Genomic DNA, 72,089 nt, shown 5'->3' with positions numbered 1-72,089 from the left:
CCAGATGGCGGTCGGTACACGAAAGCAAGAATTATGTTATAGCAGTGAATAAAAACACATTCAAAATTTTCGTTCACAATATGATAATTTGGTGGAATTTGGTACGGCAGATCCGAACGGACATACAGGGCGACGCCACCTCCACGCTTCAATGAACGACAGGCTGACACACAGTCATATCCAGGCAGTAAAAAACAGTCATCTGGTGTGAACCATGTCTCACTAAAGCAAATGAAATCAAATTCATGGTTTAGGCTCGATAAACATAAGGTAACCTCATCAAATTTATTTCGCAAGCTTTGGCAGTTCAAATGAAATAATGAAAGCTTTTGCTCATCCTTCAGCTGCACAGTATGATAAGCGATATTTGACATGAATGGAGTGGCGCTTTCATGTAAGTATAGCGGAGAACTATGCTATCATTTCAGGTTTGCAAGATCGTCCTTATCACGGCCAACAACTGCACGGGCGCCGGTCCTTTTTCTTACAACTACTTTTCCATTCGCGTGCCAAACGAACGCGTAGCCAGATTCCTTCACCCAGCATTTTGCACTTGCCAGAAGAGTACGAGAGAAACGAGTCAGATTTTCGCAGATAAACATGTTGGTATTAGCGTCTCGTAACGCCTTCCTTTTTTCCAGCCAAGCGTCGCGAATTTCTGATTTTGCGAAGCTAACGATTACAGCTGCGGTGGAGACACCCACCGTGGATTCTATTTCTCCGCTGCAACATAGACACCTTGATTATTGAAACCATTGGTTCTCCGACATGAGCATTAGCGGTAGAGCACTGATATGCAAGTGTAAAGCTTGCAGATAGAAGCGTTTAATGTTTACTAGGTGGAAACCTGATAAAAGGGCGTTCAGTCTACCAAGACATGTTCGAGTTCACAACCGACAGCACGTTTCCCACTCAGGCGGCTGTGACAGAGCGGCGAAAGTGCACTGAAACTGCTGCGCATTGTCAGTTTTTAATGAGCAGGTTGCATATAATGCCTAAGCGAAGGCTACCATTCTATATTTCATGAAAAATATTTTGAGAGTGAAAGCACCAATAAGCATGTATCAATAAAGTACGAGGGATTCAGCTTCTTCCGGTTTCTTGAAAAAACTCATGAAAGGCACAAGAACAATGTATTGCGGGTTCATGATTATATTGCGCTTAATGTTACACAGACGAACGAGAAGGACAGGACGCGCTACGTACGTCCGCGTCCTGTCCTTCATGTTCGTCAGTGTAACACTAAGCGCTATATAATCATGAACGTCCACCGACTAGCCCCTTTCATTGCTTTACTAAGTATTGTGGGTTTCTGTGGTGCCACTCATTGCATTGAAGATTACGTTTGTCTCGTGCATATTAATATTCAACCCCAATTCTGCACTTTCTCTTACACAATACGATGTAGAGTTAATTTACACCCGTATTTAAATCCACGACGCAGCGAATGGCAGTGCGATAAATAGCATTCTCTTTCCCTAAACGACATTGACACGAAAAAAGATTCGCCTGCAATTACAATACTCCCTAATGGAAAATCTGAACGCAGCGCTATGCGTGTTTTGAGTTCGCGATATATTGGTGGGCGCGTACTATCGGCCTCGTGCGGCACGTTGCGAACGGAGCGAAGTGTGGTGCCACTGCCTCGCTAAACTGGAGACCGCGAAAGCCAGCGCGTGGGTGACGCGTAGGCTCGATTCACTTAAGCCGCCACGATAAAGGAGGAGGAGGAGGAGGAGGAGGAGGAGGAAACAACTTTATTAAATAGTAGGGGAAGGGGGAGCCAGATCATGGGGGGAGGCTAGGTCGGGGCCCTGGAGGACGCAGACGTCGCCGTCCATTCCGCCAGCCTGGACTGTGATTCTTGGTCGACGCTTTCACCCATTCCTCAGCCTCAGATGAGGGGGCTAGCCGCAGGAGCTCTTTTGGGGGCGGGGGGCGGTCGCATCCACATAGAATCTGATCCTCTCCAGCCTGTGCTAAGCCGTAGAACGTACATGTCGAGACGCTCTCATCCTTCAGGATGGCCGCTAGTCTCCTGGGGCTGAGCACACTGCGTGTTGGGGCTCGGCGCAGGGCCACAGCCTGTTGTCTGTTTAGGCCACCGCATGGAGGCGGGTAAATCTGTCGTTCCTCTCTTTGCCGACGGAGGCGATCTCCGTAACTTAGAGACAGTGTTTCAGGGTTTTCTGGAGGAGCCTGCCCCTCGGCCCGGTTAGTAGTTGCGCGAGCAGTGAGGAGGGCAGCTTCGTTACCGGTGTTTCCCTCGTGGCTAGGGAAGAGAAGCCTGATGCTTATCTCCGGCCTCTGTAGTTGTTCTGCCGCGGTTTGGCTTACTTGGCCCGATCTGAAGCTTTTGATCGCTGACATTGAGTCCGATACTATGAAGAGCGTCCCTGCGACTGCGGTTGCACTAGCAATGGCGGCCTCTTCTGCTTCTAGGATAGACCTCGCTGCGATTTCCTCGATTCGGAGGATCCGCCCCGTTCCGTCTAGAGCCGCTTTCGCATATGTGCTGTTCGCCACAGGCGAGGCGTCCTTAAGCGGCCGGTTTGCCTGATAGAGTCTTCTTAAGGGATTCCGCGCGTGCGCGTCGGCGTCGCTTGTGTTTTTCCATGTTCTTCGGGAGTGGTGGAATGACCATTTTGTGAATGAGCCAGTTTGTTCCTAATGTCTCTCGGAATTTTCACTCTCTTGGTGGTTCCTGTGTGAGTGGGGGGGGGGGGGGGGGTATTCCGTAGTTGGATCTTATGCCCTTGCTGTGTGCATGCCAGTCTCAACCACTGCGCCGCTCTCTGCGCTTCCACGATTTCGGTGACGGTGTTATGGAGTCCTAATTGCATCAGTCTTTCGTTGCTTGCCCATGTAGGAAGTCCGGCGGCTACTCTGTAGACTGAACCCAGTAAAGTGTCAATCTTTGCGAAGTCAATCTTTCGTAGTTGAAGGAAAGGGCATGTGTATGCTATTCTGCAGACGAAGTAAGCCTGGATTAGCCTGCATGCCTCAGTGTCCAAACTTGCGGCCAGTAATACGTCGCAGCAGCCCGATTATCTGGCGAGAGGTGCTCGCCAGTCTCTAGATGGTTTCTCTGCACGAGTTCTTTTCCTCTGGGAAGAGCCCCATTACTCTGATGGTGGCGACCTGGGGTACTGCTTGTTTATTGACTACGATTTGCAGTGTAGTTTTGATTGCCTGCGTTGTTTTGCCAGCAATAAACAGTTCTGACTTGGTGGAAGAGCATTTGAGGCCGTTGCCGGCCACGTAGGCTTGTACCGTGTCGGCTGCTGTTTGCAATGCCCATTTGATGGTCCCGGCATTGCCTTGCCTCGTCCAAATGGTAACATGGTCCGCATAGATGGCATGGCGGATGAGCGGGATCTTGTCAAGTTCTTTGGGTAGGTTCCTCATTGCACAGCTGAAAAGAAAACGAGATAGTACTGCACCCTGGGGTGTACTCCTAGCGCCGAGATCGATCTGAGGGCTGTTGATATCTCCGATGATGAAGGTGGCTGTCCGGTCGCGAACAAAGGCAATGATGTATCTGTGCACCCGTGCCCCAACATTCATGTCCAATAGGTTTCTGAGTATGGCCTCGTGTCTGACGTTATCCAACGCCTTGTGCACATCGAACCCTAGGATCGTGCGCACGGTCCCCGGGATTCCGGCATCCACAACGTCCCTTTTGAGCATCCACATGATGTCTTGCGTGGACACAGCTGGCCGAAAGCCAAAGAGGGTGGGTGGGAATAATTTGTGTCCCTCTACATGCTCGGCGAGGCGTGTTAAAACGACGTGCTCTAGTGCTTTGCCCAGACATGACGTAAGCGAGACAGGGCGGAGATAATCCAGTTGCAGCATTTTTCCAGGTTTTGGAATAAAGACTACGACAGCCTCCTTCTATGGCTGTGGCAGTTCCGCGGTGCGCCACCCCTGATTGAAGAGGCCGGTGAGGCTTCTAATTGTCCGCTCATTGAGGTTGCACAGCATATTATTTGTTATGCCGTCCGGCGCCGCCGCCGAGGTGGTTTTACGAGGTCTGTTAGAAAAGTATCCGACCTTTGGCCGTAGAAAAAAAAGTGGCATAACTGGAGCGTTTGAAACCTAATCACCCTCAAAGTCGTCTTCTTGGGATTGCACACACTTCTCCCAGCGGCGCTGCCATTGTTGGAAGCATTCCGAGAAAGCCTCTTTCGGAATGGAGTTTAGCTAAGCTGTCGTTGCAGCCATAATGTCTTCTCTTGTTTGAAATCGCGCTCCTTTCAACGGCTCTCGTGATTTTGAGAAACAGCCAGAAGTCGCATTGGGCCATATCAGGAGAGTAAGGATGATGACGATGATGATTGATGTTTAATGGCGCAAGGGCATCTAAGGCCAAAGAGCGCCAGGACATGTGTTTTTGTTTAGTAAACTTGTGGGTTTGGTGCTATGACTAAGATAGAGGCTGTATAGAGGCCTACACGTAAGACAAATCTATAAATACTAGTGAATGAATTCTAAAATCATGAAGAGAAATATAAAGTCTTAAATGCATTGGTTATAGGCACACATGGTAAATTGTTGCGGATCGACCGAGTCCCTTGCTGTACAATTCTTGCTCACGCAAGAAGTGCAAGAGAGCTCAGACATACTTATGTGCATCAGATTGTACTTCATCTGTGAGGCACAATCTGATGTCTAGCATGGAATGAGATGATATCTAGAAAGTTAGCTAGAGCAAGATAATTAAGCACTCTTTTAAAGTTAGAAAGAGCCTCCTCTGATAAGAACATCGAGGGATGGGGTGGTATATGGTGTGTGTAGAGTTCCTTAAAATGAGCTACTCGCTCTCGGTGAAGTTCGGGACATTGAATGAGGACATGTAGGACGGTTAAGTTCTCACCGCAGCGTGTGCACGTCGGTGGGTCAGTTGCAGTCAATAGGTGTTTGTGTGTGCCATAAGTGTGTCCTATTCTGAGTCGTGCTAGGGTGACTTCGGTGTGTCTATCAAGCTTCAGTGGGAAAGGTTTGGTTAATCGCGGTTTAAGCAGGTGCAGCTTATTTTCCACTTGCTTGTCCCACTCATCTTGCCAATGGTTATGAAGCACCTTTCGTACCGCAGGTTTCATATCTACACCAGGTACCCAGCTTACATCAATAATATCCCGATGAGCCGCTTGTCCAACATTTTGGTCTGCCATTTCATTGCCTGCGATCCCAGAGTGTCCTGGCACCCAGCATAAAACAAGAGCAAGGTTTTGTTTATATGCTACATGAATGTGTTTAAGGAGCATGTTTAATACAGGGTTTCGGCTTGCTTTGTCACAGGACAGGGCTGTGACAATGCTTAAGGAATCTGTGTATATTATGGACTTTTGTATCTTGTGCTGCACTATGTATTCGACAGTGATCAGGATACCGTACGCTTCGGCTGTAAAAATGCTGCTATGGTTATGTAAGGTTTTAGTGTTGGAGAAGTTTGGGCCATGCGCTGCACATGATACCGAAGTTGCCGACTTCGAAGCATCAGTGAAAAATGCCATCGATCTATACTTGTCTTCAAGGGCCAAGAAATGTTGCTGGATGAGGCCACTTGGACAACTCTTTTTGTTCAGTTCTCTAAAGGACAAGTCACAGGTAACTGTACATTGCTCCTAAGGTGGGATGGGTTCAGCATTGTCGCTTTCCTGTAGATCTGTGAAAACTACTCCGAGTTTTTCCGCAACAGATTTTAGTGCCAACTGGAAAGGCGCGGCGTGTGAAGGCCTGCTTAAGTACAACTGATTTGTGGACTGATCACTTATCAGTGCTTTGCATGGATGTTGTTTTAGTGACATGATTCTTATTGCATAGGTGACTCCCAGGTATGTACGTTGATAATCCAGCGGCCACTGATCCGATTCTGCGTATAGACTTTGGACGGGGCTCGTCCGAAAGGCACCAAGCGCTAAACGGATACCTAAGTGATATACAGGATCGAGTACTTTAAGTGTTGTCTTTGAAGCCGACTGGTATACAATACATCCATAGTCTATGCGGGACAACACAAGGCTTTTAAAAAGAGATAGGAGGCAATACCTATCTGTTCCCCACGACTGATGAAATAAAATCTTTAAAAGGTTCATGGTTTTAAGACATTTCAGTTTCAACTGTTTTATATGCTGCATGAAGGTTAGCTTACTATCGAAGATTACACCTAGAAATTTTTGTTCTTTTCTATTTATCAGGTTTTTTCCATGCATCGTAATACAAGGGTCAGGACATACCCCTCTACGTCTGGAAAACAGCACACAGGTAGTCTTCTCTGCACTGAATCTAAACCCGTTTCCGTCTGCCCATTTCGCGAGCCGGTTAACACTTAACTGTATCTGGCGTTCACATATGGACAGGTTGCAAGATTTAAAGCTGATGTGGATGTCGTCCACATAGACAGAATAAGACACCATTGGTGGTATAACAGAGCGGAGAGAGTTCATTTTGATTATAAAAATTGTGCAACTTAGCACACCTCCCTGTGGTACACCGTTTTCTTGAATAAAAGTGCGCGATAATACATTGCCAATTCTTACGCGGAACTTCATAAAAAAAAATTAAATTTTTTATTTATTGATACTGCAATCCCACTTTGGGGATTTTGGCAGGAGGGTACAAATGTTGAAAAGATCACAAAAAAAAAGCAACCGACAAATACATAGATACATAAGAGTAAATAAACTAATATAAACTGAAATAGAAGGCATACGGTAACTACGAAGTTAGACACAATGTAAACAACGTAAGTGAAGGCTGTTGAACTTGGGTGTTAGTAAGCTGGTTCCAATCAGTTATTGTCCGCGGAAAGAAAGAGTATTTAAAGGAGTTGTTACGTGTGTGAAACGGAGCAATTGTTAATTGGTGTCTTTGTCTAGTCGCATACCCGGATGAAAAGGTTATTACGTCTGAAGTGTCTAATTTATAGTGCCCCTTTATAATCTGATACATAAATTTTAGCCTAGATGACCGGTTTTTTTGCGTTATTTGTGGCAAGTTTGTTCTGGTTAAAAGGGCAGAAACAGAAAAACGTCCAAATTATGGGGTTTTACGTGCCAAAACCACTTTCTGATTATGAGGCCCGCCGTAGTGGGGGACTCCGGAAATTTCGACCACCTGGGGCTCTTTAACGTGCACCTATATCTAAGTACACGGGTGTTTTCGCATTTCGCCCCGATCGAAATGCGGCCGCCATGGCTGGGATTCGATCCCGCGACCTCGTGCTCAGCAGCCTAACACCATAGCCACTGAGCAACCACGGCAGGTGCGGAACTTCCTTTCAGATAAGTAATCGTGCAAAATGTTCAGCATACTACCACAAATTCCATAGGACGACAGGTATTGCAGAATACCATATCGCCAGGCAGTATCATATGCCTTTTCAAGGTCAAAGAATACAGATAGACAGTATTGGCTGTGTACAAATGCATCACGTATATATGACTCAAGCAGAACAAGATTATCGGTTGTCGACCTCGCTCTTCGGAAGCCAGATTGGTGAGGGTCGAATATACCGTTATATTCGAAAAAGAACACAAGGCGACGGTTAATAATTTTTTCAAATACCTTAAGTAGACAGCTGGTCAGTGCAATTGGTCTATAGCTATTACCTAAGGAAGGGTCTTTGCCGTGTTTGAGTATTGGTAGGACTATTGCTTCTTTCCAAGGTGAAGGTATATGACCAGTTGCAAAAATCTTATTGTAAAGACCTAAGAAGCAGTTTAGGGTCTCATAAGGCAGATTCTTGATTATTTCATGTTATTGTGTCAGAACGTGGAGCCGAGCTACCACAAGAGCCTAGGGCAAGCTTGAGTTCATTGAACGTTAATGGACTATTGTACCCTTCTGATGACTTTTTTGGATGTAGAGGAATATTTTCAGCTATTCTTTTATGCTTTAAGAAAATTTCGGAATAATTTTCCGAACTTGATACTCTCTCAAAGTGCTCGCCAAGAGTGTTTGCTTGGTCTTTTATTGACTCACCAGAGCCATTGACGAGAGGAAAAGGATTTGGACGTTGTCCTTTTAGTTTGCGTACCCTGTTATATACCTTGCTAACATCCCTGTATGAGTTTATGGTGGATACGTAGCGTGTCCAGCTTTCTCTTTTCGATACTCGGCGAATACGGCGGCCATTTGCCTTGCACCGCTTAAATTCTATTAGATTTTCTGTAGTTGGGTAGCATGAAAATCTACTCCACGCTTTGTTCTGGAGTTTCTTTCCAGTTTCACAGTCTTTGTTCCACCACGGTTTTGGATTTACTTTATCTGTGCAGGATTGAGGTATGCAGTTTCGAGCAGAACAGAGGATATGTTCAGTGATGTAGCTAGCCAGTTCCTCTACACCTAGATGGTCCACTTCTTCTAGGCACAGTTTACTTATGTTTCTAAATTTTGACCAGTCTGCTGCATGAAGCCTCCATTTTTGGGGGTAAGCTGGTCCATCGTGCCACTTTGTTGTTTTTAGGAGTGTTGGGAAATGATCGCTCCCATATGGATTAGTGATAGCTCTCCATTCCAGGTGTGGGAGAAGTGATGCTGACCATATGGCTAAATCTATACATGAATACGTGTTGTGTGTAGGACTGTAGAAAGTTGGCTCTGTCTTGTTAAAGAGACAGGCTCCAGATGAAAGAAGGAACTTTTCTATTGCCCGTCCTATCGCATCACATCTTGAATCGCCCCAAAATGGGCTGTGAGCATTAAAATCTTCAATTACTATATAGGGTTCAGGAAGCTGGTCAATCAGCTTTTACAATTCTGCAATGTCTAACCGCTGATCAGGCGATATATATATGGAGCAAATCGTTATAAGATGATTGAACAATATAGCCCCAACAGCCACTGCTTCAAATGAACTCTGGAGTGATACATGCTGGCATGCTACTGACTTTTGGACTATGATTGCCACACCACCTGACGAAGAATTACTATTATTTCTATCTTTACGGAAAACCATGTACTGTTTTAAGAAGTTCTGGTGTGTAGACTTTAAATGTGTTTCTTGAACACAGAACAGTCGTGGATGATATTCCGCTAGTAGATCTTTGATATCATCTAGATGGCGAAATAGGCCCCTGGCATTCCACTGAATTATTTGTGTAGCCATATCGAGGAAGATTTTTGTTGTCTGGGTTCAAGAACACGTGGTAAAGATAGGTAAATATGCATACAAGGACGGTAACCGTTTAGGTTGCCGGTCCCTTTCTTTGAGCAGATACAGGTATTTTATCTCTTCTAGCGCACTCTTGAGAGCGCTGATCTTTCGGCGTCGATGACGCCGGGGATTTCTGATCGACCTCCCTAACCTTCTCGGAGGCGCTGGAGGATAGTGAACTAGGCGCTGAAACTCGCGTCCCAGGCCGTGGAGTTCGGATTAGCTTTGGGACCTGCGGAACGGAAGTCTGCAGGCTCACCTTCGATGTTGATGGAGCAGCACTTGCTGCTGCCACCAGGAGGGCAGGCGGAGTGATTACCGGACAACTATCAGTGACCGCGGTAGACTCCCGAGGGATTTGTGACGCTGCCCCCCGTCGCACAACCTCGGAAAAGCTTGTGTGATCTAAGTACGAAAGACGTTTCCTTGCTTCGTGAAATGTAATATTTTCTTTTACCTTTAGTGCAATGATTTCTTTTTCTTTCTTCCATTTAGGGCATGTCCTGGAGTAGGCTGTATGGCTTCCTGCACAATTCACACAATGTGGAGATGAGTCGCAAGTGTCTGATTGATGTTCATTGGAGCTGCATTTCGCGCAAGTCTGCCTTCCACGGCATGTCTGGGATCGATGCCCATACACCTGGCACTTAAAGCACCGTCGAGGATTTGGAATGTACGGCCTAACACGTACTTTGATATAGCCTGCATCCACTGTACTAGGCAACAGACTGGTACCAAAGGTTAGTACAATGTGCTTTGTTCGAAGTTGTTCGTTATTCCTGCGGATTAGAATTCGTTCTACCTTGATGACATTTTGGTCCTGAAAACCTTCAAGCAACTCTTCATTACTAAGGTCCATGAAGTCGTCTACAGAGATTACTCCACGGCTCGTGTTCATGGTTCGATGTGCGGACACAGTGACTGCTACATCGCCTATGCATTTCAAGTCATTCATTTTCTCATATTGGGTTTTGTCTTTCAATTCAAGGAGCATATCTCCATTGGACATCTTTGTGGCTTTGTAGCCAGGTCCTATCGTGTTGCCAAGGCATTTCGCCACCAAGAACGGGGAGAATTTACGTACGCTCGTGTTGCTTTCACTATGGATTACATGGTACTTAGGGAAATTTTCTTCATTGTTTTTCAAAAAGAATTGAAAGGTTGCATCGGTGCGCCCTCTTTTTAGAGGGCGATCAAGGGAAAGTGGTTTGCTGGAAGCCATATAGAGGTCATGAGTTCGGCAGCAGCGCCAACCGCCCACCACCGAGCCCAACATGGGGACGGAGCAGGTCTTACGAGTAAGACAAGCCCTCGCCAGTTGTACGGTGCCGCTATAACCCAATCTGGAGTACCCAAGCTTGGCCACCCACACAAGGTTAACCCTCGCTGCCAGGAAATTCGGAAGTAAATAGAAGAGACGAGAAGACAGAAAAGATTGAAAGGAAGAGAAAAGACGCAGAACGGAGAGGGGGACAGGAAAAGGCAACTACCGATTTCCCCCGGGTGGGTCAGTCCGGGGGTGCCGTCTACGTGAAGCCGAGGCCAAAGGGGTGTGTTGCCGCCGCCGAGGGGCCGTAAAGGTCCAAACACCCGACATTGGCTCAACCCCCAGGATCCAATTTTCCCCGGACACGGCTAAGCCGCGCATGGTTAGACGCGGTAGGGTCCAACCCTCGCGTGCTCGGGTACGTGGTGTCGCAACACACCAAACGCCTGCTTGCGCAGGCGCCCCTGCGGGGATCAGGAGAGTAAGGAGCCTGTTGAACTACAGGAGTCTGGCTTTTCACCAAAAAAGTCTGAATCAAGTGCGAGAAATGTGCAGGAGCATTGTCGTGATGGATGCGCCAACTTTTTGTTGACCACAACTCCGGTCTCTTGCGCCGCACCGCATCACGTAGGTGAAGGAGGACATCCCTATAGTACTCTTTGGTGATGGTTTGACCCTGTGGTACGTACTCGTGGTGTACCACACCGCGGGAGTCAAAGCAGTTAGCGTTACTTTGACGTTGCTGCGCACTTGGCGGGCCTTCTTTGGTCTTGGAGACGTGGAATGCTTCCACTGTGGCGACCGGGATTTGGCTTCCGGGTCGTACCCGTACATCCAAGACTCGTCACCAGTGATTATGGTGTTCATGAAGTCGGGGTCACTGTTTGTGGAATCCAGCATGTCCGGTGAGACTTCAACACGAAGTTGCTTTTGCTCCACCGTGAGCAGCTTCGGCCCGAATTTCGTCGCAACTCTCTTCATGGCCAAATCTTCGGTCATAATGGAATGTGCAGAAAAAGTGCTGATGCCCACCTCTTCTGCAATTTCTCGGATAGTCGCACGACGGTCCCGCATCACCACAGCGTTCACTTGGGCAATGACCTGGTAATTTCAGCATGCTGATGGCCGACCGGAGCGTGACTCGCTCTCCACCGATGTGCGGCCTTCTTTAAACCGGTTGTACCACTCCTTAATCTGCGCGCTGCTCTTAGCCTCGTCACCGAAAGCCGTCTGAATCTTCCGAATTGTTTCCACTTGGCTGTCACCCAGTTTCTGGCAAAATTTGATGCAGTAGCGCTGCTCCAGTCGCTCCGCCATTTTCCTTGCAATACAAAACCGACGAGAGCACTGCGCACTACCTCACTCAAACGCTGCGTCCCAGCGACTGACGCTGTCGGCAGGCGGGAAAAAATTCGCGCATGCGCACGAAGGTTCAAGGTCGGCTGATGCAAGCGCGCTTGTTCATCAGGTGTTGGCAAAAAAATAAGGTCGGATACTTTTCTAACAGACCCCGTAGATCGGCGAGCTCAGCGCTCACCTCAGCCCTCGATTATGTCGGCATCTATGCTCTCATTCACTTCGTCAGTGTAGTCTGCGTACGCCAGCTCATTTCTTTCTGTATTAAAATAGCGGCTGGTGAGCTCTTGTATGATCTCTTGCTCCGAGGCCGGATGCGCCCAAAGGAGCCGATTGACCTTCTTGGCCGTTGATCCTCTTCTGCTATCGGGATCGAGCAAATGTCTAAACAAGAACCAGGAGTTGTTCGAGCCGAGCTGGCCATTTAGCTTGTTGCGCAGCTGCATCCATTGAGCCGAATTTAGCTCGCGTGAATACTCCAGTACTTCCGCCTAAGCCTGAGCCACTGTTAGTTTAAGTGTGCGGTTGTGTTTGTGCTTCATCCATTCTGCATGGAGAGTCTGCTGCTTTTCACAACGGTTGATCAGCTTAGAGTCGGTTCTGGGGTCATCTTCCTCGGTGGGCGCCTCGATCGTGGATTCTTCCGCATCCTGGAGGAGCTGCTCCGTCCACACGTTTAGGTCTTTAATCTTCGTTGCTGATGGTTGCGTTTGGATCTAAATTTGTTCCACTTGGTATGTTTGACGAGCAGTTTGTTCTTTTTATTACACCCAGCTGCAGGTATTCTAATGTCGAGAACATAATGATCCCTGCCCAAATTGAGGCCTGTGTTCGACCACGTCGCTCCCTCCACTTGCCGGACGAAGGTCAGATAGGGAGTGGTGTTTCGCGACACGCTGTTGCCAATACATGTCGGCTGCGTGGGATCTGTGAGCCGGGTCAAGTCGTGGTTGTTGGCCCCATTTGCTATCGACACTCCCTTCTCAGTATTTCGCGGGTAGCCCCACATGGTATGGCTTGCATTAAGGTCTCCCAGGACGAAGAGCTGGACTTGTGCCGCCTCTTTCCTCGCTTTTCTCATGATTGTGGGGAATATAGTAGTGCACTTTGGCGGGCCATATATGTTTAGTATATAGAGGCATTTATGCTTCCTCTTTTTGGGCACTAGCTGCACAATTGTGTAGTGCAGATTTCCGATTTCGAAGTCGATTTGCATTGCGGTGATGCTTTTCTTGCACTAGGTTTCTTGCTTGCCGAGAGCTCATTAAAACAGGTATAGCCCGTTATTTTGACTGCCGATTCTGTTTCCTGTATTGGAAGTAGTAGCTTAGCGCGAATAAAACCACGGACACAAGAAAGACAGACCAGGACAAGCGCTACTCAACTGTTTAATGGAAGGAAGGAAATTGTGAGTAGCGCTTGTCTGTCTTTCTTGTATCCGTGGTTTTATTCGCGCTAAGCTACTACTTCCAATATGGACGACCGACTAGCCCAACAGTCAACTCTTCTGTTTCCTGTAGCACGATGGCATCGACCTTGGAGTCGAGGTCCGCCATTGCGAACTGCAGCGCTGCCCTCTTTTTGGTAAACGACCTGCAGTTCCACCTGTAATATCCTATCTTGTTCCGCCATCCCCTATGCGCAATACCATGGACCTGGCGTCGGGCGCATCTGTGGGGATGCCGTGCCCGTCGTGAGCTCGTCCTGCGCGACCCGTACATAGCCATGTTCAATGGTGGAAGCGAGGATTGCGGAGTCTCTGTTGCTGCCTAAGATGGGTAGCATGCTGATCATTTAGGTTTTAAGCATGTCATGGAAGGCGTTGAGTGTTTATTGCATTACACATTGTACAGTGCTGAATCTTTCTTGTATGCTTTTCGCTAGGCTTGTCATTGTTTGTTCTACTGCTTCGACTCTTTGTTCGAGGCTGTTCGCGGGTTGTGCAGCGGAGTCTATATCTTCCATTAGTTTCCTCTTATCATTACGCGCCTTATCCACCTCCATGCTCGCCTCTGCGTTCCTGTGTACGGATGCGGCAGTTTCTCTAGCTGTAGCTGTTGCCCGGATGGGCGTGGGATTTTCTAGAGCTCGGATTTTATTGTTAGTGGCTGCTAGCTGTGAAGGAAAGCCCCAGACAGACATCGCCCGGCTAGAGCCGCCCAGTCACAGCGAGTTGCCGCTGATGCCGACGACCTCAGCTACACGAGCTCCTAAGACAGAGACGGCCGACCAGGCATCGACGCAGCTGGGAAACACTGACTTGAACCGGCATGGCTAGTGAATTGGATTGTCGTGGCTTTGGTGAAATCCCAGGCGACTGGAGCATAGAATACAACAAACCGGACCAACCAGACGGACTCACAGACTGTGACTGTGACAAAACTGTTTTAAGTTCTTTCTCTCCTTACTTTCTACACCTTACTTTTTTTTCCTTTTTGTACTTTCAACATCTCGTGTGGCGTTGATAAACGCCTGCCCTGAGTCAAAAGGGATCAGGACCACTTACTTACTAAAGCCCCTCGTGCGGCGCACTACGCTGCACCCTCCTCTCCGCTTTGCTCGCGCCTATTCTCGCTCGCCACTTTTCTCAACCCCGCTACGCGCCGCGTTCGCTCTCATCTTTCGATGCGTTCGGTCGCTCGGTTACGCCGGGAAACGCAGCCGCTCTGATTCGCGCATGCGCACAAACGTCCGCCGCCTCTGGAAATGACACGCCCCTCTGTGCTTATTAGCAGTGAGACGCCGCAGGAAACACGGGCGCTCGCCGCAATAACGCCCCTAAAAATTCAGTGCCCTTTCACTCTGTGAAGGAAGACCAGGGACGCTATGAATGTGGGCCCCTTAAATGTGAACGGCACCTCCGCCGTGAGTCAGACCGGTATTGCAATATCATCGGTATCGGCCCACATATCATCATCAGCATCATCATCAGCCTGGTTACGCTCACTGCAGGGCAAAGGCCTCTCCCATAATTCTCCAACTACCCGGTCATGTACTAATTGTGGCCATGTTGTCCCTGCAAACTTCTTAATCTCATCCGCCCACCTAACTTTCTGCCGCCCCCTGCTACGCTTCCCTTCCCTTGGAATCCAGTCCGTAACGCGACGCGTAGATGGACGGACATCAACCACCGCCGAAGGGCAGCTATATACAGCTTCGCTGTAGAAAGTGCCTGTGATGTCAGTATGGCCCGTATGGCCGCCCTGCATATCGTCATGATGGCACCATCGGCGCGCCCCATGAGGCGTTGCTTTGCGCTTTATCTTCTTTCCTTAGGTGGCAGTGCAATGTGTTGGTGCTGGTGACGGGTTAAGGAAGGAAGGAAATCAACTTTATTCAGGTCCTGCAGGCCACGAGAGCTTTGGGCTCTCATGGAGTGGGCGTCTCCCACGACGGAACTGGGAGGTTGAGCTTCCTGGCGGCGTCGGTGACCTGCTGGACGGCCCAGAGTTGGGGAGCGAGTTCTTCGCTCCGGATTGCTTTTTCAAGCTTGCGCTTGTCCGGTTCGGAGTTTAGCCCGCACCATCATTGCGACGTGCATCACTTCTGCGGCCCAGCATGCTTTCGGCGACATACGTTCACTCTTTAAAACTGATGGTAGCGCTAAAAGGACGGACACAAGATGAAAAGACGACACGACGACGAGGAAACGCTACTGACAACTGGTTTATTTAGCGCTACCATCAGTTTTAAAGAATGCATCACCAACTAGCCCAGCACCAAGTTTTATTGAAATACGTTCACTGCCACTATGACACTAACCCCCGTATTCACAAACGCACCACGTCTCGACCCTTCACTCGAAATGCTCCTTGAGTGCGGTTTTTCGTTTCACACATCGCCCTCCACTCGAAACGCGCCTTGAGTGAAGGAAAGCACAAGCGTTTTACTCGAGAATGTCAAGGTAGCCTCGCAGCTACCTTGAATCACCCCTTGAGTGAAGTTAGTGCATAAACATGGCGGCCTTGTTATCTGTCGCTCGCCTCGTCAGCTTTTTCGGATGAACGCCAGTTGCCTCCGTAGCTTTTCTTTAGTTAACGATGCTCCTTATTTCCAAAGGCTTCGTTTTTGGGACCGGTGCCGTCCTCTGGAGCGCTTCGGCAACGAAATTATTCCACTGCGGCGCCGAGACAGATCCGCCATCCTGTCAAGAAGACTGCGAGCTAGTGCAGCGACTGTCGTATTACTCCTGGAATGAGCCAGTTGTTCACCTGCATACAGGTATTCTTCGTGCGAGTGCTACAAAACTATTATTGGCGCCAGAGCATTTACGTGTTTCTCGCGGCTGATCGTACAAGGTCGCAGCAATTCAAGCACGGCGCGATACACAACTGCGGCAGACTTCAAACCTATGAAAAGAAAACAACGACGAAGATTCCTGCCATTAGTGCGTGTATTGCCTGTGAGCGTGTATTGCTTGTGTAAGCGCCGGCAGTCACCCGCGTTCGCGCGGTTTGTACTCGGGTGGATCGTCACTGACTGCTCCAATCCAAGGACTGTGAAGTACACCGCTGCAAGGCGATCATCCCTATAAACGAGCAGGTGCGTTCACTTTAATTTTTTTTTCAATTTTCTTTAATTCTGTGCAGCTAGTTGCGCTAGGGAAAACAAAATAATATACTGTAATTTTGCGTGGACCGTGTGCACTTGGTGGAATGTAAAGTCGTAACGTGAGCCTTGCTTCAAAATATTCGGTTTAATTAGCTTATCATGCCTATGACCATCCAAGCCCAACGAGGAAGTGGCCAGTTATAAAACGGCATTCAGAATTATACCTGCATGTATACACAGGTGAATAGAATTTATCTGTGTAAAAAGCACAATAACAATACAACAGAGTATACTTCTTACACATTACATTATTCTTTATTGTGTAAAAAAAAGATGTAGCAGTTCAGTGACAGCTTCTAGTACAGATATTGCTAGCAAGTGGTAGCAGATATACCGCATATATTTGTTGCAACATTCCAGCTCTCATATAAGTGTTAGATCGCGCTGTATGTCGGTCTGGCTGCGCAAGCGCCAAACCAGCTGAAGAATGTTTCTTTGCAAATATAAATAGAGTATGAGCTTAAAAGTCTTAATCGAATTTCATTAGTAAGCAAAGTAAACTAAAGAAAACGAATACAGTACCTAAGCTTCTTTTCATGCGCCTTAACATCACTGTATATTTATCACCAACCCCTTGTCTTATGCAGGAACCAGGCTGCCAACACAAGCACGCAGAGCAACCGCCTTTCCAAGTGTGGCGTGTATGATGCGCTTGCATTGGTGCGCAAGTGAAGAGCTCCAGTTAACGTGTCCTGCTGCACTACAATAGTTGTTGCAATGTTCTGCCTGTCTATCCTACCGCATCTGACATCCTATCAGCTCAAACATCACCACTAAAAGCAGTTTTATTGCATGCATTTGCCTTCATAGACACGTTGTAGCTGAAGTGATTGTAATTTTTATCCAGGTTTTTTTTTTCTTCAGCCATATTTATCAAAATAGCATGTACCCCTTAATAATTTCTGGTCAATTCAAGTGCCATTAAGTTTTCTAAAACAATCTAACATTATGCTCGTCTTTTTGTACTTTTATAGTATGCAAATACAGCATGAACTTTGATCTTGCAAACAGAAGCAGTAGTACTGCTTACAAATATATTCTAAAATAAAACTCTGCCTGTATTCTAGACAGTAGCCCGTCGGGTGTAGGCAACCGACGGCGTGTAATGGTGAACCCTTGCAGAATATATGCTGTTCCTGCTCTGGTTCTAGATTCAACTTAAGATGAATTATGAGGGTTGCAACAATGAATTTCTTCCATTGGACAGGGATGACAGCTGGCTTACATGGGGCTTGCCGAACTTCACCAATTGACCGAGGAACAAAACGCAGGGTATGAGCGTGTCTTGCAGGATGCCAAATTAGGCCAAATGATGATGCAGACTGTCACAATGACGATCCTGAAAAATACAGTATAGAGTGCATCACTACCATTACTTCAGACAAGCTTCAATTAACCATAAAATTATGGAATATTTCTTAATGTACACTAGCTCATGCTAAAGTAACTTCAGAATACTAAAGTGCTGGCTGCAAATGCTACGAAACTGCTGCATCACAAATTGTGTGCAGTAAAAAGCTCACATCGCAATCGCAATGCATCATGGGCAACTCATGACTTCGCATATCATAATCATGAATATGTGGTCTCCAAAACAAGTTTATATGCCAGTTGAACAGGAATAAAATATGCATTTCATTTCATTATGGTATAGCTGTTTCATGTTTGCGGTTAGAGATAACCATTTCACCATTTGTCCATTTCGCCATTTTGTCAATGTAGGGAGACGTAACATCACTATTATTGCAAAGTTGATAAAAATAAGCACACACTAATTACCGGGCAGGATAGTCAGTTACTTCTTGAGCACCTAGGTTTTTCCAGGGAAGCGGGCTGGTGCAATTCCAACAGGTCAGGCACCATCCCTTACAAACATTTTTATACAAAGTCCATAGACAGTCTATAGCCATTTGTCTATGAAGACTATAGAGATTTCTTTAGACTACTCTATAGACAGTCTATAGACTTATGCACATGCACTCTTTATAGACTAGTCTATAAAACGTGTGAGTCTATAGACTGTCTATAGACAGTCTATAGACTTATGGCCATACTTTTTATAGACTAGTCTATAAAAAGTCTGAGTCTATAACTGTCTATAGACTTATGGCCATACACTTTTTACAGACTAGTCTATAAAAAGTCTAGTCTATAAAAAGTCTGAGTCTATAGACTGTCTGTAGACTTATGGCCATACACATTTTATAGAATAGTCTATAAAAAATCTGAGTCTATAGACTGTCTATAGAGTGTCTATGGATTAATTAAAATTCATGTTTGTAGACAGTTGTCTGCAGAATGTCTATGGACAAGTGTATAGGCTCGCAGTTCTACTTTTGTAGAGTGAAGTTTATGGAATGTCTAGAGACAAATGTCTATAGACTATCTATAGACTATTCCTATAGACAGTCTATAGACTTATGGCCATATACTTTTTATAGACTAGTCTATAAAAAGTCTGAGTCTATAGATTAATGAAAATTTATGTTTGATACAAACCTCTGCAGAATGTTTATAGACAAAAGCATATAGGCATATACTGTTCTACTTTTGTAGACTAAGTCTATAAAATGTCTATAGATAGTCTATAGTCATTCTATAGACTTCAGTCTACAAAAACAGAACTATATAATCCTATACACTGCTTTCTATGATATTCTGCAGACATTTGACAACAAACATGAATTTTCATTATTCTATAGACACAGACATTTTATAGACAAGTCTACGAAGAATGTATAAGGTCATAAGTCCATAGCTATCTGCTATCTACAAGTTTCCATTTTTGTTTACATATGGTAGCAATAAAACATTGAATGTGTTATGCATGTGCACCTGTTGCTATTAATGTGCACTTACACAATAATGTTGGTAGATTAATAGTGCTCCTGAACCAGCTGTACTCTCATATATGTTGCATAAACAGAAAGAATCGAGTGCTGAATCATGCAGTGCAAAAAAGAAAACAAATGCACCGGCAATGAATTAACTGTTTTTATTGCGCGATATAATAGATGAATTTCTTAAAATACATGTCTTATGCTATTATGGAACGAGACTAAATATTTACACTACTTCCCCTTGGCAAGCATGGTCGCCAGGCTGGCCTTGAACTTTGTGTCATTAGACCCAAAGGTGATGGAGGTGTATGCTGCAAATAAGTAGATGCAGCAATATGAGACAAAATAACAAGTGTGTATTCTTTGTATGTTAAATTATGGGGTTTTACGTGCCAAAACCCCTTTCTGATTATGAGGCAAGCCGTAGTGGAGGACTCCGGAAATTTCGACCACCTGGGGTTCTTTAACGTGCACCTAAATCTAAGTACACCGATGGGCATTTGCCCCCATCGAAATGCGGCCGCCGTGGCCGGGATTCGATCCCGCGACCTCGTGTTCAGCAGCCCAACACCATAGCCACTGAGCAACCACGGCGGGTATTCTTTGTATGTTCAATAAGCAGGTTAATATATTTGCTCAAACCATTTAAGTCAATACTTCATGCGGTTTAGCTATGACTAATGGCTGCTTGTCAATACAAATCAGTACCATTATACAATGTTTTATTTTATGGTATGGCGAACAATTATACAGTCACAACTGCTGCTCGTGCCAGCAACAGTATGTTCCCTTTCATGATAAGTTCATATATGATGCATTAATGTACTCATCCCAAATTATCTCTATATTTATTGCTGAAACGTTACCCAGTAGGACTATCTGTAAACTTTTTTTACTGGTGGTTAAGTATGCCCGTGCAGAGGGATATGCTCAGAAGACGTGACTGGAGTATTCACAGTATCATGCCAGAGATTGTAATTTATTTTGCTTAATACACATTTAAATGTCTTTCTCCTACTCTTAAATGAATGGGTCTTTGGCTATAACTTCCACAGAAGGCAGATGGATTGATTGTATTGATATGGTCACTTAGTTTCTTACAGGTAATGAGGCCTCTTGGGCATGCTAACAGGTGTACTGATATGGTCACTTAGTTTCTTACAGGTAATGAGGCCTCTTGGGCATGCTAACATGTTTCCAAGTTAGGTATACCACATGAGCACCCGAAATACCACGCGAGCACTTTGTGTTATGGCATGACAGACATGCACCTCCTAGGAAACAGAACTGATACTGTAGTTAGAATGAATTCTATCACAGTAAATTATTTAAGGTGCTTTCAAAGATGAAAATGTTTTCTAGGGTTTCGAGGTTCAGGACTTTTAGGTAACGCAAAAAAAAGATAAATTCAGTAAGAAATGCCATGTCAGTATGGTTGACTTTCATTTTTTTTTTCAATAAATGGGCAAATTTTCCAGAACTTTTTATGAGGTGAAACGTTTTAAAAATATATTTACCAGAGAGATTCTCTGGAAACTTTGTATGACATAAGACAGCATACCTATGTGGTCATTTTAAAATTTCACGATCTTTTTTCAAGCCTTCCCTGGCTGTATTCATGAAAATTTTCTGGCAATCTATGACGCCCGCAGCTTAAGTGCAATAAAAAAATATTGTGATTTAATGCTTGCCAAGTACTGCCAGTCCATAATATTTACATAAAACGAATAACACGTCAGTCACTTGACATGCAGTATTAGATCCAACTGACTTGAATCCCTTGTTTAATAAAGCTTACAACGGCTTGGGCAAGTTCGTAATTGATGGCCACGAGTACAGCACGGAAGACAAGGACACAGAGACACACACGTAAAGCAAATGCAACAAGGTGAGGGAAAACTATTCAATGAGTTATTTTTACGGTTCAGTAGTAGTTTTCTATATAATTTGTTCACATCACCTTTGCCTCTACTTAACTTTGTTTACCTCTGACTAAAGACTACATGGCAATATGAATCAGTACCATTATGCCGTTTGGTTATATTACAGATGATAAGTAGTTAGACAACCGTAATGGTCGCCGGTGCCAGCAACGGTACGTTTCGTTTCAAGACAGGTTCATGTGACACAGTGTACATATCAAAATAAAAGAAATGCGAGAATCGCAGACGATTCCTATAATAATGATTGTTGAGACCAGACAGACAGACAGACAGACAGACAGACAGACAGACAGACAGACAGACAGACAGACAGACAGACAGACAGACAGACAGACAGACAGACAGACAGACAGACAGACAGACAGACAGACAGACAGACAGACAGACAGACAGACAGACAGACAGACAGACAGACAGACAGACAGACAGACAGACAGACAGACAGACAGACAGACAGACAGACAGACAGACAGACAGACAGACAGACAGACAGACAGACAGACAGACAGACAGACAGACAGACAGACAGACAGACAGACAGACAGACAGACAGACAGACAGACAGACAGACAGACAGACAGACAGACAGACAGACAGACAGACAGACAGACAGACAGACAGACAGACAGACAGACAGACAGACAGACAGACAGACAGACAGACAGACAGACAGACAGACAGACAGACAGACAGACAGACAGACAGACAGACAGACAGACAGACAGACAGACAGACAGACAGACAGACAGACAGACAGACAGACAGACAGACAGACAGACAGACAGACAGACAGACAGACAGACAGACAGACAGACAGACAGACAGACAGACAGACAGACAGACAGACAGACAGACAGACAGACAGACAGACAGACAGACAGACAGACAGACAGACAGACAGACAGACAGACAGACAGACAGACAGACAGACAGACAGACAGACAGACAGACAGACAGACAGACAGACAGACAGACAGACAGACAGACAGACAGACAGACTGTGCACTTCTTTCTGGTGTTAATGTAATATGCCCGTGCCGAACGAACATGCTCAGCATAGTGACTGCAGTTATGAACAATCACGTTAAGAATTGCAATTTATTTCCGCTTAGAACAGTCTGCAATGTCTATTTTCTCATACTTCGAGATGAATACATTTTCCACACTTTCAGTAGAGTGCACACGAATGGGGACGTATTGATAAGGTTACTTACCAACTAAAACATATTACGATCTCTTAGGTGTGTTGATAAGGGTAGAACAAGTGCAATGTCCTCTAAATTATTTCAATAATCTGTGCGTTATCTACTAAGAAAACACCACCAAATGGATAATCTGGCTATTTTTTGTTTTGTTTTGTACAGCGCATATTGACACGTGTACTTCTTTATCGGGCGACCACTTCTCACCGCCCAACAAATGTTATCGCACAGCGCAGGACACGCCTGCATATAAAAGAAGTTTCTGGAATGTTATCGATGGTTCCGTCCACTGACTTTCACCGCAACTTGTGTAAACTGATTGCATGTATGCGCGACGCGAATAGTGTAGAACTTTGTGGAAGACACGCAGGTCCCAGCGGTTACTCTGGAACATTCGATGACTGATCTATAAAAGCCGACGCGCTTGACCCGCTGATCAGATTTTCGACGATCGCCGACTGTGTTCGTGGCTATCGTTCAGTTCAGTTCAGTTTCAGTTTATTCGTCATTCAAAAAACAATAAGTAAACAACAAATAGTATGCAGACGAGGGTCCCAAAGTCAATGACTGCAACGGGACCCTCGGTTCTAAAAATAAAAATAAATATATGTATACAAAACGTGGGTTAAAGCAACAAATATAATAAAGTACAAGGAAAACAAATGAATGCGCATAATGCAATACATTAGTAAGAGAAAACAAAGAAATAAGTACCTATATCAAAAAGCATAATTATACAGAGAACATGTTATAGGACATGAAACTATCTACAATAAGAAATCAAGCATCATAACTCATGTTTGAATACATTCAAAGATGACCTTAGTTTAAGTGAACGAGGTAGGTCATTCCATATCTTTAAAGCTGAAGTGTAGCCTGTGTTGTGGGAACAGGTTCGCCCAATAAAAGCTAGTTTTGTCTTTCACAGTATTGCTACTGTGTTCTTTAACGTCACTACCACGTGACATCTGGTGGAGGTGCTTTTCGTCCATGTACCAGGCGCCCCCGACAAGCCGTGATCCAAGCCCGGACCGGAAAGAGAACACCAACGTAGGCCCGGACCATCGAGCAAGCCGCCGTCTTCAACAGCTGGCCCCGGAGCACGGACTTCTACCTGAGAAGACCAAGAAGATTGCGGCCAAGGCAATCCCAATGGCAGCCCCAGCGTCCCCCATCGTCCTACAGCAGCCCAGGGAGCCTCCGGACTTTCCGCGGTTCAACATTCGAGGACCCGGAAACCTGGCTCGAAACGTATGAGAGCGTCGCTGCATTTAACAGCTGGAACAGCGACGACAAACTGCGACATGTCTTCTTCGTATTGGAAGACGCTGCCAGGACGTGGCTCGAGAATCTAGAAGCCACCTTAACGACGTGGTACCGGTTCTGAAGCGGCTTGTAAACATTTACAAGCGTGGTGCGAAAAGAGCGAGCCAAAGCGCTACTAGAAACCAGAGCGCAGCTGCCAAATGAGACGATCGCGATCTTCACGGAGGAGATGGCCCGTCTTTTCCAGCACGCCGACCCGGAAATGTCGGAGGAGAAAAAAGTCCGCTTTCTGATGCGGGGCGTCAAGTAAGAACATTTCGCCGGACTTATTCGTAACCCACCGAAGACTGTAGCTGAGTTTTCTGCCGAGGGATCGCCGATCGAGAAAACTCTGGAGATACGCACCCGGCAATCTAACCGCCAGGGGCTCACGCCGCAGTACGCCATCCAAGGACTGGGTTCCGACGACCTTCAAGAGGCCATCAGGGCCATTGTGCGCGAAGAACTGCGCAAGGTGCTGCCTTCATCGCAGCCTCAAGTGGCCTCGATCGCCGACATCATCAAAGATGAGGTTCAGCGATCGCTTGGGGTTCCTGAGGTGCAACCTAGATTACCGCAGCCCCAGCCAGAAGCGATGACCTACGCCGCCGTGGCACGCCGTCAAGGCCCCCCTCCGCGACCGCGCCAGGGCCCTGTAACGCCGCAATTCCGTCGTCCGCCGCCGCCGCCACCAGCACGCCCACCCATCGCCCGGCGCACCTACGCGAGGAAGACGGACATTTGGCGAGCCCCCGACCACCGCCCGCTCTGCTATCACTGCGGAGAAGCCGGCCATGTGTACCGCCGATGCCCATACGGCGACTTGGGACTGAGTGGGTTCGCGTTCAACGCGCCGCGTCCACAGCTTGGGGAGCGCCCACGTGGCATCGCTGATTACCTAGCCGCCACTCAGTGTAACTCTCGACGACCGTCCCGTTCGCCGTCACGGGGCCGCTACCTGTCGCCGCAGCGCCGTCCATACACTGGCCTAACCCGGGGCCGGTCAGCGAGCCCATATCCGGAAAACTAAAAGCAGCAACCGATGGAGGTGCGGTTACTGTTCGTCGAACTGACGAAGATCCTCCGCCGCCGACGAAGACGCCGAAGAAACTACCTCGACGACATAATGACACGCCGCCGTCCCGACGAAATGTGAAAGCAAAGAATACGACGACGAAAGACGACCTGACAACGTCCCATACCAGCCTCAGGTCAACGCAACACAGCCGTCATCCGACGCCAAGACCTAACTGTAACGCAAGACAAAGAACTACCGACATCGACGTGCTTCTCGACAGCCATGCAGTCACTGCCTTAGTCGACACAGGGGCCAATTACTCCGTCATGAGTGGACACATCGCCGCCCAGTTGAAGAAGTTTACGACTGCATGGGAAGGCCCTCACATTCGGACCGTTGGAGGACACCTGATTACGCCGACTTGAATAAGCACGGCAAGAATTACCGTTCATGACCGGACTTACCCTGCCACCTTGGTTATTCTCCAAAAATGTTCACGCGACGTCATTCTCGGCATGGACTTCCTGAACCAACACGGCGCAGTCATCGACCTGAAGTCGAAGTCGATAACCATGTCTGAAGATCAAGCGACACCGCCGGAGAGCTCTCGCAGTCACCATGCGTTAAGCGTGCTCGAAAGTCAAGTCAGCATCCCGCCTCGCTGCAGCATTGTCATTTCCGTCGGCACCAAAACACCTGCCGACGTAGAAGGCGTCATCGAGGGTGACCAACGTCTACTGCTAGACCGTGAAATTTGCGTCACAAGGGGGATCACTCGACTCCACGGAGGGAAAACGGAAGTGATGCTAACCAACTTCAGCCAAGAGTTCAAGCACATCAGCAAGGGCACGACAATCGCGTACATCGAGGAAATTTTGGAAACGAGCAATGCCTTTGTCCTCTCAGATTCTGCCGCATCTACCCCGCCGGCCATAGTCTCCGAACCAGACTTCGACGTAAATCCAAGTCTCCCCATGAGCAAGCAGCAACAGCTCAGAAGTCTTCTCCGACGATACAAAGACTGCTTTTCGGCGTCATCGAGGATTCGACAAACACCAGTTGCAAAGCATCGCATCATAACCGAAGAGTGTGCTCGACCACTCCGCCAGAGCCCTTACCGAGTTTCGACGCGAGAACGTGAAGCTATTAGGCAACAAGTCGACGAAATGCTCCGCGACGACATCATCCAGCCGTCGAAAAGCCCGTGGGCATCTCCTGTTGTCCTGGTGAAGAAAAAGGACGGAACCCTACATTTCTGCGTCGATTATCGTCGACTGAACCAGATCACGGAGAAAGACGTATACCCCCTTCCACGGATAGACGACGCAGTGGATCGGCTCTGCAATGCTAAATACTGCTCGTCGATGGACCTCAAGTCTGGCTACTGGCAAATAGAAGTCGACGAGAGAGATAGTTCAAGGTCACGCCATTCGGACTGTGCTCGGGGCCTGCAACGTTCCAGCGCGTCATGGACACGGTGTTAGCAGCATTGAAGTGGCAGACCTGTCTTGTTTACTTGGATGACGTCGTCGTCTTCGCCGGAAATTTCGACGATCACCTTAGGCGGCTTGCGACAGTAGTAGAGGCGATCAAATCATTAGGGCTCACTGTGAAGCCAGAAAAGTGCCGCTTCGCTTACGATGAGCTTCTGTTCCTAGGCCACGTCATCAGCAAATCCGGATTACGCCCCGACCTGCAGAAAACAGCTGCCATCGCAAAGTTCCCGCAGCCCATCGACAAGAAGGCAGTGCGTAGATCCCTTGGCATGTGTGCCTACTACAGGCGCTTTGTCAAGGATTTTTCACGTATCGCTGAGCCGCTAAAGCATCTAACCAAATCTGATGTCGAGTTCGAATGGCAAACGCCGTAGGCCGACGCATTTCAAGAACTAAAACGACGCATGCAGTCACCGCCGGTACTTGCACATTTCGACGAAGACGCCGATACCGAAATCGACACTGACGCCTATAGCCTAGGCCTCGGTGCCGTCCTAGTCCAGAAGAAAGACAGACATGAACGGGTGATATCTTATGCTAGCCGGTCGCTGTCAAAAGCGGAAGGCAATTATTCTACGACTGAAATGGAATGCCGCGCCATCATTTGGGCTACAGCAAAATTCCGCCCTCATCTATATGGCAGGCCATTCAAAGTCGTCAGCGACCATCACGCGTTGTGTTGGCTAGCTAACTTAAAGGACCCTTTAGGACGGCTGGAGAGGTGGAGCCTCAGACTGCAAGAATATGACGTCACGGTAATCTACAAGTCCGGACGAAAACGCTCAGACGCCGACTGCCTATCACGCGCCCCCATCGATCCCCCGCCAGAAGACGACGAGGATGACGACGCCTTTCTCGGAATAATAAGTGCAGAAGACTTCACTAAACAGAAACGAGCAGACCCGGAGCTAAAACGCCTCGTCGAGTATTTGGAAGGGAACACCGACGTAGTACCTAGGGCATTTAAGCGCTGATTGTCTTCGTTCACATTACAAAACAACCTGCTCGTAAAGAACTTCTCACCAGTCCGCGCCAGCTACCTTCTTGTTGTTCCGTCAGCACTGCGTCCAGAAGTACTGTACGCCCTACATGACGATCCAACCGCTGGGCACCTCGGATTCTCCCGAGCGCTGCCGAGGATACAGGAAAGGTATTACTGGTCGCGCCTGACCGCCGACGTCGCCCGTTACGTCAAGACATGTCGAGACTGTCAGCGACGCAAGACACCAGCGACAAGGCCAGCGGGATTACTACAGCCGATCGAGCTTCCTTGCCGATCATGTCAGCAGATCGGGATGGACTTGTCAGGGCCCTTTCCTACATCAACAACCGGAAATAAGTGGATAGTCATGGCGATGGACTACCTCACCCGCTTCGCTGAAACAAAACCTCTGCTGAAAGGCAGCGCAGCCTAAGTGGCGAAATTTTTCGTCGAGAACATTCTGCTGCGACATGGTGCCCCACAAGTCCTCATCACCGACAGAGGAATAGCGTTTACAGCAGAGCTCACCCAAGCCATTCTGCAGTACAGCCATACAAGCCACAGGAGGCCAACTGCCTACCACCCACAGACCAATGGTCTCACGGAGCGCCTAAACAAGACCCTCGCCGACATGCTAGCAATGTATGTCGACGTCGAGCACAAGACGGGGGACGCGGTCCTGCCATACGCGACCTTTGCTGACAACACGGCGGTGCAAGAAACAACACAGATCACGCCGTTTAAGCTGGTTTACCGCAGGAACCCGACGACGACGCTCGACGCCATGCTGCCGCACGTCACCGACGAAGAGAATCTTGACGTCGCGACCTTTCTCCAGCGTGCCGAAGAACCCCGACAACTCGCCCGCCTACGGATCAAGAACCGGCAGCGTACCGACAGCCGACACTACAACCTCCGACGAGGCTTCGTCGAGTACCAGCCCGGTGACCGTGTTTGAGTATGGGCACGTTGCAAGTGCTAGGCGGCGCCCTGTCTTTCCGACCCCTAGCGCCATCTGACGAATAGTTGCGCGAATGTGGTAGGATTACTCACGGCGTCAGCAGCCCGCGCTGCGTGTTTGGCGTCCTGTCAAACGGTAGCGATGGCGCGAAACAGCGTGCCGATATTAATTTTAACCGGGTTTCGGGAATTACAAGATCTTCATAGCTTTTTTAGGGAAAAGAATTTAGAGAAAGGAAGTCGTCTATTTGAAGTGGGGCACGTCTACGGCGTGAGCGAAGTGCTGAACTCGCACTGATCGGAAGTGACTGCTAGGTTTATTCCGCAAACGAAAAATAATGCACCAGCGAGATGCGTGAAGCTCAGCTTAAGTTATTTCGTTATCTATGGTGTGGACACATGAAATTATAGGCGACATTGATTCTTGAAGATCGGCGACAGCAGACAAATCCTAGCGGGGAGCTGCGATTGCCGTGCTGGCATCGCAGGGAAGTGCAAGGACGCCGCAGTAGTTTCCCTGTACATACAGGACGGCAAATACGAATCCAAAACATCTCATCCAAGAACGTGGGGCGTACGAACGACTCGTAAGACCTACCAGAGGTATTCTAACGTTGCTCTCCCCAAACACAATAAAGGGGATGAACTTACCAGTTGTTAGACTACGCTGGGAAAATATTTTCGCCCAAGTTACTGGAAGTGCGATACTTTTATGTTGCGATTTTTCTGTGCGTGCAAAGGAGGTTCCAATAAACCACGTTGTCAAAAATTTTTGTGATCTCACCTGCCCCTTCGTTGATATGCTGGGCGCAGAAGGGTGTATGCCAGCTCAGCCGGCTGCAACCCCTCCTTAAATCTCTCAGCAAGCCCTAGCCCTGTTTGAATGGGAGAGGATTGGGAAAGAGTTCCACATCTTTACTGCGGTATAGTGTGGGAACAAACTACTTCGTTTGCTGCATATCCTGGTACGCACTGCAGGCAGTGACGTAGCAAAGGGGGGGGGGGCGTGGGCTCCGGGTGCAAGGGGCCAGGGGGGGGGGGGTGTCATATACGTCTGGAGACACGCGGAAATTGTTGATATCCTCGCCTTCCTCAAATAAACCCGGGGGAGGGGAGGGGGGACAGAAGACCTATGGGCCCCGGGTGCCAGACGACCTAGCTACGTCACTGACTGCAGGTGTCCCGTTGCTGCCATCATTGCTGTAAAAGCAAAGAATTCAGCGTTATAAAGCACTTGGCATAACGCCGGAACATAAAACAGCTTATGCCGTCGGACGAGCGCTATCCAGTGTTGACGCCGTTCTGGTTCATATGGTCGGCTTGGAAACCTGTAAAACTTTGTTCCTCGTGAGTTGGTGTACGTGCTGTTGCAGCCCACTACTCAACAGCTCGGATTGCACTTCGGCATTGCTCAGAAAAGGCAACAGCTACGCGCGAAACAGTGCACATACAGGCTTTCCGAACGCAAGCGAGCCGGTCGTATCCTGCCGGTTCCGCGCTCGCCGCCGCGAGGGGCGCCCTAGTCGGCGCGGGAACTACGTGCGCAACCTGCCTATGGGCCCCTATACGCTGACGATGACTGAGCGAGAAGCTTTTGCGTCGCTATTTCGGACCGTACAAGATCATCCGACGTATTGGCGCACTGGACTATGAGGTCGTGCCAGACGGCATTTCGCTATCACAGCGGCGCCGTTCACGACCTGAAATAGTCCACGTTGTGCGACTCAAGCCGTACTATCAGCGTTAATAAACTTTGGGACTTCACGTAACTGACCTTTGGACTGTTTCTTATTGTTGTTTTGTTACTTTTGTTTAATAAGTGTCCTTTTTTGTTTCGCTCTCTTCTATTTGTAGCACCGGGACGATGCTTTTTAAGAGGGGGGTAATGACACGTGTACTTATCCTTATCGGGCGGTTACTCTGGAACATTCGACGACTGATCTATAAACGCCGGCGCGCTTGACCCGCTGATCAGATTTTCGACGATCGCCGACTCTGTTAGCCGCTATCGTTGTGCTTTAAGTGTAGCCTGTCTTTGTGGGCACAGGTTCGCCCAACAAAAGCTAGTTTTGTCTTTCACACTATTGCTACTGTGTTCTTTAACGTCACTACCTCGTGACTATATTATACAGTCTGTCCAAGCCGACGGCACTAAATGCAACAGTAATGAAAACCGGAACACTTATTACGCACGACAAGGGCTTCATACCATGCACGACTGGCACAATGCGAATCTACGCCAGCAGCTGCCTAGTGATTAACAGCACGTAAACTGCATAACGTCGAAGCATCGAAAGGCGTGTAACGCTTTTCATATAGCCCGAAAGATAACTTTTGCTGCTAAATTGTTTATAAAAGAGATAAAAAAACCTAACTAACCTCAAACACAATGCTCCCAGTTTAAAACGTGTAAAGGTGCTTCCCGGAGCGACTAATTTATTGTTCTCTAATTTTTTCGCCTAAGTTGCGAAGCTGCGAGTAACTGAGCTTATCGCAGGTGTCATACTCCAAAAGCGTTTGTGGTTGCATACATTTAGATAGGGTGAATCTAGATATTTCTGCTAGATATTTCTTCAAGTCTCGTGTTTTGCTTGCGGTAACTAACCAAAATTATTTAGATTGGTTGCCAGGAAGCTTCAAAATACTGCTACTATTAAACTATACCAAAACGGCAGCGCACACACTGCTGGAGCATGCCCCGCAAACACGGCCCTTCATCCGAGTACGCTAGCAGTTATACCACTATACGTATCTGCTTGAAAATTCATGCTAACACAATTTTGAGATATATACGTAAAGCGTGTCACGAGAATTTCACTACACATGCGGCGCAGCATTCATCGCGGCCGGATCAAGCGCCACGAAATGAGATCTACCACACTGGCTGCTCAACACACACAATCCGCTTAGTGGAAGCTCAGTATGAGGTTAAACCATGGTGTACTTCCTTTTTTACGCACATCAACTATAACGCTAAAATCAACAAGCCCGAGCGATCACTCGCCGTAAAACATACCGTATCGTAGAAGCGAGAACAAGAGCGCGTTATCAAATCATGTCAATGACAAACGGACCTATACCCGAGTCGCCTGCGCTACATGCAGCCGGTTCGCGCTACGAAATGCGCTCACCTAATCATGATATATTGACGCAAAACATCTTTGCTACAGCTTACCGTTCAGTGTAGTTGACGCGTGATGCCACAAAGAAGACACGCGCACGCAGATACCAACGTTCAGGCACACACCGCACACCGCTACAAGCGTTTACGTTCCCGTCGCACTCGTTGAGAATTCAAACTGACGCGGACAGAGGGCGCACCGCCGCGCATGCGCAGGAGCTCCGCGCGCCGTGCGTGCGCGCTCTAAGGCAATGCCTCCTTTACTAGATGCCTGCCGCGTTGTCCGGTAGCACGGTTCCGGGCCCTCTCCCTTTTCTCTCCTCCGCGAAAAGGCAACGAGCGCCTCTTATGGTGAACGCCTGCAACTCGCTATCACGTGCTGCGGCATTTGAGATTAACGTGGCATCCATAGAATAAAGAACCAAGTTAGAGAAGGGAAACTGTACCTTCCGCCGTGGTTCGAAAATAAGCAGCGGCAGCGCACGGAACTTACTTAGGCGGACGCCAGGTGACGTTGCTCAATCCGGAAGCGGAAGTGCAATTTTTTTTTTAGAGCAAAATTCAATATGGCCGTTTTTTGCCAGTCGCGTACGCTGGTACGAGCTGTGCTTGCCCTGCAGGCTATGCGGCATGCCTCAATGCCTTCGCTGCCGCGTAGCTGGCGCGTTCTAATTGCCAAGAGCCTCTACTGACGCCCATACAAACAAGCCACAAGTGAGTGAACAGAACGCGCGACTTTATTGGCAGAAGACAAGCAGTGTACATTCTCGTGCAATAGCAGAAATAAAATTTGCATGTCGAGATACGCTGGAATCATTGACGCGAGCTCGTAAACGGCTCACCGTCGTCGTCGCACGTGGTGGTCAGGTTAACGAGCAACAACCAGCAGCGGAAACATATTGGACAGAGTGTGCCACTTGTTTGCAGCGACAGTCGCCGTTAAAAATGCCCAAATTGCAATGCGAAGCAATCGGGAGACGCAGGCATCTGCTGCCGCAGCCTACACAGCGACATGGGCTACGCCAGATTTTAGCCGTTCACTCCTTTCCAACCTGCACGTTTCTTTTCTTTCGGGGGCCGCTAATGTGTGGCTCACACTTGGTGTCTCACTATGGACAAGTCGCTTTCGTGGGCACCACCTTCATCAGCCACTTTTGCGGGCCTTTCCACCCAACTTCATACACGTCCGACCATGTAAGCACGTATGCTGGTCTCCGTTCATGCCTAATCACGGCCGAGAAAGGCCAGAGGCACAATTTGCCCATGGCTGCAGCAGGAAAGGGTGAACGGGGAGCCGGAATCACGGTGTGCGGAAATTGGGAGTCTATGTCGCTGTGCAGACTGCAGGATCAAATTCTTACTTCGAGAGGCTGCTTCCCAGTGCAACCAACCAGGCCGCAATATTCGAAAAACATAACACTGCGACCATAAGCAAGTGACATAACAGCAAAATTAAACAGCAATCAGTCACCGCATGAGGTTCAGACAATACATTATACATTGTCGACGAACCATATGGCAACAGTGAGCATTCACATACACGGGTCTCTTAGGGTACATTGAGCTGCCTATCTACAGGCGTAGTGCCTGCCTTCGTCGCACGTGGTGGTCTACTAACCAGCAACAACCAGTAGCAGAAACAGATTGGACAGAGTGTCCCACCTGTTTGCGGCGACAGTCGCTGTTAAAGATGAGCAACTTGCAGTGCAAAGCAATCGGGTGACGCAGGCATCTGCTGCCGCAGCCTACACAGCGACATGGACTACCCATCATTTTAGCATTGACTCCTTTCCAGCCTGCATGTTTCTTTTCTTTTGGAGGCCGCTAATGTGTGGCTCACACTTGGTGTCCCACATTGTCTCAGTATGGACAAGTCGCTTTCGTGGGCATCACCTTCATCAGCCACTTTTGCGGGCCTTTCCACCCAACTTCATACACGTCCGACCATGTAAGCACTTATGCTGGTCTCCGTTCATGCCTAATCGCGGCCGAGAAAGGCCAGAGGCACAATTTGCACATGGCTGCAGCAGGAAAGGGTGAACGGGCAGCACGAATCACGGTGTGCGTAAATTGGGAGTCTATGTCGCTCTGCAGACTGCAGGATCAAATGCTTACTACGAGAGGCTGCTTCCCAGTGCAACCGACCAGGCCGCAATATTCGAAAAACATAAAACTGCGACCGTAACCAAGTGACATAACAGCAAAATTAAACAGCAATCAGTCACCGCATGAGGTTCAGACACTACATTATACATTGGCTACGAACCATCTTACAGGCATAATGCTTGCCTTTGTCGCATGTGGTGGTCTGGTAACGAGCGACAACCTGCGGTACAAACAGATTGGACAGAGCCTCGCACCTGTTTGAACCAACAGTTGCCGTTGAAGATGAGCAATTTCCATTGCGAAGCAATCAGGTGACGCAGGCATCTGCTGCCGCAACCAACACAGCGACATGGACTACCCGGCATTTTAGCGTTAACTCCTTTCCAACCCGCACATTTATTTTCTTTCGGGGGCCGCTATGTGTGGCTCACACTTTGTGTCCCACTTTGTCGCAATGTGGACAAGTCGCTTTTTTGGGCATCACCTTCGGCGGCCATTCTTGCGGGCCTTTCCACCCATACGGCTATCAACTTCATACACTTCGAACCATGTAAGCACATATGCTGGTCTCCGTTTTGAGCAAATCATGGCCGAGGTAGGCCACAAGCACAATTTGCCCATGGCTGCAGCAGGCCAGAACAAACGGGGCGCACCAGTTACGGTGTGTGTATACTGGGAGTCTATGTCGCTTTGCGGACTGCAGGAGCAAATGCTTACCTCGAGGGACTGCTTACCAATGCAACTGACCAGGCCCCCACATCTGAGAAACGTAACACAGTTACCACAACCAAGTGTGGCAGCAACACCAGATTCTGCAATCAATCACTTCAGTGTAGCTTGCACAAAGACCCAGGCTATCAAGGAAGAGGAGCAATCATCAACGAGACTAGGAATATGGAAAATGAGAAAGCTTGCATTCAAGAGAGAAGCCACTCTGCTCTGCAAGCATTGAAGGCTAAAAACATCAAGAAAAGTAAAATGGTGCATAGCACATGTGCACAGGTTAATGCAAGACGCATGCCGATGCTGCATCAGCTATTTCAGGAGAGGAATTGCGCATGACAACATACACTAGAAGATACTGCTACAGATATGTTAGGCTGCTAGACAGTGACTGGTATTAAGTATCAGCGAAGAATCGGTTGACCTTTATATTTGGATGAGGATGAATGATCTCTAACAAAAATGGGCAATGAGAAAGCTTGCATTTATAGAAGAAAAATTACACTTGGCACAAAGGGAATTAACATGGCTAGGAAGCTGATTAAGGGCAAACTGATGGAACTCGATCTTTCGGCCAGCGTCGTCCGTGCTTGGTCAGATGTTGCAGGTGCATCTGAAGACGAAGAATTTCTAGAAAGTCCTTTTTGAGTTACCTGGATGACTCAGCCAAATGTCCGTGCTGGTGGAATGGTGGCTGAAGCTCTTTTCAGTCTTCACACAGTCCTCTGCAGACTTGATATCTCATTCATATTCTTCTGCATGTGCTTCTTTGTTCTTGGTGTAAAAGCCTTGCAAATTCGGCTCCAGCCCCTTCCTGTTGGTGCAGATAGGAGCTCCTGTGATGACCAAGATGTGCTTGGCATAGACTCTGTTGGGACAAAACGGTGACACATGAGATACAGCACAGATTAGCCAAATTTATGTGTGCTCTATATGTTCGAACCAATTATACTGAACCATAAATATGAACAAACATTCATATCTGCTGCAAACAGCAAGCCAATACAGCATATATCAAACATATTTATTTCTGAACCATGTGTTGTTTACCTTGTAGTAGTAGCCAATGTCCACACAATGACCTTGTTGTAGCAGGCAGCAGCTTCTGTTTAGTGCGTGGAGTGTGTTGCTTTATACTGGTGCCGTCCTCATTACTGCATGTCTGGAACAGAAATTTTGACTGAATCAGAAATTGAAAAAGCAAAGTTTTGCAATATGAAATGCAAAAAGGTGACATATATGTTGTAATGATTTGCGACTCCAGAACACATGCAAATGTACACTGTCTGTTCTAGGGTGCTTAAGCAGCATGTTAAATAAATATTGCTATTGTCCATAAAATTGATGTCTGCCTAACTACAATGCATGTCAACAGCGCAAGTACTATTAAAATCACAAATGAGAACATTTGTGGGTTCATTTATACACTAGAAGTGATCACACTGCTAGTTCCACAAGCAAATGCATGAAAGTCATGAAGCTATTAGAACAGATGCATTATTTTTCTGCACGAACGTGATGCACCGCTTCACTACTGCAAAAATAAATGCCCTACGGTAAACCAATCTGAACAGCAAGAACATTTGGAACCAACAAGTACGAAATATGGGTGAATTATCATGCTTGCAACTGTTTAATACATTAAATTCTGTACTTTCACTTCATTTTACCAAAGGATTATTCGGTTTTGTGGACGAAAGACGTTGCCGGCGGACTCGAAAAAAAAACTTTAATATGTATATTGATAAGGCTACTCAGTCACCTACAACCACGGCTACAATAACATGAAAAATGAGACGCGCGTTCCGATATCGCTCTTTCTTTCCTGGTTGTGTGTGTAAACCAAACGACAGCCTCGCAAGTAAAGGTTTATTTAGGAAACAGCAACTGAGATCCTCACTGCCCATATGTAATGCAGGATCTAGTTCGTTAACTTGTGCCCGCCTGGAAGGTAATGAGACGGATATTATATAACGATTCAAGCAGCGGTGTTAAACGACTCACCGTTATTGCCGTTGTCAGCCGCAGCAAAATCCAGTTCCCGTTTCGATGCAGACCTGTTCCGAATGGCTCACGACCGAAACCCAACTGCCGGGCTTACATGTCCGCTTGCAAACACGTAACTTCACCCCAAGTTAAATAACGCGAGACATCGAAGCGCAAGAAACTAGTTTTAGAAACAAAGAAGCAACCAGTCTTGAGTGTACGAACGAATGAATCCGTGCCGCCGTGCACTCGGAAATACCGGTAAAAATTTTAAATCCAGGCCAGAGGTCACGTGAAAGATCGATGATGCTGAACGCTATTTGCGTTCATAATGGCGAAGAAACAATAAACTTACTAACAAAGAGTACAATATCTAATTAGCAATGATAATTTTGCCCTGTTTTTATGTAAAAGAAAATGCTTCGGTAATTGTAAGAAAAAGTTTGTAAGATAAAATTGGCCATTTGTTGAACTTGAGAGTGTGCTACCCCTGTGGCATCTGTCACCGTCTCTGAGGCCCGCCATAAAGTCCGCTAACAGACGCCCGCGCATATTGGCGGCGAGGAGTTACGGAGTCGCCATCTATCGGAAGCGCCTCGCTGTCGTAGTATCAGGGATCACGCGGCGCGCTCCTAATAGGTTTTGCTGTCAGCGCTCACTGAAAACACCACGCGCGAGCTCTCCCGGACATTTCTGTAAGTACTTTCGAAACGAGAGAAGTTTTTTACTGTCTAAATAATAATCTTGAGCAAACTGAAAGCACAGAATCGTTTACAGACACTATCTCTTTACCGAATACGTACAGTGAACGCAACGCCACTACGCGCGGGCGCCGCGATGGAGTCTCCGAACCGGCTTCTTGCGTGAAAGGTAGGCGAACGCTGAGAGCAAACTATGTGAAATATGTTCTTATTGTGTTTGTATAACTAAATGGAGCGTAATAGAATGAAGCCTCAATGCAGCGATCGCACAGATTCGCAGCGATCGACTGCGCGTCTGCATGCTTGTCCGCGCACTGCTTCGCTTTCACCGCGTGCGCGTTTTCGCACCATGCCATGAGCTTCAGGCCACAGAATATGAGCATTTGACAGTATACAAGCAACCATTGTTGCGTGGGCGCTATCAGAGCTGTTCAAAAATAATTTCATTGCAGAGACTTCGACGCCTACTCCCGGGGACTATGATGTGCCGTTGCGACGATTCAATCTTTTTTTTTTCTTCTAAATTCTTGGACGTTTCAATATCATTCCTCGAGTTGCGTCGCACTGTATGTTTATCGGTGTTCTCAGCGTGCGATTTCCCGCTGCTTCTTTTTTGTAAACCAGTGCATTAATTCATAACACAAATATGACCATATGCCATGCTTTTTTTTTAATGTGCTTCTTACCGCTCCCTTTCCACACCAGTGAACTTGCCAGTATCTGTAGCATGGACACGTTTATAGACCAAACTGTCATGACATCAGACGGGCAGCGGACTCGGGCGAGCGTCTCAGTGCGCGTTTTCCGAACATGCAGACCCGGCGCCGTAGCAGAAATCTTCCTCGCGCCTGTGCTTGCTGCATACCCGAGTTGTAGCCGATTGCTGTTTGCCGGTTTTATGTTTCGCGAGCCAAGCTTCACGCAGCTTCTTGTCCTGCGGCTACGTGTCAATAAGGCTGACACCGGGCTCCGTTGCGTACGTCCGGCACTGCGGCACCGAGCAGTAGCCTACCATGTTGCGCGCCTTCAAAGGCAGCCACTACCTATTGCAGTGCTTTCAAGCGTTCTAAAGGAGACACTCGAAGCGGAAAAATCTCGCCACTAAATGAGGACCGCAGCGTACGACGGAATTTGAACTCTCGTTTTCAGCTCGCTCCGGCGCTCCCGAAGCAGCCGACGCGGCCGCTATGTTCACGTGATCCCTAATAGCACGTTACGCCGACGGTGGCGCCAGCTTTTCCAGTGGTGGAGTTCGAGGCCAATAACGCCCCGGCCATAGAGTTACTATACTGACTCTAGAGGACAAGCTACCCATAGGGCCCATGCATTGAAATCGGGAACCGCAAGAGCGCCGCCATGTTGCTACGCGCCGAGGTTGCCAGCTCCAGAGACGCTTGCTAGACTTGGTGACAGTAGTCAGTTTTAATCCGGCAACAGTAGCAGCGTAGCAGCATGGCGTCTTGCTTGTAGTGTCGTGATGTGTGCGTGCAGCCGTGTGTTTGGGCTTTATAAAAGTTGGTTCTTTATTCTATGTTGCGGGACGGTGTGGGTGTGGTCCATGTTGGCCGTACAGGTGGCAGTTATGCAACCGAGGGATGATCCTGTTGAAGTTTCCGGCATTATGCGGTTTTCAGCGGTCATGCCTGTTGCAGGAGTGTCACGTACTCGACGAGGTTACGAGCTCGAAGCTGTGGTCAGATTCTTCGTTGGCGTTCCGTAATTCTCTTCGCACGGGCGCGGTATGTTGCAAAAGCCGCTTTCGCGATCTATCGTAGCGACGATAGATCGGGTTTCTTTATTATTATAAGTACTGATCCAGCTGTAGGGCACATGTAGCCGACAAACGGAAGTCTCAGGAGAGCACCTGAGATTATAATAAAGCAGGCGGCACAGGAACTCCAGGGCACCCAAGGGACAATGGGGGGATCAAAGCTCGAAGCAGAACGGTACGTAGGTTGGGGCCGCCGAGGCAGGTGTGTGCCAGGGAGTGTTCGCACGGACAGCTCACCTGGAACGCGCAGCAGTGCCTCGCAAGGTCGAGATACTTTAAAGGCACCTGCGACCATGATCTTTCTTTTGCCTCGGTGCAGTTAGCACGATTAATGAGAATAATATGGAGGGCATACGGTGCAGTCGCGAATGCGTCATGGCAAATTCAGCTCGCGTCGCCTGGCGTGTGTAGTAATATCAGAGTTGGTTGTATGAACTTCATCATATTAATGCGCTTTGTTACGGTACCTTAACGGAATGGGTCTAGAAGACTGTGTTGGTACATTTTTTTCGTACCGCCCTAATCCTGTTATACCCCCACTACAAACACACACACATACCCCCCCCCCCCCCTTTTTATGTATACATACAATTCCTTGCCATGATGGATCATAGCCTCCTTTATTTTTGAAAAATAGAGGAGGCTATGGACGGATTGACCAGTTCAAGTTGTCAACTTGTCAGTAACTGTCATAGGAATGACTGTAATAAACACAATTCCACGATCGGATTGTTTACTTTCATTTTTTGTTGTAACACTGAGGACTACATAGAACTTTATTTTGTATATGTGAGAGAAGTATGTGGATATCACGAGCTTAAGCCAATGTGCGATACACAGACAAAACATCTGCTACAACATGAACTGAATTGAGGGCCACACAACACATACGTAATTAAAGGTGCAAAATATAGGGGAAAGCTTCAAAATACGCTCTGTAGCACTGCAAAGTATAACATATATTGTATGTGTACAATAAATGTTCAAAAAAACAATGCATCAATGTCCCATTTGCCTTCAAGTTTATTATCAAGTTCAAGTTTACTGAAGTTTATTATGAGCATATGTACAACAGGAATCTACTAACACACCTGCAGTTAAGGTGGCTGTTCGAGGTGTGCTGGCTGCCTCAGTGTAAGAAAAAGAAATTGGGCGAATGTCGACACCAGTGCCACTGCTTCTTGCCTCTGACCTGCACGTGCCTCCGCGGCATCTTTGTGCACAAGTGTGCTGGCGTGGCGAACGTAGGAGTCATCCGAGAGAAAGAGTATCGTTTACATGGAGAAGTGGCTGTTCACATTGCCTGTCGCTTTCCCTCAAATGTTTCCTTGGCGACTAGGGTGACACACCCGCAGTCAAGGTGGCTGTTCGAGGTGTGCTGGCTGTCTAAACGAAAGAAAAAGAAAGAAATTAGATGAATGTCGATACCAGTGCTATTGCTTCTTGCCTCTTACCTGCATTTGCCTCCACGGCCTCTTGGCTTGCGGAGTCTGTATGAGGGAGCTGCTGTGGCTAGGCGAAGGCATTGTCGAAGGAAAAAGAAAAGGCCATTCAAATGGGGAATTATAGAAATAAATGCAGTTCTTATGTCTGTTTCTTGCACTGTTCTTGCCTAAAAGTTTTCAAAGACAGTGTCCAGAATACACCAGCACTTTGACTGCTTTTGCTGTTTACCTGCAAGTGTTGCTGTGAGATCCTTAGTATGGCTGCGTGCAGCATTGTAACACTTAGTGGAGGCATTTGAAGTGGTAGCCAAAAATATAAAGAATCATCCTTGTCTGCATGAATGCTTTAAATTTCTAGATGCAGTGGTAACTATTACTATTGGTGCAAGGCCCCCCACATCTATGCGGCAAGTGCCATAGCTCGAAACTGAATTTTTCCTTTAGTGTTTCACAAGGTGTCTGATATGTCCACATTAGACGTGATCCGTTTCTTATTATTTATCCCGCTGTGGAGAGAGCATCAATAAATAGTTTTTTTTAATTTTTGCATGGCTTGCTTTTTGGTTTGTTTCTGAATTTATCAAACAGCAGTCTCATGATGCTAAAGTGACTCATGATATGACAGTCATCAGCTTTAGTTTTTCAGAAAAACAACGCATTTCCTGACCCATTGTGTGCTATCCCATTACTCGCATAATTTCTCAGAGTATTCTACCTATACTGACTTGCTTGATTTCCACTAAAGAATCTTGCATCTTCAAATACCATTCTTTCCTTAAAATCATTCGACAGTTCTCATAATTTCTGTACCTTGGGCTTCTGATACTCTGCATTCACCATTTTTGCTTGTTTCTGACTAGAAATGTCTTCTTTAATTTCGAGCTTAAATTTTACCTTTGGAACACACGGAAGGGCTTGCCATTGCATATCTGCATAAAAGGGAAACATGTTTCATGCGAAATCCAATTGAAGATTGATGAAAGCAGCTTGCAGTGTGATATGACTGAATTATCCATAAAAGTAACTCATCTCACTTGGTAAATTAAAGCACTTATTAGTGTGATGTACAAGATATGTTACACTAACGTGGTGGGTTCTCTTGCTTATACAGCAAAAGAATCGGTGCGCGAGAAAAAAATTATTTTTGCGTACCCCTTGTACACACTGATTTAAGGAAAATGAGCTGGAGCTGTCCACATAATCTACTTATTTTACCTGCGAGTATGGTCAACAAAAATGTGTCCCAGCTGCTTAGTGGTATTTGAGATTATGTCAGTATTGCATATGTGCCTGTTGTCTAAAATAACTGAATTTTGAAAATGCTCGCAGGGATCTGATGTGCATATCTGCAGTTTATGGATACATGTAAAAGACTCAGCATCAAGTGCAAGTGAACGGACCTACAGGCCCGAAGTCGATCATGCAAATAGATTCGCTGCACAAATTTGTGACCAAAATAGATATTCCACATGAAATGGCATGCAAGGAAGTGTTGAAAATATTGCACAGTTAATAAAACGCCTGCGCTATTAATATGTGGGTTGATACACTCGTTATGCAAAACGGAGGTGAGGCGTGCAGACAGGACACAAGAATACAGTATTTACAAGCAAACGTGCAACACGAGCGCCGCCCACTTCTCTACTCTTGTGTCCTGTCTGCACGCCTCACCTCTGTTTTGCATAATGAATCCTTACCAACTAGCTCAGCTTTCTGTCGTTCTATGTCTCGATGCACTCGATTTCATCCGCATTAGGCACTCGCCTCTTGATTACTTCGTGGCACAGAAATACTCGGCATCAGGCTGTTTTTCTGCTGTGGCCTTTGTAGAAGCATGATTGTTCAAAGTGCGACAATTAAACAGATTCTTTGAGTTGCTTGTGGCTTCGCCAGCACAATTCCGGTGCGCTGGTCCGCCTGTCCAGCAATTTCCTACTGAAGGGAAACCTGCAAGTAAAAACGCCGCTCCGCATGTAGAAAAATGCTGTACTGTGACGCTTCTCAAACGATTGTGATGCCCCACAAGAGCTGCCTATTCGCGTGATATTCTCTACAAGGAGATACATTCGTTTACTTACATGTGAAGGTATATGCCTGGGCACTTCGGGGCTTCGGTGGCACAGAAGGCACGAGTGCGCCATAGCGTCCGATGTCGAAGCGCGATCGCATGTCAAACCTAAACTGTACGAAACTACTACGCCTCCAAAAAACAGATTCGAAACCGAAATTCGCGTCATCCTTTATTAAATGAATGTGTAGTTCGTGATTTACATAAGTCACGGACTTAGTGATCGCTTTCTGTAAACTTAATATTAACCCACCACCTTCATAAAACCTCAGGTATGCGTTTTTAGATGACAAAGCATACGGTGACCTGTACTTGTTTTCAGCTCTTTCAATAGTAATTGCGCTGGCCACATTGACCAGTAGCAACAGGGCGGCGCCCTAGAGGTTCCCACTTTTCCGGCCCAGCTTTTCCTCTAGAGTTGTTCTACTAACTCTATGGCGCCGGCGGATGCATTCAGCCGCCGCTGCCACATCCGCCGGAAGTTGAAAAGACAACGAGCGCCGCCTCACGGAATTTATGCTGAACTAACTTCAACTAAAGGAACCGCCGCTACAATGGGAAAGCGAGCAACGCGGCGGGCATCTAGGAGTGTGAGCGCCTTTCCCTTTTTTTTTTTTGTCTCTTTCTGTCTCTCTCTCTCTCTCTGCGCGCCATGCGCGCCGGAACGGGTTGCTTTTCTTTTCCATTTATCATCCTTTTTTCATGAACGAAGGAAATGCGCTGGGCAGGTAGTATTACAAACGCTGTGGGCTTTCGTGTGGATGGTAGAATGCGCGGTTTGTAAAAGCCGGTACAGGGCCCTTCAGACGCTTCAGACGCATTATCGCCAGCGACGATGAGTAATACAGCACATTTGTAGCATATCTTCCAGCGTACCGCCAAGTGTGATGCCCGCACGTATGTTGTGCTAATTTTCCGTTCCGATGATAGGTCAAAGCAACCAGTACAGCATTGAGGTACTCATATGCGTGGCTGCGCAGGAATACCGCCGGCGAAATACTGGGTGGGCTCAACGAATTTGGCACATATTTTAAGTGAATGAGAAACTTTGGCGAGTTTATATTGCAAGATATCAGTCAACAAAAAACCACCCGATGTTAGGGATGCAGCCGAGATATGATGACAATGTGAAAAAGTATCTGAGAATCGGTCGACACAACGCGGACACCTAATGCGCGACATCGGTTCATCGCACACTCACAAAGTCTGCGTTGTCAGCTACAACCATTACGAGTCTCTGCGCTGTTAGCTTGATGAATGCACCCGTAGCTGAAGTTGGCGTTCATAACATGTATTATCTTAATTGGATCGGCGTTATGCTTTCTTTATTCTACTGCCGCAACAGTCATGCTATGACAACTGTGAACACTGTCTTGGGATTGCCGAGAGCCACTACGTAGATCATATCATGTGGTCAACAAATGCGGAGGTATACACTATGTGTATACTAAAGGCTACAAATAGGCTCTACAGAAATCTCAGCAGTATACAACTTCAGTGGCTTCTATCAAACGCAGCTCCGTATTATCCACCGGTACCTACGCTTGGTTACAGCGTACACGGGTTGGGCCCAGATTAACGATTTTTGTCTATTGTCAATCTATAGACAGCATGTAAACCTGAAGCAATAAGAATTTTACAGTATCGGCTGTTTTCTACTTCACTTCACGCCTTACCACAATCGGTATACGGGCTGTTCGCACAAGTTAACATGACCTTTGGTGACGTCCCACCCTATGGCCTTCATCGGCGGTGATATAGGAAACCATGGAGAATAATTGGAATTGCAAAGAAGTGTACGGGATGTTTCATTTAATTTGAGCCAGACGTTAACATATGCAAATGCTACGTAGCTGGAGAGAACCAAGGTAATATTGTTTGTCATCGCTTGGAGATACTCAGATTATATTTTTGCATTCCCCTGATTAGATAATTAGTGTTAATTAACTTCTCAATTGTGTTAATTAGATTAATATTCTCAATGATAAACTTGTAGAGCAACATTAGAAACTCCCGATACAGCTTTCTGTTGCTCAAGACGAGCTCCATAGAAGTGTTTGTCCGAGCGTGAAGACCGCGAATACACGCAATGTGATTCGAGCCGCCAGTCGCGCAGCAATATATATATATATATATATATATATATATATGGGGGTGCGGTGAACGTGAATGTGTGCAGGTGCGTGTTTGTGAAGAACTAGGTAGAGTGAGAATAGACAAGAAATATACAAACTTATCGACTCTCGTCTATAGACAGTCTAAAGACGAAGCATGAACAACAATAAATAGACTGTATCGACTTTTTTCTATGGACCGTCTATAGACTGCGAATAGACAAAAAGAAATAGAAACTTTATCGACTTTCGTCTATAGACAGTCTATAGACTTTGTATCAACAAAAGTCCAAATCTATAGAAAGGCAAGGTCTTCTATAAAAAGTTTACAGACTTTCTTTGGACAGTCTAAAGTAATTTTTGTAAGGGATATCTATCGATGCTTTCAGGTCTGCCACAAGCCTTGCTGTGCAGCATTGACATGGATTTTGTCATCAACTGGTCCTTCCAAAGCCCACATCCTGCACCAGAATGGCAAAAAATTTATGTACACTGGGCGTTCGCGCGCTAAGTAATATCAGTGTACCTAAGCAACGAAAATGTAAAGACATAGCACAACTAAAAATGTGGCCAGAGCGCGAGCCTAAAGTACATCTTATGGAACATGCATCAGATGCTACCACATAGCACATTGAAATAGGTAAGGAGAGAAAACATTAGTGCTGGTGATGGACTACTGACAAGTGAATTTTCAGAAGATTAAAACCTTGTGGAGCGTGTATGTGAAGTGAAGAAGCACTGTAAATGCAGGCACCAGTGCTGGTTCATTCACTATGTGTGCTACAATTTGAACAAACCGACTAACCACCACGGTTTCTCCATGTGCAAGGAAAAGCAAAAGCTTCCAAGATGGCGGGTCAGGATACCGGATCCCTAATCTGGCAGGGGAACTGCGCCGGGTTCTTGCCGAAAAGGGCGGTCCCGCAGCAGTTCGTTCGATCACGCGACCGTAAACCGCACGTCATTTTATTACAGGAAACTCTCAGGGAGACAGTTTCGCTGCAAGGTTACAGGTCTCATTCCGTCTTTGGCGCGGGCAGGAGGAATTGATTCCTCGTGTCCAAGCGATGTTCTTTTGTGGTACACTCCATGCGCATGGACCACAGCAAGGTCGAGCATTCGCTCATCCATATCATTCCCAGCGCCTGGCTAAAATCCAACATCTTTATTGTCAACATATGCAGTTCTCCCTTATGTGGCGAAGGCCGCGGGCCTGGCGGCAGGTACTCCACTGGTGGTCGCGAGCAACTTCAACGACCCGCACCGCGAGTGGGGCTACGCGTCATCGACCGCGAAGGGGAGCGACCTCCAGCAAATGGCCGCCGATCACGCGCTCGTACTCTTGACAGACCCGTCCTTCCCCACCAGAATTGACATTTCGATCACCAGGAACTCCACGCCTGATCTCACCTTCGTCAAGGGGGCCAGGCGGACCTCGTTGGGTAACCTGCACGACAACTTGGGCAGCGATCACTTCATCCTGGTCACCTCCTTCAAGGTGCATTTCTCGACGTCATGACCCTAGTAGATGTGATGGTGGAGGACGCGGACGAAACTTGCGAGACCATCATTGAAACAAAGCGAAAAGTAGAGGCAGAGACGGCGTTCGCTATGGAGAAATTCCAAATGCAGGACATACTTATAATTTGCGACGAATTAGGCATTTCTGTGGGCTCCGCAAACGAAAGCAGCAGTTCTAGCCATCATGAAGGCAGAAGTGACGGTCGAGACGAAGCTTGGGAAACCATTACTGAAAGAAAACAAAGAAGAGAAGTGCGAGAGACGCAAGCGAGAAGCAGATGAGTACGAGAGGCGCGAGCGTGAAGCAGTAGAGAGGCGCAAGCGAGAAGCAGAGAAGTGCGAGAGGCGCGAGCGTGAAGCAGTAGAGAGGCGCAAGCGAGAAGCAGAGAAGTGCGAGAGGCGCGAGCGTGAAGCAGTAGAGAGGCGCAATCGATAAGCAGAGAAGTGCGAGAGGCACGATCATGAAGCAGTAGAGAGGCGCAAGCGAAAAACAGAGAAGTGCGAGAATCGCGAGCGCGAAGCAGTAGAGAGGCGCAAGCGAGAAGCAGAGAAGTGCGAGAGGCGCGAGCGTGAAGCAGTAGAGAGGCGCAAGCGAGAAGCAGAGAAGTGCGAGAGGCACGATCATGAAGCAGTAGAGAGGCGCAAGCGAAAAGCAGAGAAGTGCGAGAATCGCGAGCGTGAAGCAGTAGAGAGGCGCAAGCGAGAAGCAGAGAAGTGCGAGAGGCGCGAGCGTGAAGCAGTAGAGAGGCGCAAGCGAGAAGCCGAGAAGTGCGAGAGGCACGATCATGAAGCAGTAGAGAGGCGCAAGCGAAAAGCAGAGAAGTGTGAGAATCGCGAGCGTGAAGCAGTAGAGAGGCGCAAGCGAGAAGCAGAGAAGTGCGAGAGGCGCGAGCGTGAAGCAGTAGAGAGGCGCAAGCGAGAAGCAGAGAAGTGCGAGAGGCGCGAGCGTGAAGCAGTAGAGAGGCGCAAGCGAGAAGCAGAGAAGTGCGAGAGGCGCGAGCGTGAAGCAGTAGAGAGGCGCAAGCGAGAAGCAGAGAAGTGCGAGAGGCGCGAGCGTGAAGCAGTAGAGAGGCGCATGCGAGAAGCAGAGAAGTGCGCGAGGCGCGAGCGTGAAGCAGTAGAGAGGCGCGAGCGTGAAGCAGTAGAGAGGCGCAAGCGAGAAGCAGTAGAGAGGCGCAAGCGAGAAGCAGAGAAGTGCGAGAGGCGCGAGCGTGAAGCAGTAGAGAGGCGCAAGCGAGAAGCAGAGAAGTGCGAGAGGCGCGAGCGTGAAGCAGTAGAGAGGCGCAAGCGAGAAGCAGAGAAGTGCGAGAGGCGCGAGCGTGAAGCAGTAGAGAGGCGCAAGCGAGAAGCAGAGAAGTGCGAGAGGCGCGAGCGTGAAGCAGTAGAGAGGCGCATGCGAGAAGCAGAGAAGTGCGAGAGGCGCGAGCGTGAAGCAATGGAGACGCGCAATCGAGAAGCAGAGAAGTGCGCGAGGCGCGAGCGTGAAGCAGTAGAGAGGCGCAAGCGAGAAGCAGAGAAGTGCGAGAGCGAGAGGCGCGTGCGTGAAGCAGTAGAGAGGCGCAAGCGAGAAGGAGAGAAGTGCGAGAGGCACGAGCGTGAAGCAGTAGAGAGGCGCAAGCGAGAAGCAGAGAAGTGCGAGAGGCAGGAGCAGGAGGCAGTGCAACGGCACGTTCTTAGGCAGGCAGAGCTTGAACACACAAGTCAGATACTGAAATGGCATATAGGGCGACGCCAGCTCCACACTTTCGAGGCAGATGACGATATAGTTCATTTGCTCGCTGATTTCGAAAGTGTGTGCGAGAAAGAGGGTGTCAGTCGGGACTTGTGGACCTAGAGGTTGCCAGTGGTAACCCCATTAAGTGTTGCTAAGTGCTTCATGAACTGCTTGTCCGAGGAGAAAGCGCGATACTATGATAGGGCTAAGAAGGCTTTGTACAGACACTTTGGTCTGGAATTTCGCGCCAACTTCGAATGCCAAAAAGAGCGTGGCACAATTCGCAGAGAATAGCTGCACGCGACAAAGTTTCCGCAGTACGCCACGACAATCATAGAGAAGCGACAAAGCGCTATATGGGGCCGGGAAGCAAAAAGGTAACTAGTCTGTTCGTAGGAATGTTAAACCGGAGACTTCAAATTCCCTGGGCACGCATCAGGAGAGAGAGGGCGATGCACCTCAAGTAGAGTAAACCAGCACGTAGGCGGCAATTTCGGCTAGCCTTCAAGAGCAAGTCAGCTATGGCTCTTCGAATGGGTCGGAGCAAACGCTGACAGAGCGATGACAACCCTTCTCTGATATGGGAGCTTTTAGGGAAAAAGACGGGAGGAGGCTCGGAGACTGATAGGCGTGTCCCCTATTAAGAAGCGATCTGAGGACCATGGAAACATTCCCGAGGCAGCTGCGTGAAGTGACGAGTCAAACTTGTTAGTAGCCGGAAGCGAGGAGAAAGCGTAGCGTAGAGAGCGGCGGTTTTTCCGCGCAAGAAACGTAGGACCCATTTGGCCAAGTGTATAAGGAGGGAGGTGGAAAGTGCGGCAAGCCTGCCAAGAAGGGCACATGAAACAGAGGGCCCATTAAGACAAGTTTGTTCGGAGGCGGCAAGTTCGGCCGGCCTGGCGGAATAGGTCACCCATGAATGTTCGGGTAGGTCAGAACAGATGGTGAAGATAAGGCTTAGGCAGAAGAGGAGAAATACGGACGCGGTCGAGGCGTCTAGAGTCACACGTGCCAAGCGCCTAGGCGAGGGAAAGACGCGAAAGTCAGGATCCAGCCGAAGACTGTGAAAAAGGAAAGGACGGTAACTTCCCAGCTTAGGCGTTTGCAGATATCGGGGATCGGCGGGACGCACGTTGCGAGAAAGAGAGCTTCGCGAAGATTCAGGCGTAGTAGCGCTCGCCCAAACACATTGAGGGCGTCTCATTGTTAGCAAAGGGACAAAGGGGAGCGTCTTGTAGGCTGCTACAAGAGCTGGTCACTCGCGAGGGCAAAGCAAGTCAACTGCCTGGTACATAAGGGGCAAATGGGCGCGCGGGTCTGTGAATGTACCCATCTCCTAGTACGCGGAGGCTCTTGTTTTAAAGTCGTTGCTACGAGGTGTGTCGGCCAAATGAACGAGTTTTGCCTTCGTGACCACACTTTGCGAGAACCGCGGAAGGCTCGACCCGCTCGAGCCCGTCTGAAAGGATTTGTTGAGGCCTTAAATAGAAACCAGGAAGAAGCATTCCAAATTGTTTTGTTCTTTTGGTTTCATTTTGTAGGAGATTAGTTGCGCGCTGAACGTTTGACAATGTGTTAGGAATACCACAATATTTTGGTTATTACCATTTTCGGCTGAGGGTAGTTTCGTAGTTTGAAGCGGCAAGTTTACGTGAAGACATGTGTAGAACTGCAAGGCAAACAGGGTCAGTGTTGCAGACAGTTGGGAAGGTCACGCGCAAGTTGCGGAAGTTGATAAGTTATGCTTTAGCGGGAGTTGATAACGAGCGGGGGTGCTGTTGCGCCTGGCGGCCCTTCAGAGCGGGGAATGCCACCCCGGCGACATGCAGTTGTCACGCCTCATCATTTACTTAAAGGCAGCCCGCTTGAAGATAGCAACGTCGTCTCCCCTGACCGTCACGAAGAGAACCATCAAGGCCGTTGTGGTCAGTCGTTCACTCCGCGACAAAACTACGGTCACGGATGAAGCAACTATGGGAAACGAGCCCGCGGCCTCGTGAAATGTATGTCCACGCTGAAGTTGAGGTCCGTGCAAGGCTACGATTCTTCACACCTGTCAGCAGCCCAACTTGGCACAACCCCGCCTGAGATTGAGTAAGCGTACCTTACCAGTTCCCCTGTTTGTGCCAGTGATGTGCATGCCTTTTGAGAGAACTCCCGTCGGAGGGAAAGGGCAACAAACCTCGGGATTGGTGGGACCTGAGGTCATCGGTTTCCTGACGACAGATTGGTGGAAGCTACGGAACAATGACGACGCAGGGCATAAAAACCCAATCCGGACGGCTGTGGGAGAGGAGGAAGACGCTCGAAAACAGTTTGAGACTCGGAAATGCTAAGACGCTACCATAGTGTGCTCCGATAGTGGGAGCCAATAGTGGGAGCGTTTTGTAAATCTGAACCACGTACTTTTTTATTATAAACCTTCTTTTTCATTCTCTTAAACGTAGTTCGGAACCCTTTCTCCCGGCACCTGGCACGGCACCATCAATGGAAATTTTGTTGGGCGCATGGACCCCCGACTTCACAACACCGTCGAAGTCCGAACTTCTTTTGTATCGACCGACAAGGAGGGGACGCATCCCCAAATGGCAGGTCCCTCTCGGGAAAGCCGACATCTCCATTCGCACGGCCATCGGGCAGGCCATTCCCAGGGTAGAGGTCATCCGCATACTCGGTACGCTGATCCAGGCAAACAGTAGTAACGGACAAATGATCGCTCGTATCGCCACCAAAACGGATATGGTCAGGCTTATTACTAGGGTCTCCAACAGTCGCGGAGGGCTGGGAGAGCACAACTTCCTTAGGTTGGGCCACGCCTTCTTAATGAGTGACATCACGTACGTGGCCGCCGCATATCGTTGGTACGGATACGAAAGCGTAAAGCTTGAAGCGCTGATGCGCAAGAGCATCAAAAAGGTGCGCGGAAACCTCATGGGTGCAAGCAGGGAGAAGCTCATGCAGCTGGGACTCTACAACACCCTCGACAAGGTTGCCGAGGCACAGCAGACGGCCCAGCTTGTCAGGCTTTCTTCCTCGCCTGCGGGGAGGCGGACCCTGGAGTCGCTGCAACTTTTTTTTCTTTCTCTATGTCGCTGCATTGCAATCCCACTGCCGTCAGGGAAAGGTGGTGCGAGCTTGACGCGGGGACGCGTCGAGCGCGCACCACCGGTCTCGCCGTTCCTGCGCAACGTATATATACACCCGCAACACCATGTAGGCACACGCCGTGCCAGGGCGGCCGCACTTCTCGGATCCGTCGCCGACGATCCAGGGTCGGTCGCGTTCGTCGACGCCGCCCAATATGGTTTGTCCGACTGGTTCATGGTGGACGTTGTAGATCTCAGGGGCAACCTCCTTAACGCCGCGTCGGTGCGCGGCTTGTCCTCAGCACTGGCGGAACCGGTCGCGGTGGCCCTCGCCCTTCGGAACGGGAGCATACCACAGGTCTACACGGATTCTCGGTCGAAGATCAGGGCCTTCGCCACGGGTTCGGTCTCGATTGAGGGAGGCGGCCGCCCTGCTTTGCGGCAGGCGCGTCGCCCCCCACGTCATCACTTGGTTCCCGTCTCACAGGGGCCTCGGGTCTCCCCCGTCGTTCGCAACGCCAACGAGCTGGCGCACGCCCGTGCACGCGAATTCACCAACCGCGCTGGGGAAACGCCGCTTGCGGGCGCGGACGCATGGCTCCACAAGGACTCTCTCCATACATTCAACGAGATTACAAAGCACTATCAGCTCGGCAGAAGGGTCTATGCCCCACCCCACACGAAGCTCTCCAGGCCCCAGTCTTCCACCCTTAGTATATTGCAGACCGGGTCCTATCCCAGCCTAGTCAGGGTGAGCAGGCACGCGGACTCGTTCGAGCCCGATTGTCCGGATGGCGGAGATCCTTTCTGCACCTTAGAACACATGCTCTGGCGGTGTCCCTCGTTACGAAGCCACGATAATCTCACGACGGAAGAAGAATGGGAGGAGGCGCTCAAGAGCTCCCACCTCGCCTTCCAGCTACGGGCCGTCCGGAGGGCCCGCGGCGCGGCGGTTAGGCACAGCCTGCCCGTCCCGACCTGGGAGCGGCGCGAAGCGGCTGTTCCCTTGTAAAGGGGTTTCGGAGTCGACCCTCAGGACCTAAATAAAATCCATTGCCTGCCTGCCTGCCTAAGGGAGCTGGGACGTGGACACTCCCTACTGGTCGCGCTGGGTGAATATCTTATAAGCCCTCTTCAAGTCCATGTGCCCTCTGCCGACAGGGAGCAGAACGATTTTGGCCTGTCGTGTGACTGCCCCGCTCATACCTGGTCAAAAGGCTGCTTCAACGTAGGAGAAATATGAAGACTCAGTGCCGTAAATGCATATGTTGTTAAAGGAGAATAAGCTTTCGGTGCTGTTAGTTAGAGAGATAGATAACTAACGATGCTAAACGAAAAATTCAACGCAGGGAGCCGGGGCTCCCATACCAGGGAGGGGCCCCAAGTACAGGGCTCCTGCAGCCTTAGCCGCCTCCTGGGCCCGACGTACAAGCCCTTGCTGGTCGTGTGGGCCCAAGCTTGGCAGCGCGGCGGGGTCGGCGGGAATGTATTCTTTGGAACTTCACGGCAGTGCAGCAGCATAGCTGAAAGGGCACAATTTTTAGGAATTCATGTTTCAAAATATCACCCGAGTTTTCAAGAAGTTTTAGCTAGCAGATTAGTCATGCTATTGATCCCATATATATTGATTGTAACCATTACTATATTTCAGTCATTCTGTATTTCGTTGGGAGAACGAAATGGACTAAAGAGAAAGGACTAAAAAGCAGCCACAGACATAAGTGCAAGGCACACAAAATTATAATTGAAGAATATATAAATGCAGCCCAAATGTCAGATACATGACAAAAGAAAGAAAAGAAAAAAGAAAGCCGGGGTTTACAAAAAACACAATAGCACAATAACGCAATACTATAGACGTCATCATCAATTAAAAGCCAAGGGCAACAGCGAAAGAGTTGGACTTCTCTGCTCTTGTCAATTGGAGGCGATGAACGTTTGCACAAAAGACACAGTTACTCTTGAGCATAGGTATAACCATCGGTCTACAATCAGCCAAAGCAGTCGTGAAATACTGCCCGGTGAAATGGCCAAGGCAGTATTCCCTCGCGTTGACTGCCGGATCCGGCGTGGAAAATCGATACCGCTCTCCTTGTCCGACGGGCGTTTGCAGTGTTTACTCGCGAGGAGAGGGACAAGCTCTCTTCGGCGTCACGGCCCGCGGATCGAAAACTGCGTTTCTTTACAAGGCCTCCCCGCTCAGAAAGCTCACGTAAATGTTCGCATATCCGGCGCATTCTCTAACGAAGTCAGCGCTTGCTTCAACGTCGCGAAGGGTCCCTGCCCTTCACGTTGTTGGCAGTGGATGGGAACCAGTAAATACGGGATTTGGAAGTGAGACGGCGTCGATGTGCGAAACAAACCGTCGCATGATTGCGCATAATGCGGGCAGTTCGCGACTAAGCATACTGATCCACTACTATGCTAAACCGAAGAGTCCTGAAGGAAGCCTGAATGACGAACAGAAATAGTTCTATAACCCTTACGATGTATAGTTACCGTTCATAATTCATTTTACCATTAAGAGGACGTTTTGGGGGGGGGGGGGGGGACAACTTCTGTTTTTCATATTACAATACACATAAAACGCAGTAATAACTTTACGAAAGCAGTAGAAAAAGGAACATGTCATGAAAAAGCGAAAAAGTAGTTAATACCCGTGCCACACGGGCGAGGTTAATGTCATCAAAATTTTAAGATCTTAAGTTTCTTAATGTCATTATATTTCGATTGCTTCTACATGCACATTTTTAATGACATTAAATGTTGCGATGGCGATAGTTGCAGTGAAACGGTTAAGTTTGCTTGCCAATCGTAATACAATAAAAAGAACAGTTATCTAGGGAGCAGATGTTTAAGAAATGGCGTGATAAATATTAATAGGCGTATTGTATGTAGTTTACTCCAGGAAGGTCATTGTTGCACCCAGCCGTCCCTTACAAAATTTTTTATAGAAAGTCTATAGACAGTGTATAGCCGTCTATAGACTGTCTATAGACTTTCTATAAACTTTTTTGTAAGGGGTAAACTGTTTGCTAGCTCGACGGCCAATCCATAGTGTAGCCAAAGCATTGAAATTGGAAAAATTTCAAGCGCTCAAGCAGCGATTCTGAAGAATTTGACCATGTGCTCCAGTTTGTTCTGGCATATGTGCTTCTTCGAGCCAAACATTGTCGAGAAATTCGAAGGCTTCAGTATGAGGCCAACAAGGCATGGAGCCGCCGCCGTGCAATCGAACAGCTTCTCTTGGCTAACGCGCTCACAATTAGTGCTCTAGCCATGAGTAGCAGCAAGATCGCCTGCTGATCTCTAAGAAAATAAAGAACTCCTTTTAAGAAATTGAAGAATACATTTGTTTTTATCTACAAGTTAGCTTAATATCGCCAGAATGTGGTCACCACGGCCAAGGCGGGGACATTGGAAACGAGAGTACGCATTCGACAGCCAAGTGAGTTGTAATAATTGTAAGAACGCACTACGCCGCGAGAAAGAGCAATTTTTCAAAGAAAGTGAAGAATATAATAATTGTTATTCACTAAGAATCCGTTTAGTTTCATCAGAATGTGGAGAATGTGGGAACGAGAGTACGCATTTGACGGCTAAGTGAGTTACGAGAACACACAACGTCGCGAATGGCATTAAGCTTTAATGCCATTAAGCATGTCCGTGTGGCACCCCGTGAATGACATTAAAGTTTAAGGCATTAGCCAGTTATTGTCATTTTCTGTGCTCGTGTGGCAGGGGTATAACAGAACTGTAGTACGTCCCTTTCCGCGCAACAAATACAAAGGAGAAGAACAAATGACATTACTTCGATCATTATTTTTGCTCACGTAAATATGCACAGCAAAAGCTGCTGTGGAAGAAAACGTAAAAAAATGAAAGCGCGCATGATGTAAAGCGAAGCAGAAGCAAATAACGTAAATGAGAAGAGTTTGAAAGAGGCAAATTCGGGTGAGTTCGTGCTGGTTGCGCGCTGCAACCGCGTGACTAGTTAAGCACTAAGAAACAGAAGTAGACACCATTAGGCGTCTTGTGGTGTACCCTGGTGTCCTCAGTCTTTGTCTAGTCACGTTGTAGAAGCCACGAAGGCAGAACCGATAAAGCCAGATCAACAGTTAACCGTAATTACCACATTGATGGTCAACGATAAAGAACAAAGTTTGAATCCCTATTTTACCCCACAATGTACACATCTATAAAGTAGTAGAAAAAATTTAACAGAAGCGTATAAACGAACCACAGACGGCAAGCGAATTTCCGATAAGCTAGAGATTTCTAGACAGCGCTCTATTTATTCTATATAGGCGGGCGGGTGCGTGTTATGTAAGAGTCCACCCATAGTGGACTGTCCATTGCGGTCAGCGCCGATTGGCGATGCCTCCTGAAACCTTGCTACAAGGCAAACTAAATATGTCCTCAAACAAAAAGCAAAAGTCACAGTTTCGCCCGAAAGGCGCAGCATCCATTGCGATAGCATATTAATAAACAGCCACAGGAATTAAGCATAGTAGTTTTATCGGCCGTATAATGTTGTAAACACACGCTTACTCGCTAAATCAATAATAATGGTGTCACGCGCGCAGAAGCAAATATGAACGCATCGCACTCAATGACCGCGGAATGTCGATGTCAGAACGCTGGAGTGAGAAAGCGCGGCGGCCGCAGCGAGCGAATTGACCTTCGGGCTGCCTCTCGCTGCTTCGCGAACCAAGTGGCGAAAACACGCCGCACACGAGGTACAAGCACTCGACGCTTGCTGTCGCGGTGGCAGGTCGCTTTCAAGATAGGGCTCGTGCGGCCGCGCGCGCACGCGCAATACGCACAACTTCACCCGTCTTTGGAACGACACACCCGTCCTTGGATTATCTGCCCCTCGCCACAGAATGGGAAGCCCCATCGCATTCAACATCACTACTAGGGCCAGCTATAAAACAGGAGCAGCCACCAGTGGCACTTTGTGGGCTTGGCGGCTTTGCCACTGCGCAGGCCACTAATCCGTTCGTCTTCGTAATGCAGGTGCTCGGACCATTCATCGCGTGTCTTTTCCTTCCTGGACTGGCGACTACGCCACTGACCGCACCTTCATATTTACCAATCCATCTCAGCGTGGATGTATCAGGCGCTCGTCAACGAGCCACTGCCATCGCTTCACCCGTCTTTGGAACGACACACCCGTCCTTGGATTATCTGCCCCTCGCCACAGAATGGGAAGCCCCATCGCATTCAACATCACTACTAGGGCCAGCTATAAAACAGGAGCAGCCACCAGTGGCACTTTGTGGGCTTGGCGGCTTTGCCACTGCGCAGGCCACTAATCCGTTCGTCTTCGTAATGCAGGTTGGTGAACGTTTCAGCCTCTTTGCCAAAAAGTCTAACAACTACTTCTTAGTACAGCTGCCAAGCCCACAGTGCCTTAACGCTGTTCTTGCTGATTGTTTTCATGTCATTTTTTCGCTGTTACTCCTACTTTCCGGTGATATAGAAACTAACCCCGGTCCGGATACTGCAGCTATCCTCGCAGAGCTAAAGAAGATATCTACTGGCCAGTCCAAGCTTATTTCTGAAGTTCAAGATCTAAAATCTCAGTTATTAGCGACAGACAGAAATGTATCTGACCTAGGCAAACGTATGACCGAACTTGAGAGCCATTACGAAAGCCTTGTAACACTTAAAACAGACACAGAAGTTCTCCGCGCCGACGCAACTAAAGCTACTCGCTTAATTTCAAAACTAGAGGCACGTTTTGACGATGCGGAAAACCGAACGCGACGGAACAACTTGGTATTCTACGGACTCCCTGAAACTACGCCTGAATCGTACGCACAATCAGAACAACTTATCATTAAACATTGCCGCGAGCATTTAGATGTACACATCGACCCAAAAGAGATAGAGCGCGCCCATCGTCTCGGACGTCATTCGAACGACAAACCCCGTCCAATAATAACAAAATTCACATTTTTCAAAACAAAAGAAACTGTCCTGTCGAGCGCCCGGAAACTAAAAGGTACCAATTATAGTATTGGCGAAGATTTTTCTCGTGCAGTTCGAATTGCTCGCAGCCAGCTCGTTGCATTTGCCAGAAAGCAATCTGCCCCATTTAATCTGCGCTACAAAACCCTGCACATCGGACAGAGGCGCTACGTGTTTGATAGCGTATCTGAAACTGTAAGAGAAGTGTTATAGCAATCGTCCGCCCGGAAAAATGTGATTACCCGCCCCCAAACCATGCCAAGAAATAATATTTCATTGTCTGTCATATTCACAAATATTCGTAGTTTCCTACCTAAGCGTGAACTCGTGTCTAACATCATGATTTCTTCAAACAGCAGCATACTTATACTAACCGAAACGTGGCTTACCCCTGATGTCACTGATACAGAAGTACTTGCAGACTTGGCAGGTTTCCAAGTTTTCAGAAATGACCGCAGATGCACTCGAGGGGGCGGTGTCCTGATTGCTGTGGGCCCTAATTTATCGTGCACACCATTAGACATCGTCTCTGATTTAGAAATGTTATGGTTAATTTTTCGCTCATCGGCGCAATCCGTTTTGCTTGGTGTTTGCTACAGGGCTCCGCATACTTCACCTAACTTTGCAAATGAGCTGAACAATATTCTGATTGATCTCGGTACTGCACATCCAAATTCACATATATTGCTATTCGGTGACTTCAATTATCCCGGTATCGACTGGCAGAAACTAGCTCCCTCAGGTGCGAACCACCGAGAATTAAAGGATTTTATAGAAGTATGTCTGAATGCCAATCTCACTCAGTTGGTAAGGGAACCAACGCGTGTTGCTGGCGTCAGTGCTAATATCTTGGATCTTATACTAACTACGAATCCAGAGAGCTTATCACATATAACTTACCTGCAAGAAATTAGTGATCACAAGGTTATCCACGCCGAATTTTCGTTCTGCCTTGAACGGCGCGAAAAACGTAAGAAAACAATCCTTCTATATGAAAAAGGTAACTATGACGCAATTAACAACGAGCTTAGAAATTTTTTCCCTTTATTTGAAGCCCAATTTTACAGCATGCCTCTCCAGAAGAGCTGGGAGGTATTCAAATACAAAATACAGGACTTGGCCAACAAATTCATTCCTAAAATCACTTTTCGTGAAAATCACCAAAAGCCATGGTACACTAAGACACTTAAAACTTTAGAAGGCAGAAAAAAGCGCTTCTTTCGTGCTGCTAAAATAAGAGCCTCGTCTAATGCGTGGCAGCGGTACTATACTGCCGAGAATGCCTACCTGATTGCCGTGAGAAATGCTAAGTTCAAATTTTTCAACAACGATTTGACAAAATTGTTAAATGATAACGCGAGAAAATTTTGGAAGGTCATCAACCCTATCGAATCGCGCGCTATCACTCTGACCAACGAATTGGGAGAAACCGTCGGGGACCTCGAATGCGCTAACACCTTCAACATTGCTTTTAGCACAGTTTTCACAAAAGAACCCAGTACACCTCTGCTTACGACACCAGCTAAAACTTTGTCTACTATGCCTGCTATCACAATAACTCATGATGGAATTTTATCATTGTTAGATAACATTAAGCTTTCTTCATCGACAGGCGTCGACGAAATCAATTCCAAGCTGTTAAAGAACACCAGACATACCATTACTGCGTATCTGTGTATTTTATTTTCTCATTCACTATCTGTAGGTAACTTGCCAAATGATTGGAAAGTGGGGAAGGTTGTTCCTGTCTACAAATCTGGTAAAAAAGATTCCCCACTAAATTACCGCCCCATATCATTAACAAGCGTCCCGTGCAAAATCATGGAGCATGTCATTTATTCTAATATCATGGCATTTCTCGATAAAAATAACTTTTTTCATCCATGTCAGCATGGCTTCCGAAAGGGCTTCTCATGCGAGACCCAACTGGCCATTTTCATTCATGACTTGCATGTTAACCTCGACACCAACATAATAACTGATGCCATTTTCTTAGATTACGCAAAAGCGTTTGATAAAGTGCCGCATCAACGATTACTTTTTAAACTAAACCAGTTAAACCTGGACCGCAACGTTGTGATTTGGATCAAAGAATTCTTGTCTAACCGGTCCCAACACGTCCTTGTTAATAATCATACCTCTGACCCTATTCCTGTAACATCCGGTGTACCCCAAGGCTCTGTTCTCGGTCCTCTCCTATTTCTAATATATATTAACGACTTGCCTCAACACTTATCTTGCCAAATCCGAATGTTCGCTGACGACTGTGTAATTTACCGATCAGTTTCTAATCATTGCGACGCAGCAAAACTTCAGCATGATCTAGACCGTGTCCAGGAATGGTGCGACCGCTGGCTAATGACCCTTAATCCGACTAAATGCAAACTTCTTTCCATTACTCGCCAAAAGCACCCCGTTACATTCCCGTACATAATTGCTAACGAACCTATACAAGCAATAACATCATTTAAATACTTAGGCGTTACTTTGTCCAATGATCTCTCATGGCATGCACATACTACAAACATCATATCATCGGCAAATAGAACTCTCGGTTTTCTGAAACGTCACCTTCGTAACGCTCCCCAACACGTTAAATTACTAGCCTATAAGTCACTCATCCGTTCAAAACTAGAGTATGCGTCACCCATATGGTCCCCACATCAAGCATGCGTCGTAGATGACCTTGAAGCGGTACAAAATCGTGCCGCCAGATTCATTCACTCATCTTATTCTCACGAAATCAGTGTTACCGCCCTCAAAGCGGAATCTGGGCTGCAAGTTTTATCCCTCCGCCGACGCATAGCAACACTTTGCCTATTCTATAAGCTTTACCATTCATCACTTAACAGTGCCCCTTACATAACACCACCCGCATACATATCCCCTCGCACTGGTCACCAACTGCAAGTTTACCGTACACGTACGAGAACTGTTAATTTTTCAGCATCTTTTTTTCCTCGTGCAGCCAAAGACTGGAACGGCCTTCCTCGCAATATTGTCGTTCTCACCTGTCCATCATCTTTTTCTACCAATGTGACTGAGTACCTGTTGTCACAAATTTGAGTGTTATATTTTTTATGTACACCCACCCCTTATGTAATACCCCCTAGTGGGGTCTTTAAGGTAAATAAATGAAATGAAATGAAAACCGCCGGAGTAGAACCCACCCCCCAGACACTCCTCCCCTGCGCCCTGTGCCCTACGCGTGACGGAAGACGCCGCGCTTGCTCCTCGCTTTCCTCCCTTGCGCGTGCGAGTTTGAACTGCCATCGTCGGCTGACCCTCACACGCTTTTACCCGCACATACGGCGCACGGCGACGATGTTATCGCTGTTGGACTTTATGCGGAAGATCGCGGTGTCGCCGACGTCAGAATTGCGCCTGCGGTGTCCATATGATTGCTATCGCAATAAAAGTACACCGAGATCATTGATCTCACAGACCTTACACAATGGGACACAATCTAGAGAATAAGGAGAAGAAATGCTTGCTCTCTTGCGTGTGAAACTCATAACTTGGGTCTTTGCATCATCTAGGTTGAGGTTACTTGCACCGTTTAGAAAAATAAAACATATCAGCCTGCATGATTCGACAGTCATTAAAAGTATGAATTTCCTTTAAAATCTTAATGTGATCCGCATATACAAGAAGAAGGAACAAATAATTACGAATAACGGAAAGAACGTCACTAAGAAAAAAAAAACGCGGGCACATCCCACGCGCCGTAGGACTCGATGTTATGCGAAACAATGTGCGCAGAGTCTACAAGTTATCGAAACGACCATGAGAGCACCAAGATGAAGGCCGCTGCTTCATGACCTACATGACACGCATATCGTGACATTCATGTCATAACCTGTTATTTATGTTCGTCATACGCTCGTCATAATGTGCAAATTTCGGTACATACCAAGACATAGGCGGCTGTTACATGACGTACACGACATGCATGTCATGACCTATCATTTACGTTCGTCATACACTCTTGTCATACTACGCAAATTTTGGTATATACCAAGTTAACGAAACGACCATGAGAGTCACAAAACATAGGCGGATGCTTCATGACCTACATGACACGCATGTCATGACTTATCATTTATGTTCGTCGTACACTCCTGTCATACTATGCCAATCTTCGTACATACCAAGACTTAGGCGGCTGTTACGTAATGTACATGACACGCATGTCATGACCTATCATTTACGTTCGTCATACACTCTTGTCATACTACGGAAATTTTGGTACATATCAAGTTAACGAAAGAACCATGAGAGCCCCAAGACGTGGGCGGCTGTCTGATGACCTACATCACACGCATGTCATGACATTCATGTTATGAACTATCATTTATGTTCGTCATACACTCTTGTCATACTATGCCAATTCTGGTACATACCAAGACGTTGGCGGCTGTTTCATGACCTACATGATACGCATGCCAATTCATATCATGGCCTGTCATTTACGTTCGTCATACACTCTTGTCCTACTGTGCCAATTTGATTGGATTGGACAAACTTTAATAAAGGTCCCGCACGACGCACGTCAGCGCGCAGTGGGCGTCTCCCACGCAGGGACCGACAGGGAGTACCTGGCGGCCGCTGCGCGAGCCTCCTGGACGGCCCATTGCTGGTCTTGTAGGAGCGGGCTTCGTAGGGTCTTCTCCCATTTGTCGGAGGTAGAGTCGGGGGGAGCGTTCCTGCACTCCCAGAGCACGTGTGCGAGTGTCACCGTGACCCCGGACGAAGGGCACGCATCGTCGGGGTAGACGTCCGGGTAGATGATGTGTAACGTGGCGGGGTTGGGATAGGTATGTGTTTGTAACAAGCGTAGCGTTTAGTTTAGTTTGGGGTGCGGGGGCGGAAAGCGACGTCGTTCCAAGCAAAAGTGTTTAGTGGTTTCGTTGTACGTCACTGGGGCGTCCCTGTTCGCCTCCTACTCATTGAGACGCGGTTGACCGGGGGTGACGGCGCGGTCGGTAAGCGTGCGCGCAGCGTCGTGGCTGTCTCGTGGAGGTTGGGCGGGCCGCCCGGGATCCAACCCAGGTGGGCAGGAAACCAGATGACAGTGGGGTGTTTGAGGGTGCTCGGATCAGTTCCGCGGAGGACGCGTAACGCCTGGTCGGAGACGACTCCTTTCTCGAAGGCTTTGATGGCTGGTCTCGAGTCGCTGAATACTGTCTTTCGCTTGTCGTTGAGCATTGCCAGGGCTATGGCCACTTGCTCCGCCACCTCGGGGTCGCGTGTGAGTACCGTGGCGGCGTTTAGGGTCCGCTGCGATGACGAGACCGCTACCACGGCGAAGGCTCGGTTGCTTCGGTAGGCGGCAGCGTCCACGAAAGCGACGTCGTTCGATTTCTTGTTTATGCGTTTCAGGAATGCTGTCGTCCGGGCTAGGCGCCTGCCTCGATTGTGTTCCGCATGTACGTTTTGCGGAATGGCTGCGATCGTGATCAGGTCGCGGAGCTCGCGGGGAACTGGCGTAAACTCCGGTGGATCCTGGGTGTTCGGTGGGAAGTAGCCGAGCTCGTGCAAGATGTGACGGCCCGTCTTGGTCATCGTCAGTCGTATCATCTGCGCTCTCTCCTGAGCCACAGCGAGCTCTTTGAGCGTATTGTACACCCCGAGCACGAGGAGTCACTACCTTTCGGATGAGTGTACTTAGCTTGTCACGCTCCGATTGTTTCCACTTGTGCATTGCTGCGACGTAGGTAAAGTGACATAGCATGAACGCATGTACGAGACGCAGCAGATTGTCTTCTTTGAGGCCATGGTGACAGTTGGCAACTCTGTGTACGAGTCTTATCGCGTTGTCCGTCTTTGTCGTCAGCTTGTAGACCGTTTGGATGTTTGGTCCGCCCGCCTCGATTATTATTCTCAGTACTCGGAGGGAGTCGACCATGGGGATTGGGCGACCGTCTTTGGTGCGGATGGCGATGTTTCGCTCCGTCGGGGTTTCCACCGCTTAGGCCTTTTGCCTTGTCGTTTCGGACAGTACACAGCTCCGATTTGAAGGACGAGCACTTGAGCCCGTGCGGTCGAGGTAGGACTCGGCGGTTTCGACTGCCTCCTGTAGAGCGGATTCAATAAAGCCGTCCGACTCCGCGGAGCACGAGATGGTGATGCCGTCCGCGTATACCATATGGTTGAGGCCTTGTATCTTCGAGAGGCGTTCGGAGAGCCCGATCATCACCAGGTTGAACAGCGTCGGCGAGAGGACGGAGGCCTGGGGGTGCCACGCTGTCCGAGCTCTGTTTCTTCCGACGTGAGGTCCCCGGCATAGAGCACGGCCTTGCGACGGGTTAAGAAGGAGCGGACGAACTCGTAGAACCGGCACCAGAACCCTAGGTCCGCGATCGCCTTAAGTATTGCCGAGTGCTCGATGTTGTCGAACGCCTTCTCCAGGTCGAGGCCGAGTATGGCGCGAGTGCCCCAAGTGGCCCCGGCGTCTATGATCTGGTGTTTCAGGAGAAGCATCGTATCCGGCGTCGAGAACCCGGGTCGGAAGCCGATAATGTGGTGTGCGAAACAGTTCGAGATACCAGCCGACTCTGTTGAGTACGACATGCTTGGCCACCTTACCCACGCACGACGTGAGCGAGATGGGGTGAAGGTTATTGACGCCAGGCGCCTTGCCCTGTTTTGGAATGAGGATCGTATGGACGAGTTTCGAGGCGACAGGTAACTCACCCCGCCCCCACACGTCATTGATGGCGCCCGTGAGGTACACGACCGAGGGGTCGTCTAAGTTTCGCAGGAGCTTCGTGTATCACATTTTTCGGTTGAAACTTGAATCTATATTGCTTGCTTTACCGGGCCCGTATTTCTGTCGTTGACGTTCGGAACTTACAGCTGGCAAGAACTGTACTGCACATTTAGCATGCGTCTGAATTTAGAGGCCTGCAATATCTCTAACTTTCTTCGATGTCGCTTCACCGGCAGCCTTCGTTCGAGTATTTTGTAGCCAATATCTGAAATGTGAGTCGTTGCACTTGGTTTGAAGTCTTCTAGCTCAATAAGGTTCCGATATCGACAACGCGTTTTCAACAGTGCCTGCCAGTTATTTATCAACGCTATAAAAACTTACAAGTTCCCAGGCGACACACGACGAGGGGCTGCATTCATGTCTAAATAGCATTGAGTGCAATTACAGGCTGAATATCCACGGAGCATTCATCACGATTTAAACTTCAAATGAACATGGGGTATTATGGAAAGCGGCTGTAACAGATACACTGAAGTGGAAATTTTTTACTTGCAGGGCCTCTTCTGTTCATAGTTCGAAGGACTGTGCTGTTGTCCGCTCTGAATCTACGTACTTTAGGGGCTGCGCCTTGAGCTACGACATGTAAGCAAGGTGCAGATATGGGCTAGTTGGTCGGAGATAATTAAACAGCGTGCAAGTAAAAGTTGAACGAATGGAAAACCCGGAGAAAACATGTCATTGGCTTTCAACCACCTGATTCATTTCTGAACACAATATCTATTATGTACAAAATAAAAAACAATAAAAGAAGAAAGGATAACAGTTATTCTTTATTTCAATATTCTCAGTTTGAGTTTTCAGTTTCTAAACATTTTGCTTATTTCTTTCTCACTGTTTTGCTGTTGTACATGAACGCTATAAAACCATCTGTTTGGGAAACAGAAAAACTCAGTGCCCTTCCACTCTGTGAAAAAGGATGACCACCGGTGCTTTGTATGTGGCCCCTTTAATGGCGAACTGCACCTCCGCGGTGGATCGGCCCGGCATTGCACAACCTTCGGGATCGGTCCAGGTATTGGGAATGCTTAACGCCTGCTTCACCTCCGCCGCAGGTCGTCCCGGCATTGCACTACAGCCGGGATCGGCCCACGCATGGGGAGCGCTTAACGCCTGCTAGACCTCCGCCGCGCATCGGCCTGGCATTGCACTACCTTCAGCATCGACCCACGTATGGGGAGCGCTTAACGCCTGCTTCACCTCCTCCGCGGGTCGGCCTGAAATTGCACTACCTTCGGGATCGGTCTACTATGGGGAGTGCTTAACGCCTGCTACACCTCCGCCGCGGGTCGGCCTGGCATTGCACTATCTTCGGCATCGGTCCGCGTATGGGGAGGGCTGAACGCCTGCTGCACCTCCGCCGCAGGTCAGCCTGGCATTGCACTGTCTTCAGCATCAGCCTACGTATGGGGAGCGCTTAACGCCTGCTTCACCTCCGCCGCGGGTCGGCCCGTTATTGCACTATCTTCGGGATCGGTCCACGTATGGGGAGTGCTTAACGCCTGCTTCGCCTCCGCCGTGGTTTGGCCCGGCATTGCACTACCTTCGGGATCGGGCTACGTATGGCGAGCGCTACTACTACGGCGTGCCTCCTAATGAGAAAGTGGTTTTGGCACGTAAAACCCCATAATTTAATTTTTACATTCCGGCAAAATGCGGCCGTGTGTAAGGGCGTCCCGAAGCTTGCAGGACGAAATAACCTCACGGCGCTGGCATATGACAATCCAGTAGCCGTAAGCAGCACGGTGAAAGTCGGCTCTGCGAGGAGCGAACCGTTGTGTGCTGTGATGGAATCTCCGGCTGTCGCTTATCCATGCTGCTTTCCTCGCGGGATAACTCTTTTCGGACGGCTCGTGCTCCGAATAAACTCGTGCTCCGTTTGCTAGTGAAGCAATTTGTGCACAATACGCAACGAAACTACCTGACCTTTTCACGAAACTACCGCGATCAAAACCACCACAAATCGGCGTTTCAAGGCGCGCTAGGCTGCGTTGGTTGTTCGTCTGCTTCTCGTACCTAACCATGTAGAGGGAGTTCGTGACAGTCTTGTTCGCGCATGTGCAACAGTATTTTTGCAAACGGTCCATTCGAATCACTTCATTCTTCTGAATGCTGACGACTTAATGTTATTTAAAACTGTCAACACAGTACGCTACTCCTAAATGCTTCGGAAAGTTATACGCGGAAAGCACACCTGTGCAATTACCATGCACCCTTCATGCCACGTAAAACTCCATAATTATTTTATAGGGCTTGCTTGCGCAAACAGAATATTTATAGTTAATGGTAACACGACAAAAATATGGTAATGTGCCGGCCAGCCGTTTTAAAACTTAATTTGGGGAAACATTTAGGTTGGTGCCGTCATATAAGCACTCAAATTGTTTCGCCGTTTGTAAAGCTTGTTAATCTTATTAAAGAAATAAGTTGTACGTTTGCAGTGCGCAATTTATTTATTTATTCATCCCGAAAGGTGGCATGCTAACAGCAATTAAAGAATAAAAGACATCTTCAATATATTCACACTTCATGCGCATATGGGTACTTCTTCTTTAGGTAAGCATAAACACCGCGCATCAGCAGCACTGGGATCGATCAACATTGCCGCCGGACAACGCGTCGAGAGATTCTCCTTCGCTGAAACAGTCTAGAAGTGCCCTGATTGAGATGGAAAATTACTATGCTTGCGGCAAGGACGCGCATTCTTGTAATACGCACCGTTAATCAATTTCTGAGAGCTGCAAGTGTTCTGAAAAGGTTATGGTGGTTAACGTCAGTTGAATGCTGGCAGCAGCAGGCAATGAAAGAGACGACACGCGCAGCAAGAGTCACGTGAACAGGGCGCAACTCGGCTGCAGCGTCCGTCCCCCGCTTTTTGGGCGGGAGGGGGGCGACATCCAGGGACGACCTCGCTGCTGCGGCGAGCCCACAGAATTTCTCAACTGCCCTTTATAATAAGCAGTATGCAAAGCTTGCCGCCAGGCGAACGTCCCCAGCTTTCGTTCAAGAGCCTCTATTTCTCCCTAGCTCATAATGTATATGGTCACGTGGTAGTGACGGTCAAGAAGGCAGCGAAACTAATTGACGAAACAAGCGTTTTATTGGGGGAACTTGTGCCCTTTAAAAGTAGGCTACACTCAAAGAACAACGGTGGAGGCGAACACACTCGGCGATCGGCGAAAATCTGATAAGCGGGTCAAGCGCGTCGGCTTTTATACAGCAGTCGTCGAATGTTCCAGACTAATCGTTGGGTCCCGCGTGCCTTCCACAAAGTTCTACACCATTCGCGTCAGGCGATGAAATCAGATAACACAAGGTTCGGCGACAACATACAGCGGATAGAAGCATCGATAACTTTCCAGAAACTTCGGATACATGCAGGCGCGTCCCGCGCTGTGCGATAACATTTGTTAGGCGGCGAAACGTGGTCGCCCGATAAAGATAAGTACACGTGTCAATATTCACTTCAGTATCTATTTAATCTCATTTAACCGAAATATTTTACTGTAAAAAGCATAAAAACAAGAACAACATGCTAAACTGCCTCAAGACAAGACACACAGGTCACTATATATTCTATGTATACCAAAGTTGGGATACACGGGTAACACTGTACCGAACTCGACTGAGACTTCCAATGAGCTCTTTATACCTTTTCTTTAGGCTTGTAGCGCAGCTCGGAACGAGTAAAGAAGGAAGGTGGAATGAGTAATGAATAGGAACGGAGAACAGGGTGAGTCCTGTTCTCCTTTCCTATTCATTACCTAATTCCACCTTCCTTCTTTGCTCGTTCTGAGCTGCGCTACAAGCCTAAAAAAGTGATGACATAGCAACTCGCCCAAACTGCCGCGCTTTATACCGCTGGCGCTTGGCAAGGATCGGGCCAGATGGGACAGAAATCATCAGGCAGAATGTAACGGGCGTTCGCAGTGCAGAAGGAACGACCCAGTCGCAGATTGTTTGCGCGAGCTTTCCGCACTCAGATAAATCTTGGAGAGGCACAGGCTGATTGTGTTTGCTCAGGATCCGCAACTTGCTTGAAGCCGACAAGCCTATTGCTGTTCGGGAGCTATGCTTCCTCCACTTTTCTAGAACGTTCTATCGTTGTTGTTCTATGTTTACCGTCCATGTCAAATATATGAAATTGTCGGTGTCTTACTGTACCGGCGTATCACTCTAGCTGTAGATGCTCCAATTTTTTGGGCATCATGGTGTTCAGAAAAATACATATTAAGTAAAGTTATAGTCATGGTAGCATTAGCTTTACGAAAATGTCACTTCAATGTTTAAGCTTGTGTTTTCTTTCTCGCGCTTTGTTTTATTTTGTACCTAATTACTTGACCAACTCCCGCGAGCTATACTTTAAAATTGTGAAAAATTGGCTAATTATTTCTAGATATATTAGAACTATGTAGAGCATAGTAAAGCTATGTGAAATAGCTCTACTGTGAACGGTCATATAAACCGAAGGACCAAGGATACGTCACCGATTAGCTGACGTTCACCTGGGAATCATTATCACAAGCGAGAAATGCATACATGTCGCACAATGGGAACGAAGATCACAGGGAAAAGTAAGAATAGCAGCCCAGACGAAATTGCAGTGAACAAATGGCTTGCTGTTGCTGCTGCATGTGTGTGATCCCCCTCAAAGGAGTTTTTTTTCTGCGGTAAAGTGACAGAGGGTTCGCCTACACACGTAGTGAAACCCATAACGTCTGCACTGTTACAGCGATTTCGTGTGTACGGCGATCACATGTCTACGAAGACGATGGATGATCCAAACTGGGTTTGCAACCACCGATGTCATAGTGAATGGCAAAATACCTTTCTTTATCATTGCGCACATTGTTATTCTGCTGCGCGCAGATGGTCATTTAAGCGCCATCCCTCCTGGCCCACGTAACAGCCACCATAGGGACGGCAATTCTGTATAAGACTCGGCTTGTGAATAACACGTAATGGGTCCGATGCCGGACAGTGTTTTCGTATCCTTGTTTTCCAATAGTGCCAGATGCTCTGGAAATGTGTGAGAGTACATGTGAGGTGGAAAAAAAAGTTCCTTGCGATCCTACATGCTCTCTTATCTTCTTTAGTCGGTGGGAAAACCGATGCATGTATGGAATTACTGACATCCGATACTTGGTAACGCTTGCAAGCTTCCCTTTCCACCTGGTTGGTGTTTTTAGGTTGCCTCGTTTTAGTGGCATTTTGTTCGTGATACTCTTCTTACTTATACATTTGTTCTGTTTTCATTCTGCAACACTCATTCAGTTCTTGTTTTTAACGATGATTACCACCTGAATGTCAGCGCTTCTTCTTGTTTTTTATTATCGCCTTGTCTCGCCCAAAGCCGATCTGCAACAATGTGAATTTTCTGTTCTTGTTGTAAGGGCAGATAATATGCTTAGCGGTTTTCTAGTGCACGTATTGCGTCGTTTACACGAACCAATACCAATGCTAATACCAATACATTCAACTTTCGAAGATTAGCAAATTCAGAATTTACCGAAGTGTAAGCGGCTTGTTAATAGAATATAATATATGTACTTAGGCGTACGCTCAACGACAGGTGACGAAAGTGACTGCCAAGTTATTTGAAAGTGATCTCACACAAGCGGCCCACGTGGAGCTTTGACGGAATCTATGAAGGAATGATGGGTAAACAGAGGAGGGGTCCGCTGGTGAAATTGCATTAGGCAGCCTTTCTGTAAGGTTGCGCAACGGCGCACAATCCTAAAAGCGCAACCCTGCAAGAGAAACTAAGAAAGAAAGAAAGAAGAAAAGCCACACAAAATGTACTTTTCTCAGTGATGTCCTCTCACCTGCTAATGGAAAACACCACCTGTCGTGTTCACACGACACCACGCAAAGTAAGCGCTGTCCGGAAAGAACGGAATCTATTCGGCGCTGAGAGAATCGTTACCAAGCGACAAGCGCACGGAAGCAGCAAACCTCGAGTTTCCTGTGTGCGGCAAACCAAATGAAAGCAGACGACGCGGGAACAAAAGTCACCGTAGCGGCAGAAGACAAGGTACCGATAGCGACAGAAGTTGGAAAGGCGACGACGTGCTGACGTCGGGGCAGAAATGTCGCGAGAAAAACAAAAGAAAGAAAAAGACAGCGGTCTTCGTAAAAATAAAAAAAAAATAAAAGAAAAGAAGCGCGCCACAAGGTTAATCTTCGACGAGAGCGATTTGCTACATTGAGTAGAAGATGAACACGTAAGTTACACTAGAACCTTTTCAGCGCACGTAGAATATCTGTGAACGATCCCGAACGGGTTCGCGTAAAAAAAAATCCAGCCGAAATAACAACATTCAGTCGGCTCTCTGACAGACTTCCCATCTTGCAGTAAAATTAAGTCGATGGCGATCCGAAGAAATATATGAAAAACGTACTGGCATACTATATAATGTGTGCACCTCGTCAGTACGGGTGTAATGATGGTGAAATCAAGTTATGCTTTTTGTGCAGACTTGTAAACAACATTTTATCCAGATTTCTTTGTTTGCTGCGGGTATTATTATATTTAGCACCTACATGTTTATGTGGCAGAACTTCCTAGAAAAAAGAAGACCACGCAACAAAATGGCTCTTCTACTTCTTTTCTTTTTTTAGGCATTAGCTTTTTTTTCTTTGCCGATATCTAAAGGTGGGTGAATATAAACGCTTTCGAAAAGGAATGGAATACAAATTGTGACCATCAAATATTCAGTCTTATATATAATATTTAAACGTAGACGTACATATCTACAGAAGAAATACTTATTTTGGTATAATTAGACACCACAACTGTACAGTCTACTGCAAGAAAGGCAGCGAACTATCACGTACAACGGATTGGTTTCAAGCATAAGATCACTAACTATCAGGAAAAAACAACAAAACTGGATTAATAGCCTGTCAAGAACATCAGAGCATGGCTGCACAAAAGCTTTCTAAGAAAGAATCGGTGCTGTATGACAAATTTACCAGAAACGCTAAATAACTGGTGGCCGAAAAAAGTTGAGAAGTCGTGAAAAAGAAAAGAAAAGCTTGTGTGCTCTAGACACATGTAAAAGGGCCCATTGCAAGGAAAACATCATAATTCAGAGCGAGACATATTAAACTGCTTCATTATAGACTGCAAAAACAATAAATAGCAGTCTATAAGCAAAAATAGAGCCTCTCATCTAAGCTTCCGCCGTGAAACCGTAAACAAAGCTTGCATTTCCCATTATGTTTCTACACTTCGAAAACTTATCATCGCAGTTCTGATGATGTGTAATACGTTTTAAGCAGTAGACTGAGAACAGTAAGCAGGCTTTAGCGTTCGCTTGCCACAAAATATTTGGTTACTATCAAATATTGGAAAATACCGAATAGTTTATTTTCGAATTCTAATACTGAACTGAACTGCTGAATACTGAACTGCTTTAAATATTCATTTTTCCAAGAACAGTAACTGAATGGAATCGACTTACTAACGATCAAGTACTACAGCAATCTGACGTCATTCACCAGAAGCCTCAGTGTCCATTAACATCTATCTTCTGTTGTATTCATTCCCTGCTGTCCATATAGTTACGAATGTCTTATTGTTATCAACCCTATGCCTCTTACGCTTTGTATTACTGTATTACTCAATTGTTTATATGTTCCTGAATAATTAAGATATGCCATAAACCTTGCAGTGCTGCTATGTCTACTCCTATGTTGCACTGCCATCATTGACCTTTGTTCTCTCAAATACCGATCTTTTTTGTTTGTTCGCTAATCATATGCGGCGTCCTTTTTTTTCTGGCTTCTTTTGTAAATATTTGACCAGTGCTTGTATCTGTACGCCACCCTGCGAAAATCCCTTCTTGGGATTGCAGTATCACTAAATAAATAAATAAATAAATAAATAAATAAATAAATAAATAAACTTTCCATCTTTGAGTACCAGCCACGCACGGATGTTCTAGCAGTTATGGCCTCAAATCCTCATGCTAGCGTGCGGGACGTGGCCGCCCAGGTACTAATTTCCAAGTCATCACTTTGGAGGATTCTAAAGGACGACATTTCACCAGTGCTATACCTTAACCAGCACCAATGCTTCGAAGATAGGGAACTGTAGAATCGTTTGGTTTCCTCGAATTGGGTCCTCACAAAAGCCGATGAGGCACCTGACTTTTTGAGCAACGTCAATTGTACAGATGAAGCCAATGTTCACAGAAACACCCAGGTAAATTTGCATAATGCACACTACTGCAGTGACGACAATGCAGACTTGGTAAAGTGCAATCGGCACCAGTACCAGTGGTCGTTCAATGTGGCGTGCGGAATTCACGCCAGTGCTATAATTAGTCCCATCTTTTTCGATCACTCACTGACTGGACAGCGTTACGTCGACTAAATCCTTGAAGGAGTAGTGGATGAGTTTCTCACCGAAGTCCCGCAGTCACATCTTCCACTTCTGTGGTATCAGCAAGATGGAGCAGCAGCACACAGCAGCAGCCGAGCACAAAACTGGCTGGATGCGACTTTTCATGCGCAATAGATTGGAAGGCACGGGCCTGTAAATTCGCCGGCTAGGCAACCTGATCTCTCTCCACTCGATTTCTTTCTTTGGGGTTATGTGAAAGATCGTGCTTACATGATCAAGACGGACATCCGATTAGCTCAACACAAGGATAATGGATGTCTGCCGTAGAATTCGAGCGTCAGTCATCAAGAAAACCACTGATCAGATGTGATAAAGAGGACTTAGCACTGGGTAGCTGCAGGTGACCTATTCGAGCACGTCCTCTAGGCAGGAGCTGGTGTTCAGCGGCGCTTAGGACTTCGTAGATAATAAGGGCACACTGAGATCTGATGTATT

The 72,089-nt window shown here is 47.6% G+C and overlaps 1 protein-coding gene and 1 long non-coding RNA gene across 4 annotated transcripts; one reads left to right on the top strand and one right to left on the bottom strand.

The window, feature by feature from the left end:
• Positions 1-39,556: 39,556 nt before the first annotated feature.
• On the bottom strand, positions 39,557-42,089 carry LOC140219920 (uncharacterized). Of its 3 annotated transcripts, XR_011896192.1 has the most exons (4): positions 42,075-42,089; positions 41,694-41,943; positions 40,006-40,925; positions 39,557-39,937 (listed from the first exon to the last, which is right to left on the bottom strand). It is a non-coding gene; the product is annotated as an uncharacterized lncRNA (long non-coding RNA). The 3 variants fall into 3 exon arrangements; XR_011896193.1 differs by lacking the exon at positions 41,694-41,943; XR_011896191.1 differs by lacking the exons at positions 41,694-41,943; positions 42,075-42,089 and having other exon boundaries at positions 40,006-41,306.
• A 13,695-nt stretch (positions 42,090-55,784) lies between these two features.
• On the top strand, positions 55,785-56,688 carry LOC140212996 (uncharacterized). Its single transcript, XM_072284148.1, has one exon. The coding sequence runs from the start codon at positions 55,834-55,836 to the stop codon at positions 56,686-56,688; it is 855 nt and encodes a 284-aa protein (XP_072140249.1). The 5' UTR covers positions 55,785-55,833.
• The last annotated feature ends 15,401 nt before the right edge of the window (positions 56,689-72,089 follow it).

The sequence above is a fragment of the Dermacentor andersoni genome, chromosome 8, assembly GCF_023375885.2.
Source record: "Dermacentor andersoni chromosome 8, qqDerAnde1_hic_scaffold, whole genome shotgun sequence".
Taxonomy (NCBI): domain Eukaryota; kingdom Metazoa; phylum Arthropoda; class Arachnida; order Ixodida; family Ixodidae; genus Dermacentor; species Dermacentor andersoni.
Note: the sequence above shows the minus strand (reverse complement) of the source record. Positions and strands in the feature narration are given on the sequence as shown.

Bases quoted from the DNA above. Each gene is read 5' to 3' on its own strand.
- LOC140212996 (XM_072284148.1), top strand. From the start codon at position 55,834: ATGCAGGTTGGTGAACGTTTCAGCCTCTTTGCCAAAAAGTCTAACAAC.